Raw genomic sequence first — 60,948 nt, forward strand, 5'->3', positions numbered from 1 at the left:
AGAATGTGCCACTTACAAACCTGTTCTCCCAAGAATTTTAGAGGAAGCTCTTCAGGCTGATGTTGCAGCAGTCCTGGACGACAGGGCGTGCACTCTCCAGGTTCTGCGGCCAGTTCCCACCTGGTGGGATTTATTCACTTATGGTCCCTGCTTGGCCTCTGTGAGCATTTAGGTTGAGAACCCAGTCTGGTCCTTGTGATTTCTCATTTGGTTTGCTACAACTGTCTCCTATCTGGTCTCCCCACTCAGACAAAAGTCTGGTGCCTTAATTATCTTTCTACAATGAAAATCTACATAGGTCACTCCCCTGACACTCCCTCGCTCCTCTCAGCCTGTGGGGTAAAGACCAGACTCCTGGGGATGGAAAGGAAGACTCTTTATGAGCTGGACCCCACACACCCCTCCTTCTTCTCTGGCTCGGTCTCCCTCCTAATGTAAGCATCTTGCCCTTCTCTGAACACACTCTGATCTTTGTGTGCCCCTCTCTCTGTAGTGCTCCTCCCCCACTCTTTGCCTTGCTGACTCCTGTCCATCCATCACTTCTTAACCCAAGAGTCACTTCTTCCAGGAAGCCTTCCTTTATTGCCCCCAGAGCGAAGATGGGTGCCCTTCACCCCTCCCCCTTGCACCCTTTATTCGCCTGATTCACAATAGTTATAGCCACATCTGCATTTTAAGTGAATTTTTACTTTTCTGGTTCCTTTATTAACTGTACCAAAGATAACAGCTCACAGTTACCGCACACTAACTTTGCACCAGCTGATAGTCTGAGGATTTTACAGGCTGTATCTCATCGAATCCTTACAACAATCCAAAGGAAGGGCTCAAATTATCACCACCACTTTGCCCTTTGTATGGGTAAAATGGTTTGCCCAAATAACACAGCAAGGAAGCACAGGGTGAGATGCAGGGCTGAACTTAGGCCTCATTCGTCTTGTATCCCCAGAACCTAACACAGTGTCCACACAGTGTGAACTCACTTAACAAGGGCAGTGGGGTGGGGAAGTGGATTACTTACACTCCAGGAGCTGGGGAATAGGAATCTGCCACTGAGTCTTGCCCATTACCCCGATTACCTTTTGGAATCCATTAAGTGATATCTAGACTTGGATGCATGCAAATAAAAAAGGTGGGCCTCTTCGTGCCTCCTGTTGATGGTTTCCTCATCTGCACACGGAGGGCTGGAATGAGGGTTTTAAATGCTCTCTGAGATCTCACACGCCTCCTGAAAGCTGGTAGGGTGCTCTCTCATTTTTATGGTGTCGTCAGGGGAAAAAGTATTTTTTTTTAATAAAGATTGGCACCTGAGCTAACATCTGTTACCAATCTTTCTTTTTTTGTTTTTTGCTTCTTATCCTCCCCAAAGCCACCAGAGATAGTTGTACATTCTAGTTGTAGGTCTTTCTAGTTGTGGCATGTGGGATGCTGCTTCAGCATGGCCTGATGAACCGTGCCATGTCCGCTTCCAGGATCCAAACCGGCAAAACCCTGGGCCATCGAAGCGGAACACATGAATCTAACCACTCGGCCACAGAGCCGGCCCCGAAAAAGCGTTTCTATTTCCGACATTTATATGCCTGGTGTCCCTAAACGTAGAAGGAAGGCTGAACCACGTACAAATTCAGTTTCCAGCCCAGCTTTCCAGGTTCCTGGAGTTTGGCTGTGCTGATCAATAGAGTAGGTAAGTGATAGAACCTTTTCTAATGCCCCTGACTAAATTTACCTACAGAGTAAAGAACGTAGCCAAAGCTAGGAAAAGAAAGAAACAAATGAACCGACATTGATGAGAATCTTGATACAGAGTCTGGGAGAGGACGGAATTAGAGATGTCTTATGAGTTATATTTGGGGATATAATTGGACGGACATAAATTTTAGCATTTTTTCAACGTGTTGTGCAATGTAATTCCTCCTCGGGCTTCTTTGAAAGAATTTAGTCAAGATTTATGTTACTTTAAGATGTCTCTTTTGTATCTTTTGTGTCTGAGTGGGAGCTGGCCAATCTTAAAACTTCAAACTATTTAAGCCATTTAGGTTACCACTTGTCAAGGGAAAATGATATGTCATAGTAGGAGTTGGCAAACTCCGGCCCGTGGGCTCATTGCCTGCTTTTTAAATAAAACTTTCTTTAAAACACAGCCATGCCCATTCATTTCCATATTGTCTAGGGCTACCGTCAAGCTACAATGGCAAAGTTGATTAGTTGTCACAGAGACTATATGGCCCATAAAATCTAAAATATTTACTATCTGGCCCTTTAAGAAAAAAATCTTCCTATGCCTGTAGTATAGTCTTAAAACTCCCTAAAAATAAAGGTAGAGGAAAATATTTGTATGGTAGTTTATGTTATTTATAAATGAAATGCTATAGAAGTAGGCCTCAATGCTTTTTGTCCCCGTTCTGTAATCTGGTCATGAAAATGATGTATTTAGTATACCGATTGTCAGGAGACAATTCTGCAGGAGTCTCTCACATTTCTGCATGTCCTGTAACTGCCCTGATGGTATGGGACCCAAAGTTAAGGTTCAGCGTTACATGCTGCCTTGACATCTGGTGCAACTGAGAGGACCTCGAAGGGCCCAGCCACAAGTTCCCCTACCCACTCTGCTCCCACAGATAAAGCCCCCACTGAACAACCCTCCTTATCGAGGGGCCAGGCACAGGTCCGCTTATCTCTGAGCAGCTAATTTCGGTTCCCTGCCCACCCACAGAATTAGTCAAACAAGCCAATCACGTCCTCCTGCAGGAACCAGGGGCACCCTACCCTCTTGATACTACAAAGCCTCCCCCCACAGCCCTTTGCTGGCTCACTGTGTCCCCGAGCTCAGCCCCCAGGTGACCCTGCAGGGCCTATGGTGTCTCCTCTCTCAGGCTTTGATGACTGTTGATCCCAGCTGTCCAGTGTTGGGTGGGTGGCACGTGTTTGGCCATCCTCACAACCCTGGGTGGAAATCCCTCCCTCACCAATGAGATGACCAGGAGGCCATCAAAACAGTCCTTTCTTCCCAACTAGCTGCTCAGAGATGTTTGTGCAGCAAACAACCTTGGAAGGTAGATACGGTGTCTCCCTCTGGAGCAGAGGGCGGGCAAGCTTACTGCCTCTTAAAACATTGCAGTCTCCTAAGAGCTCAGGGTTCCTCTCCTGTAACGCAACCCACTGTGTGTGCTAGCATCCGTCTGAGCCCCTCTGTGTCACGCCAGGAGGACTTGCGGGCAAAGGGAACTGACACAAACGTGCTAATGCTCAAGCTGCTTCTGTACTATGAGCAATAAGGTCCTGTATCTCTGATCCAAGAGTCTCCTGTCTCCTGCCAGCATCCATGAAACTATGAGCTTGCAAGTAGGGTCAACTCTCAGCCTTTCTGAATTCTCAACACTGATGAACTGGATCAGATTATATACAGAAATGTCCCTTCAGTGTTTGCCTTTAGAACAGAAGATCTCTACTTACTAGGTTCACTCATCATCATTATCCCACCTATGTACGTAGGTATGTGTGATTTTGCCTAATTTAATCTGTTTGCTAGTCCCAAAATTTACAGCTCAGGGCAATATTAAGATTGAAAGGAACAATTAAGAAATAGCTTTAAAATAATACTGTTTATCTTTCTGTTAATGGCTATAATCTTCTGTCTGCTTGGACCTTTAAATGGGTGACTGTTTCCTAATAGCCACTGACATTTGGATCAAAGACCCCACTGTTTCCTAATAGCCATTGATGTTCCCTATCAGCCTCACAAGCATCGAATATTTCCACGAACCGCCCCTCGCCACACTTCTGTAGAAAGGCGAGGGAGTTTTCTTAGGCTAACAATGTCCTTCCCAGTGACCCTACAAATATGATCTTAAGCCGCAACTTGGCTTTAAGAATCGGTTCCTGGTCTGGTCCTTAGATCAACATGCTCTGAACAGAACCCTGTTGTTTGGTGGGAAATCGTCTTGAAGCAATGGTAACCCCCAAGTACACTATCAGCCACAGAGCAGGAAGGGCTCGCAGATCAAATTAAGGTGCTCGAGCCACAGAGTTTATGAAGTCCATCTACAACACGAGGTGAAGCTGGAGGGGCAGGAGAAGCAGTAGGTTAACACTTCGCGTGGGGTGCAGGTGGGGGGAAGGACCACACGCCTGGATCCTGGGTCATGAGGTGTTCACATGTCCTGTCCTGCTCTGGGCCCTTTCACCAATGCGTGGTAATGAGGACTGGAACTGGCATGTGAGCAAGTGGCCAGGACATGGATGGTGCCTGGGGCCGCCACACCCTCTGGCTTCACTGGGGAGACTCAGGGCACACGCTGCCCACCCCGCTGAGGCCCACGGTGACCCACAGAGCAGCCGTGCTTTTAGCCCATGTTTCCAGGCTGACACATGGGGCTCGATTTAGGCCACGACAAGGGTCACCAATGGGTGCCTGATTTAGAGAAGACAGAGCTGTCAGCTTGGACATGCTCTCTATGATAACATTTCTCTATTCCACCTTCTTTATCAAATCACATATCCTACAGGTTCCCAACTCACTGTCTACTTCTAACACATTTTATGAATGTCACCCAAATCTCACAAGCTACAAGTTTGTTGCCACTATCTGTAATCGACACATTTTCAGTTTCACGTGTCCCGTTTGTTTTCTTACTAATTATAGCAGAATTGACTGGTCTCCCATAACAGCAAAGAATCCTGACAGCCGCCCTTTGATAATTTGTTTCTATTAGGGCTCCTTGGCTGAAAGTAACAGACGCCGGCTCTTTCGGGCTGCACTGTGTCTCCTTCAAATTCGTACGTTGACGTCCTAACCCCCAGTACCTCAGAAGGTGACCTTGTTTGGAGATAAGTTCTTTAGAAAGGTAATTAAATTAAAATGAATCAAAAGAGTGGGCCTTAATCCAGTCTGTCTGGGGTCCTTATGAGAAGAGGAGACGAGGTCACAGACACACACAGAGGGATGACCATGCGAGGACACAGGGAGAGGATGCCATCTACAGGGAGAGAGGCCTCAGGAGGAACAAGCCCCGAGACACCTTAATCTCGGCCTTCCAGCCTCCAGAACTTGAGAGAACGAATGTCTGTTGGTTGAATCACTCTCAGTCTGCAGGGTTTTGCTCTAGTAGCCCGAGCTGACTAAGACACCAACTCCAGCTGGAGGAGAAAGCCAGGAGGGGTTATTCTATAACCTTAGGTCCCCAGAACCCCGGGGCAGCAGCACAGCCAGCCTCAGGGGGTCAGGACTTGCTCCCACCTTCCCTGGCCCCCTTTCTGCACATCTGCCCATTTGCTTGCCTGCTCGTCATGCCGTGTAGACAGCTGTGCTCACTCATGGCCCCTCCATTACACACATTCCAAGTCCATACCAGGGTGAATGCAGACGCAGCACTCTCCCACACCAGTTGTCTACCTAGAAAACCCCCGACTTCCCCCCTCAAGTGTGTATCTCTCCCCATGAGAGACTTCCCGCACTTTCGTCTGAAGCTCTTCAAAGACATGGAAAGTTCTAGAAAGTTCCCTGAGTTGGCAGTTTCCGGGCAGGTGGGAGAAGGGTAGCGTGTAGGCTGTCACAGACAGCTTTGCCCGTGTCTGGTACTGAACAGGCCAGATTAGCATTTTAGTTTCACGTCTGGTAAAACCGAGAAAACTTTAAACTGCCACATCACTCCGATGCGTCGTTCTGAGGTAGAACGCCTGTTTCTAAAAACAAAAATAGAAAACATAAAAATTTCCACTACCAAACAATAGATACTAAAGTTATAAATGTGGCTTTCCTGCCCTGGCAGAAATCCAGCGGTTTTGGGGTGCAGGAGGGTGCTTGCCCCCAAATGACCTCTCGCACAGGTCCCCCAAGGTTAGGGGGAGGCGAGGGGCTCAGACCCTTTAAGAGCTGTGTGCGTGGGTGTGTTGTGTGTGCTCTTGTGTGGGGCACACTCCCCAAACTGTCAAATGCTCCTGCGCCTTATCAAGAGAGCTATTCTCATTAAGTCAACTTATCATCTCAGCTGGCCTTTTTCCCACCACCCTCCTGGACACTTCAAGGACTCTGCCGTGCCCCGCAGCCTGGTTCCCCCAAGGTTGGGGGGAGGGGAGGCGCTCAGACCCTTTAAGAGCTGTGTGCATGTGTTCTCATTCAGGCACTTTATCATCTCAGCTGGCCTTTTTCCCACCACCCTCCTTGACGCTTCTAGGACTCTGCGGTGGCCCCGAGAACTGGTCCATTGCTCCCTTAAGAGCTGCCATCAGTTCTGCTCCCCCGTCCACCACCCAGCCCTCGCCCGTGGAGTCGTGGCTGAAGAGAGGCTCAGGGTGGGCACTCGGTGGGAGACAGGACGCCCGCCCAGCTTCCTGGGAAGCCCCACATCCCCTCTGCAGGGGCAGCTGCAATCACCCCCTGGGGTACGGGGGGCCGGTGCCCATGAGGAGGGGTGGGTTGCTGGACCTGGAGGTGTGCCCGGGCAGGTGGTGAGCATTTCGTCACATCCTGGCAGTGAGGAGGAAACATTTCTCTCTCCTGGGGCCTGCCTCTGCTCTGTCCCCACCCTCCTCCTCTCTCCTCTCACCCCCACCCTGGCTCTGAACAGGAGAAGGAGGTGGCACATCACCCAGTGCCGTCTGTCCTCTCAGCCCCAGCTTGTGCATCCACATGTGCCTCAGCTCTCACCACACACAGAACTCAGTGGCTCCCATCTACCCCGCAAGCTTTAGTGAGCCCTGTAGGCCCCCCGGAGGTGTTCTGGGCCAGCGCCAGGAGCGACAGCGCAGGGCATGCTCTTAACGTCCTTCTGAGACATTTTGGTTTTGCAGATCCCCCGGCCGTGTTTCCACCAGCATTTATTCTCTGTCAGGTTTCCCCCACATCACGCTCCACCTCAGGTGTTTCCCTTCCCATCTGTTGCATTCATTCCATTGTTAGAATTCCTTTTTTTTTTTTTTTTTTGGTGAGGAAGATTTGCCCTGAGCTAACTTGTGTGCCAGTCTTCCTCTATTTTGTATGCTGGTCGCAACCATAGCATGCCCACCAATGAGCCGTGTAGGTCTGCGTCCAGGAACTGAACCCGGGCTGCTGAAGCAGAGCATGCCGAACTTAACCACTAGGCCACAGAGCTGGCCCCCACTGTTGGAATTCTTATGGAGTTGTGTAATTTTCTGAAAAGACAGTGTGGCAGAGATCAAGCCAAACCTTCCTTCGCATCCTAAATCTTCTTTCGCACCCCGCCTCTGGGTCCCGTGCAGGGGGCTGGGCCATGATGGGGCAGAAGGACGTGAGTCTCTTCCAGGCTGAGGCAGGAGCACTCCTGCACGAGTCCCCAGCCTCTCTTCCCCGTGCTGGTGAGCCCCAAAGGCCTGGCGTCCAGATGGTGGAGCCACAAGATCACACATGCACGCACTCTGGAGGCGGACACCAGAGGAGGCAGGCGATCGATCGTGGGTCGTGGACCTCGGATTTCTTTCTGTGTAACGTGATGGGAGGGAGGAGCTAAAGCCGCTAGCCCCCAATCCATTCACTGTCTTCACTGGGCAGGAAGCCAGAGAAAGGAAAGGAAGGCAGGGGACCCAGCTAATCAGCCTCCTTGTCACCTGGCCTCGGGGCCCACAGCCTGCTGCCTTTGCCAGGAGCAAGTGCATTTGCCACTTCACTGCCAGAAGCCCCCTGGCCATAGGAGTACTTAGAGTCAAGGAGCCCCCAATCTATGCATCATGGCTCCCTGGAAAGTGTCACTTAACCCACACAGCTCCCTGGGTGAGAAGACAGAGATGTCTCACAATTAAGCCCCATGCTGTGTGAGCCCCACTAGTGACCTCATCTATTTTTTAGAGCCATATGGCAGGTGTGACACAGGAAGGAATAATATGGGGAGCTGCCCTTGTGTCCCAGACCCCCCCTCTCGGCTTTCTCTAGATTACGTCCTTGAAGATGTTCGTAAACCTCGATTCCGGAGGATCTCTGACTCACGAGCCTGCTGTGCCGGCCCCATCTGCATATCTGCTCTCTCGGGTGTGTGATTACGGTTGGCTCGCCTGTCTGCAGGTGTCGCATCCGTGGGTTCGACAAACCTGGGCACTGGGAGGAGGAGTCTGGGGAGGGATGGACTTGCCTGGCTGAGCTCCCTGGAGCAGGATGACTGCCCTGCCCGGGTGGCCTGGATGGGGGCACCCCTTCCTCACCCTCACCGCAGCCCTCTCGGGGCCAGAGGGACCTGAGGCTGCACAGTCCAGCACCATCGGCCAGGGTGCGACTCTCTTCCATGCCGGGGTGTGTTTGGCGGGTCCAATCGGCTCCCTGTCCTTCTATCTTGCCTCAGTCAGTAATAATGTCACCCTGTGGCCTCCGTCTCCCTTCCCTTTTGTTCTATTTTCCAGTTCAGGGCTCAGGTGGGGGCGGAGCGAGTTTCCTCAAGACGTGGACTTGTGCCCTGCTCTGCAATGTTTTTCTTATGAACACCTTCAGACATTTGCCCGGGTTTATCTCCTAAGCCCGTTTCCATTTGGGGGAAGTAAAGAAATTGAAAGGTGGTTTTTATTGCATGGCAGTTGGGGCATCCACAAGGATAGTTAAAGATAGTTAGTAGAGTTTGGTGCATATTTGCGGGGTTTGACCAGAGTGTGGCTTCCAGTTGCTTCTGGAAGACTTTGCAATCTAAAGGCCTCGTGCATCCACACGACTGCTAACACCCACCGAGTCAACTTAACACTGTCGCCCCTTCATTCTCCCCTCTACCCTCGTATCTCCCCTGAGATGGTGTGAGTTAATGTGTAATCCACGACAAGAAACCAGAGGCGAGAATATTATATTTCTCTTTCCAAGAAAGGAAAATTGTTTATATTTTTAAAAAGAACAGAAAGCACAGAATAACATCCACCTCCTTTAATTCTTAGGCCAATTTAGACTACAGGGGATCAGAGCAGGCCATCCACGCAGCGAGCCGAGGCACAGACATAGAAGGATCCAGAGCTGTCGGGCCAGTGATGCGGCTGAACCCCTGGCCCCCAGGCAGAGGGCCGGTCCACCTCAAGATGCCATTCCCGCCGGAAGAGCGTCTAAAATGGGCACTCGTCTGCAAGGGTGAGATGTGGGGAGAAGAGACGGGTTAATGAGAGTATTTTCTTTCACTTTTAAAGAATTACAGAGAATTTGACTCTAAAATATTAATGGGGAAATTCTTTAGAAAACATGGGCTGTCTTCATATTTTAATTGTCCTGCCTCCACTCCCACCCGAAGCGAGCCACTGAGCATTACCAAGGCTGACTCCTCAAAGACTTTGGTCACAGATGTGCAGAAAAGCCAGGAAAACATAGATTTCCACGCCAAACGGTCTTTCAGCCCTGCCTTTCCATCCCCAGACCTGAATGCAGCCCGATAGTGGGCAATCTACTCTTCACAGTCAGCCTGTGGCTGTTATTCTGGGTACAAACACAGCTGCCGAAGCAGAGCAGGGTCCTGTGGTCACATGTGTTTTTTTCTCACTGATTCTATGTCTTCAGACCCCACGGCCGTACCTTCCGAAGAGTCGTCCACAGCCACAGGATGGAAGCACCACGGGACTCCACGGACAGTGTCGTCAAAACAACAGCCTTTATCTTTACACTCTGAAGCCGTGACACCGGGAAAACCACAATTTGTTCTTGCTTGGGCGGCCACTGTACACGTCTCTGAAAGGGGATGGGGGCAAGAGGGGAAAGTGAGTCATGGTAACTCGCTGCTACCATCTACACTCCAGCCCAGCTTCCCGTCCAATTACGTCAGCAACCACCTGACACTGCAGATGTAGCTCATAGTACAAGAGGGAGACTCTGTCCTCATTTCCTGATTCGAAAACACTTAATCTCGGGAAAATGCAAGGTGCCTAGGATTTGTGAACTTGGCACTTACCTAGATTATTTATTCACTTAACAATTTCAACAATTATTAAACTTTATTCACTCAATTAATAAATATTGAGCACCTTTTGTGTGTGCTGGAAACGGGAACCAGCACAGCAAAAATAGACGGCCAAGTTCCCTCAGGGGTCGAGCTCAAGCCAGGGCTTGTGCTGGCTGATGGGAACCCAGAAATGAAAACTAGAGAGGTTGTTGGTAAGAAGCCAACAGTCTACTGGAGGAGAAAACCAAATAAATGTACAAAACAGCACATTGCGACCATCTCAGTTTGCCGAGGCAAGCACAGGAGGGACAAGTGACAACAAGGCTGAACAAAGCAAGGAGGGCTTCCTGTAAGAGGGGGTTGACTGGGTGAGAATAGGGCCATGGGTCATCCAAGCAGAGGGAACAGTGCATTCAAAGGCAATGAAGAGAGAGAGCAAGGTGTGTTCGAGGAGGTGTAGGTCCATTTGCAGGTAAGATGGAGAGATTGGTGTGGAAGAGCCAGGCTGAGGGCTAGGGCGGACCGTTTCAGTGTGAGAGCAAAGGAAGCCGCTCAGCTTTAACCAGGGGAGTGATGAAATCAACCCAAAGTGGAGAACATGCTGGGGAGACAGGGCCAGCTAGCAGGCTCCCACACCATCTAGAAGTGAGAGCTGTAGAGGCCAAACTCGGACTCAGAGTCTAGGGCTCTGAGAAGGCAAACTGGTGGTGGACGGGTTGAGGCAGGTCATAGAAGAGTCTGGAACCCCTTCCTGTCTCTGTCTTGGGAGAGAGGGTATAAGAAGGTGAACATGGACTCAGAGGTGCTCGCGGACATATGCCGTCAGCCAGGCTCAGGAGAGACACCTGGGTGTGCAGGGGCTCCGTCCTCCTCTGAACCAGAGTCTGTCCCTGTGTGCAGAGCAAGGAGAGAAGACGGATGAGGGGCAAGGCCTTGGAGCATTGACAGTAAATCGACGGAGAGGGAAGGAGCCTGAACAGAAGAGCGAGCAGAGTCAGAGAGGCAGCAGGACCGAGACTCAGGGCGGAGGTGGTCATGGGCTGGCCTTGACCTGGGGCATCAGGCTCTCTGAAATGGACAGTCTGTCCGAAGACGGACAGATGTGGGACCCTCTTTTCCTAGACCGAGAGGGCAGGATGCCCACATTTGTGAAACCCAGCAAGCATTCTAATGCTGAGCCCATTGCATGAGCTGCTCTCTGTGGGGATCTGTTTTCACATCTGCGATCGCCTCTAGCTTTCTTTGAAGAAAGGATTCCATGGCTTTGTGGGAAAGATCTGGATGCATCTCCCACTGGCTCAGTGGCCTCTGCCTACAGGGCCTGGCTGCCCATCACAGAGCAAAGGTGACCATTGCCCACCCCGCAGGGTGGGCGTGAATGTCAAGAGGAGCTGTGTGTGTAGTGCTTGGACCACGGTGCTCGTGTCCTTCTCTCCCTGCAGGAGGGAGATGCAGCAGCCACGGGGTGTAGGCGGAGGGGGCCGGGTAACCCCCCAGGTTACTTGCTGGGTAACCCAACCCTCTCCCAACTGGTATTCCTAAACAGGAATTAAAGATTTCCAAGGATTCTGTCCAAGACAGGATTCCATCTTGCCCATCCATAATGGAACTAAATGGAAATGATTCCCATTTGGGGGCTATACTTGTAAAGAGAGTTTTCTAGATTTCTGTTGTCACAGGATCACTGATCCTGCGAGGCCCATAGAGAAGGGTCCAGCCTCGGGCCAGAGGGCAGGGGTCCGTGGCTGGCCGCGTGAGTGGGCTGTCCTGAACTGCGGTGAGGGGGCCCGGTGCCAGGCTCCGAGGGGCCGGGTTGCACAGCCTCCTGGAGCCGGGCAGTGCAGCAGGCAGAGCTGAGGGCCGGAGCGAGGGTGGAAGGAAAGGTGCAGACAGGCCTGGGGGTGGCCGTGCGCAGGCCGCACTCCCTCCATCCCCCACAGCAGAGCTGTGTCTCCTTTCAAGTTCCGAAGCCACGCCCTCCTCCTTAGGCTGTGGGGGCCTTCCTCCTCCCACCCCCTCCCTGTACACCCCATTTTGTGTTCATTCGTCATGAGGTCCTTGGAAGGTGCCCAAACATACATAGAAACCATCTTTTTATCTCCTTTCTCCTCAAACTTCTACAAAAATTCTTGTTTTGAAAACTTTGAAAAATCCTTTTGCCACCCCCCTCCCTTTAAAACTGTATCCAACAAAAATAAATAACATTATGTAGCCCTTCTTTGCTTGCAAAGCAGTTTTCACAAACATGGGCACACTTGATTTTCTCGACGGCTCTCTAAGGCAGATGACTGATCCCATTCTGCAGATGAAGGAGACGCAAACAAGTTCGAAGGAAGCAATGGTGCCTCCCTCCTTAATTCTCCATTTGGTGACGCCTCTGGACTAGGTGTTGATGGACACGCACAATGGGACAGGTGGTTTGGGCTCCGCAGAGCATGGAGCCAACAGAACCCACGGAACCTACTGGAGATGTTCTCAGAGGACGCTGTCCACGGAACAGGCACCTGGACCTCCGTGTGGATGTTGAGGGGGTCCACCCCTGGGTGGAGTTTGGCTTGGACTTTTGGAAGAGCTAATCTTGTACCCCACACCAAACTGCTCTTTGAAATATGGTACCTAAGAGCGGTCCATACTGGAGGAATCTGCATCTCACAGCGGTTCTCAAGGTCTCGTTGACCTTTTACCCCAGTGCTGTTCTCCCCCTGGTTTTGCCTTCCCAAAACTTTCAAGAGCCAAGAAGAGTGCCTGGCACAAAACAGCCCTTGGCTCAAAAATACTTATTGTGAAACGGTGCCTCCCTCGGAGGCCCACCTCTGCCCGGTGCGCCCGCTGTGAAGCGGGAAGAGGGCTGACTTACCGGCCTCGGTCTGGGCCAGGGTGCTGAGGGCCAGCGAGAAGACCACGACCAGGACGCAGAGGGCCTTGGGTTCCATGGCGGCCGTGACCTCCTCCTCTCCGCTCCGAAGGAGGCTACCAGTCAGGGATGAGAATCTGCCCAAGCCGGCGATTTTATATCACAGCTCTGTTTGCATAAAGAGCGGTAGCTACCGTTTGCCTAAGGAGGGTTCCGCCGTTCTCTGTTCCAAGCAATCTGCACTGATTAAAAAGTGTTTCCTCGACGTGGGCAAGCCCCGTCCACGAGCTTACTGATAGAGAAAAATGCCATGTGGCGCGGTCATCCTGGTTGAAGGATTTCAGATTCAGAATGTCCCTCCCTTACCCTCTTATCCATGACCATGACCTGGCTGCTAACCGTATCGGTGAGGCCCCCCTGCTAACGTCAACGTTGCACTCACCGGAATAAAGTGACTCATAGCGGGACATGGCCCACAAATGGCACGGGTGCGTCAACAAGGACTCACGGTGATTCAGGGGAAGGAGAAGGAGCAGCTGAGGCCACCCACGTGGCAGCTTTTCGAGGTGGGCATGTGGCGATTTTCAAGTGTTTTGAGAATCTGAGTCCCGGGGGACTGCTGTGCCTGGACAAGATGGGAAGCAACATGCCCGGCCTGCTCCCCCACCTTCCTCTCCCCCAGGGGACGTGGATGTCAATCTTCACCTTTTCTCCATTCGTTTTGTATTGTTAGACATCTCCATGACAAATTTGTACATGACCAAAACACCCTGACGTCCTTCACTGAGGAGACACGGCCGTGTCCAGAGGGGGCTGGCCTTCCAGGTGCTATTGACACTGAAAACTCGCAAACGTTCGACGTTCTCATTGAAGGAGGTGCATGAGCATTTTGCTTATTTATCTACATTAATTTCTTTTGCTTTTCTTTTTCCTTTTACAGTGGAGTCCTTTTAAAAGCAAAATCATGTATGCGAGAGCTGACACGGAAACCGGCAACTAGAGGCTCACCTCCCTCTGGCGGGGTCCCCCTCCCGTGCCTGCGGGGCTCACTCTCTCCCATCCTCCCAGGGAGGCCTCCTTGACACTGAAGGTGAAGGGTGACTTCCAAGACTGGCTCCCTGGGCCACCCTGCTCTCATCCTTCCCATGTCATAGTTCTCACCATCTTCTCATCACAGTGATGGCAGGTGCATTGTGCTGATCATTTACTGCCCCTCCCCCAGGAGAATGGCAGGTCCACGATGCTCTGTCTGCTCTGTGCACTCAGGTGGTCCCAGTACCTGCAGTGGTGCCTTACTCAATAAGCATCTGTTGAAGAATGAATGAATGAATGACTGAATGAACGAACAATAGGAGGGATGTTTTTTCTTCAGTGAAACATCAGGCTCTGAGGAAAATGAATCCAGCCTCAGGGAGCTACTTGCTTAAGTGACCTGACAAATAAGCCCTGGCAGCCACTCTGGGAGGGAAATGGGTCAGCATGGGGCTGCCATATTCTTCGTCATTCCTCACCTAAACCCCAGCCCCCACTCTCCAGGGTGGCCAATCCTGAGCCAGTGCCTCCAGGAGAGACCCGATGTGCAAGACCCAGGGAGGGACCAGGCACAGGAAGTCCTCTGCAGGGATGGGTGAGGGTCACCAGAGCCTGGGTGGGGCCACCCAACCTGGGTGAGGCTCATGATGATGAAAAACACGCCTCTAATTTCTCAGATTGAAATGGGAGCTCTCAGCAATGGAAATGCCAGTGGTGGAAAAACTGGGAGAAAAAAATGGGTGATGCTTAGTGAAGGCGAAACTACACAGACTTTCCAGCTCAGCCATGCCACGCGTGCTAGACCTGACGTCTACCCCAGATAAATCCTCACACGTGGGTAGAAGGAAACACAAAGATCAGCTTCGCAGCATTGCTTATAATAACTTTAAAAAAAAAAGGAAAGAAAGTAGAGGAAGAAGCAATATAAATATTCACAAATGTTCATTAACGGAGGAAAGGGATAAATAACCTAAAGTATATTATTTATGTGTACCGGATACCTTGCAGAAGATGAAAATCAATGAATAAATACTAATAAAAATGGATAAATATTGAAAACAAAGTTAAATGAAAAAGGTAAGTTAAGAATGGCTCTTAAAGTGTGATATCATTTATGATGTAGATTTCTGAAATATTGCGAACGATGCACTGCACTGCTACCACGGCGCCCAGATGAAACAAGATCACAAGCACATGGACAGGAAGGAGGCCTGCTGACCTCCGCAGAGCGCACCCATCTGGGAAGGAGGGAAGAAGGGAAGTGGGGGGGGGGGAGTTCAAAGGGGCCATCAACGTATCTGTAATGTTGTACTTCGGTGATGAAAATCTAAAGGAACCCTGGTAAGCAGGTCAGCATCTATTTATTTAACGAGGGAGACACAGATTGGTGGATGTTTATTATATCCTTCGCTGTCTGTTTGCAATTCTCTCTTTGTAAAGCCCGGTTCCTGTCTCCTTGGGGAGAAGCGGAGGGAGAACGGTGAGTGGCTCACGGCCCTCCTGGGTCTGGGCGGTGTGACCACAGGAGCCAGCAGTGGCGGTCTGTGGCAATTCCAAGACTCCTGGCGGACCACTGTCCCACAGGGTCACACCAGGACCTTCACGCAACAACCCTATACACTCTATTTTTTTTTTTAATTGCAGTTTGGTGAAGGAGAAAACGCACCGAGCTGAGTGCTGGTCCACTGATGAGTTAGTCACTTTGCACAAGCATTTTAACTCCTTGGGGTGTGGATTTTCTTATCTGGAAAATAAGGCAATTGGACCCCAGACAGCTAAAGTGCTGATGGAATCTACCACCCTCCCCTGCTGGGGCTCCATCATGGGCGCCACTCGTGCTGCGTGCCCCGCAGATCTTCCTGCTTTGGGGTAAGAACTCCCCATTTCTAGTTGGGGCCCACTGCTCTGCTCTCGCGCGTGTGGTTTGGCCTGGCCTGACCCATTTCCCTGCCCCAGGGCCGCACTGGTTCGGTTCAAGGATGAGCATCTGAAATGGGGAGCTGGGTTTCCTCCGTCTGCCTCTTTCCATCAGCCCTCTGAGCCCCTGGAAGTGGAGCCGTGGGGGCCATGTCCACAGCCCTCATGCTGTCTGGCTTCTGGCTGCTGTGGGTGACACAGCAGGACATGGGGACCGGGGAGGAAGTGAGCTCACATTTGATCTCCTGAGTCCCTCCCTACAGGGTCACCTTGGACTGGCCACGTCCCTGTGTCCAGCCACAGCTCAGTGGGCAGCCCTCTTCACATGGCACTGTACTCTGGGTCCCAGTAACGGACCCTGCTCCTCCAGGCTGAGGGGTCCACCGGCCCCAAAGAGAAGTCAACACTCTCTTCATTTAATTTTCCTTGAATTATGCAGATTGGGAGTGACAGGCCTGTTTCCTGCCCAGCCTCTGACCGATAAAGAAACTGCTGCTGCAGGGACCCTGTTACAGGCCCAGGAAATGATCCCTTGAGCCCAGGCTCCTCGTTGTGTCTCCTGGTTGGGGACTCGCGGCACTGGTGACCCTCAGCGTGGGCGGTATCACAGCTTCTCAACTTAACGGAGGCGGGGAGGAGGAATGAAGTGTGGTGTGAGGTGAGGCACTGGGGGCGGGTGCTGAGGCATTTCCTGTCTGTGGTGACCATCACGTGATGGAGATTTGGGTCAGCTGACTTCTATACAACAGTCAAAGAGGAAAGAAGACATTGAGGACTGAGGAGGCCCATCTGAGAGCAGGACAAGTGGAGGGGCTCCCCAGCGGCACTGAAGGAGCCTCCCCACAAGCTCCCAGAGTCTCAGGGCAGTGCGGGCAGCGGTCAGGCCGGGGCCCAATTCCAAGACTTGCCAAGATCTTGGCAGTGGGGAGGCAGGAGAGGAACTCTGAGACATGGGACTGTGGTGTTCAGGCAGAAACGTGCGGCTGAGAGTTTTGAACCCCACGCACCCCTGAACCCTCTCCACCAGCAGAGGGGACCCCTTGACCCCTGTACGATGCACAGGAGCTTTCCTGGCATAAATGCTTCCCTTGACCATGGACTGCTCCGCGGCTCACACAGGATGCAGACACGGGATGCAGACAAGGGAAGCAGACAAGGGATGGGGCTCTCCTCAGGGCCATTCCCACATCCCAGCATCGCTTCCAGGTGCATGAAGGTTTAGACTCCTCACGGCCCAGACAGAGGCAGAGGCTGCAAGGGAGGATTGTGCACCCCAAAAGAGTTTTGGAGCTGCATCCACAGGAGTCTGGGGGGACGTTCGAGAGTGGAGTTGAGGGCTGGAGGACCCTGGAGAATGAAGTGCCACTCTCAGAGGACTGACATCAGTGCACATTCAGGACAGATGTACTAACACAGGCACATGGCAGTTGGCGGGGGGGGGCGGCTGACCATCTTGCAGGTGGGTGACAGAGCCCTGGGCGGGGGGTTGGCCAACAGTTCATGTAGTCCAAATGCAAGAAACCCCCTGGCACGTGGCAGCCTTGCTACTCAAGATGGTCTGAGGGCTAGTGGCGTCCCATCCCTGGGATCCTGATAGACATGCTCCCTCCCAGACTTCATGAAGTAAAATCTGCATTCTAGAAAGTTCCCAGAGTATTCACATACACGTCAGGTGTGGGTGGCCCGGTGCCGCTGAGGAGGAGAGGGTCTCAGGGTCAGGGAGGCTTCAGTGATGGAGTGGATCGGTGTGCACCCCTCTCAGCCACCCTGGGAATGCCCAGAGGGCGTCCCCATCACTCAGGTGAGGGGCCACCAGAATCTTCCACAAGTCCTGTGGCTCCTCCAACCTTTTTAGGCCAGAGGTAACATGGGACTCAGAGTCCCTAAACAAAAATGGAGGCCAGGTCCCTCTGAGGAAGGGTCTTACAGCAAGGCCACAAATGCATACAATAAGCCTCGTCCAGAATGATCTGAGCCACTTACCAGTGCTGTGGGTTGCATGATGTCCCCCCAAAAGATGGTGAGGTCCTAACCCCCAGTGTCTGTGAACGTGACTTTATTTGGAAATAGAATATTTACAGATGATCAAGTTAAGATGAGGTCACTAGGGTGAGCCCTAATCCAGTGTGACTGGTGTCCTTATAGAAGGCGGCCATTTGGACACAGACATACGCAGAAGGAAGATGACGTAAAGACACAGGGAGAATGCCACCTGCAGCCAAATGAACCCCTGAGCCCACCAGAAACTAGGAGGCATGGGACAGATTGACCCTCAGAAGGAACCAAGCCTGGGGACACCTTGATCTCGGACTTCTAGCCCCCAGAGCTGTGAGACAATAAGTTTCTGTTGTAAATTCAGCTTGTGGTACTTGATTTACAGCAATCCTAGGAAATAACACAATCCGGGTGCCAGTGAGCTGGAGAAAGTGAAATATCTAGACTTTCTGAAGGTCCTTAAATATTCTATCTGAAGATCAATAAATATTAACTCTGAACTCATGCTAATCTCAGAGACCCAAACCCCACATGGCTCACCAGAGAGCGAGCCTGTGGATTTCAGGTGCAAGAGAGAGTGTGGCCCAAGTCCGTCTCGTTATGGGCCCAGTGAGGTCACGGATGCACCACTTGGGGGTCTCCCCAGGCCCAGAATAGATACACTTAGTAGCTACACTGCTTCTCTGATCTTCAGAGAGGGAAGATATGGTGGAAAGCCCTCTCACCAAGACAGTCCAAGCCATTATCACAGTCCAAGAAGGAACTGGAGAAATCACTGCCACCATCAAGGTCTTGAAAGATGTGGGAGTGGTCATTCCACATGGCGCTCGACCCCACCCGTTTAGCCAGTGCTCAAGCCAGATGCATTATGGAGAATGGCTACAGAGCAGGGTGGCTACGCTTTCTCTGTAAGGGGCCAGATGGTAAGTATCTCAGGCTCTGTGGGCCATGTTTGGTCTCTGTCACACATGCTTCTTTGTTTTATTTTGCAACCCTCAAGAAATGTAGACATCATTGTTAGTTTTCAGGGTGTGCGGAAACAGGCCTCAGGCAAGATCTGGTGCACAGACTGTCATTTGTCAAGCTCTGTGTATAGAGTGTCATAAATTTAATCAAGTGGTGATGACAAGTGCCGACGTTCAGGATGTGATACTGTTTCTGGAGAAAATTCCTTGGCACCTGATAGGCAGCTCTTGACCTAGAAAACGTTTGGTTCCCCCCCACCCCGTTCCTTTCAGCAAAGACGATCAGCCGTAGTTCGCCTTTGCATGGCAGGGGCAGCAATATACCTCTACCGTGTGGCCTTGGGGTTGCGCCAACTCTCCTGCTCTCTGTCCTAACACACTCAGGAGAGGCCTTGAACATTCTGCTAAACACCCTCCTGGCCCATTACAGTGATGACATGATCTTATTTAGTCGGATTTGGAACACAGGAAGTCAGATGACTTAGTAACTAACACATGTGTCAGAGATTGGAACTGCAAACATTCAGGAACCTGGCCTGTTAGTGAGACATTTGGAAGACCTGGGGCAGAGAAAACATCCTCTCGAAAGGGAACAATTAATTTTGCACCACGTACCACTCACCCCAATAAATGCTCATGGGCCACTTTGGATTTTGGAGGTAATATATTCTACTTTTGAACATATTTATTCTGGCTCTTTTAGCAGGCTACCAATAAAGTTTGCAATTTTGAGTGGAGTTCAGAATGATACAAGATGCCTTGCCGCTGGGGCCCAGAAGTTTCAACGGCTTGTGAAGTATTTACGGCAGATGTAGATATTGCATGGTGTCTTTGGAAATCCTAATGAGAGACAGAGCACAGATTTGTGTTAATTCTCTGTTCCCATGTGACAAGTAGCCCCAAAACTGAGCAGTTTGAAACCACAGACATTTATTCTCTCACCATTTCTGTGGGTCAGATATTCCGTCACAGCTTAGCTGAGTCCTCTGGCTCAGGGCCTCTCACAGTCAAGCTGCCAGCTAGGACGGAGTTAAAGTCTCAGGAATGTGCGTACATCAACTTTCTTTGCCCTCACCATAAGCAACCGGCCTCTGTACAAAGTGGCGATGACAGCATAGGATCAACACCATGAATTTCCCCTCCTTGTGGCTGATCTGAGCCCCTCATTGTGACCAATCTGAGATATACCACTTCTGAGTTCCCATCCTGCCAATGGCAGAGGCTGGCACAGGAGCGTGGGTATGGCATCACTCCCCAGGAGCAGCGGCCGGCAACCTAGCAGCAAAATGACTGCATGGGACTCCTCCATTGTGGAGGGGCAGGGACTCATAGTCCGGATCTGGGCATGGCCCTCCTCTCAGGCTGCAGCTACTGGCAGCCCCACCACTTGTGAATTTAGAAAATGCATAATCCCATGCATGGAATGCATCACAACACATTTTAGGGCAAGGAGATAAAACAATGCCCAAGCAATTCACAGGTCTTTTCACATGCCCCATCAGATATATGGTCCCATCTCAACCACAGTGCACATGTCCAGCAATACAAGTAGGAATGGCTTTTCCTATGATTACAAGATGTAACTGCTGGAAGGAATTTTGCTACCCACCCCCATGACCGTGGCCTGAGTGGGTTGGAGTGCTGTTGCCCACAAGAGGCCGGCTTCCATTTGGAAACACACTCTTGGTCCCATTGAATGGCAGAGGAGACCGTCCTTTAGGCCTCTTCATGCCACTGAACCAGCAGGCAGAGAAGGAGGATCAGCTAGAGGGATTGGTCCTAATGACCAAGGGAAACGGTGTTCCGGCTGCACAATGGGGACAGGAGGATGACGCTTACAGCACAGGGGAGTCCCTGGGGCTTCTGCCAGGGCTTTCTCACCCCATAGTCCTGGTCGATGGAAAACTAAAGCCAACCCATGAATACAGGACCGCTTAAGGTGGATGTCCAGATTTGGGTCACCCCACTGGGTAAATAACAACACGCAGCTGAAGTGACAGCAGATGACACAATGGGACATGAAATGGGAAGGAAGCTATGAGAACCACCTTTGACTTCTTGACCAACAACCAAAGCAGTTACTGTAGCAGCTACGTCTTATATAAACTAAAAGCAGAAAGTCCTTAACTAACTTCTGGAAGGTTTAGGTTTCTAAGACGTAAAACAAGAAGAGAAATTATCTAACTGTATGTAACATATGTAGGTAGAGAGCAAATTTGACTGTGTAAAGTAGTTTAAACTTTGGATACAAAAAAATTTAAAAACTGTAAAAAGTTTATAGTATATATGATGGACAAAGGTTTAAAAACTTTAAGACATAGGAGCAGCCTGGTGGCACAGTGGTTAAATTCACGCATTCCACTTTGTCGGCTCAGGGTTCGTGGGTTCAGATCCCGGGCGTGGACCTACACACCACTTGTCAAGCCATGCTGTGGTGGCATCCGGCATAGAAAATAGAGGAAGATTAACATAAATGTTAGCTCATGGACAATCTTCCTCAAGCTAAAAGTGGAAGATTAGCTAATCTTCCTCACCAAAAAAAAAGACAAAAAACCAAAAGTTTAAGACATAAAGATCTCATACAAGTTGATTTTTAAAACCCTAGAACCCCAATTGATAAAGAGGCAAAGAGAATGAACACAAAATGCTTAAGAGGCAGTACACAAATGCCTAAAATGTATAGGAAAGGTGAAAAATTATGAGTAATCAAAGAAATAATTTAAAATAATAACAATATTCAAGCCAATCCGATTGTCAGATTTTGCTTTTCTAATCAGAAGAGTCAAAGCTGCTGAATGAAGTTCAGGTGAAATGCACACCTACGTTCACAGTCAGTGGAAATGCCCATCACCTTTGTGGAAACCAACATGGTACCTTGTATCAGGAGTTTTAGAAAGGGCATGCTCTCTGATCCAATAAATCTGCCTTTGGGGACGCCCTAAAGAAAGAATCCTAAACACAGAAAAATCATTTTGCATGAAGATGGGCATCAGAGGAAATCTTAGTAGTAGTGAAAAACTGCAGACAACTCAAATTACCAACAACAGAGAAATCATTACGAAATCCGGGCCACAGCTACGCGATGAAATATTATGGAATTTGTGATAACATGGAGAATTCTCATGCGACAGTGTGAAACAAAGAAAGACCAAGATCCCAAAAGTTTACCAACAACTCAGTGGAAAAAAGCAGAAAAAAGAAAACGCCAGTGGGTATCTCTGAGTAATGAAAAGTATGAGTTATGACTTTTTCCTTGAATTCTGCTTTCTTAGTCAATGAAATGTTCCTATAGTGAGCGTAATTAACTTTTGTAATTGAAAAGTTCTGTATTTTTAAAAATAAAGTGTCATGATTTTGCTCTCCCCAAAAAGAGAGAAAGAGGAGCGGTCCCCTGCCTCCCCCAGTGAGCGAGTCAGTGAATCAGTGATTCAGCCCCAGAGTGGGTATTTGACCTTAAAGTGGTTCCCCACGGGCCACGCCTCCCTGGCATGCCTGCCCCATGGCCTGCTTCCTCACCCCTGCCCTGAAGTTAAACACAGGCCCAGGGTGAGCGTGAGCTGTCTGTTATCTCTTAGATTTCAGCAGCCCAGCTGAGGGACGCCACCCATTCCTGCCCATTGGGTCCTTGTCCCACCTAACGAACCCCAGAGGCTCATTCAGTGCATGCCAGCGGGGCACGAACTTGCCCAGGCCTCTGCTCATTCTCCTCCCCCCTCCCCCCAGCCGTAGCCCTCCCCACCCTTCTCCTTCGGCAAGGCAGGGCAGTCCTTCCCATTGATCAAGCCTCCAAAACCAAAATTAAGTCCTAACCATGGCCTCCAAGGAATTGAAAACTAGGAGTGAGAGACGGGGGAATGATACCTAATTCCTCACTCGCAAGCCATCCCTTCCAGTGTCCCCCAACTCTGCCAGGCTGCGGTTACTTAAACCTCCAATGCTGGGCTCGGCACCAACCAGGTCTGAACAAAGCCGTGTTCCTCCCAGCAGGGGAGTCTGGAATACATCTGCTGACTCCTCGCCTAGGTTCCAGGAGTCTGGGGTAAGTGTGGGCACTGTACACTCCCCATTAACCTGCATCTCAGTCCCCACGGTGAGTAGACTGGCTGATTGTGTCCCAGGACGCTGTGTCCCCGTCCGTCCTACAGGCCCCGGCTGGAGTCTTGCCTCCTTGGGCCTCAGTGCTTCACCTCTCCTGACCGTGAGCGCTGGTCGGTCCAGCCCAATACTCCTGCTCCCATGATCCGCCATGTTCCCTCCTGCACCCACCCGCCACTCCCTGATGGAGCCCTTTGATGTGGCCCTTTGGTCAATTTCAATCCACAGTCTACCCCAGACATCGGTGTGTGTGTAAATTTTTTATTCCTGCCATGAGGATTTCCTATCTGGCCTGGACTAATGGTGAACAGTCCCCGCTCCCACTGAGAAAAGGACAGGAAGAATTACAAGTAAATTACTCATAAGGAGATCTTCCCAAGGATGGCAGTTGCTGGTCTCTGCACTGCTCTAAGGCCTGCTTCCACTGGACTATTTTATGGGTCTCAGAGACAAAGGCGTGGTGAAGAGAGGCCAGGCTACCCAACGGTTCGGTGATTGGTCATGACTGAGCAGTAGGGAGACTTTCATTTACAAGACAGAGGCCCTGGGTTTGGTCATTTTTAAAGAGCCTCACTAACTTTATTTCTATTTTATATCTTTTATTCGTATCTTCCCTTTTTTATTTACTTCTTTGATGAGAGATTTTCACATATTGAGGTACATGGGGTAACTAGGCAAGTTCAAAACTGATTCGGCTTGAACTGGAAAGCCTGACCTATGGCCTATCAAACATATTGCGCACTTGCTTATCCATTAAAGTAAGGAGCAGGCTCTCTTCAGATAAGAATGCAGACTTCCTCTCCCACGTCCTATTGGTAACGTCCTATTGGTAACGCCCGGATTAGTCTCTTTCCTGGCATCCTGGTCATGTTGACCTGCTAATTTGCAACTGAATACTTCTTTGAAACATTGATGAATATGTATCCTGGGCGTGTTTAATGTATCTTCTTTGTTCTAGAAAGATATAAGACTGTACCGAAACCCATGCTTCTCTGGAAGGCTTTCTAAGGCCTTCCTGGGTTTGTATTCTTCACTCTGGCTCACAATAAACTCACCCCAATTTTGATTTATAGGTTGGTTATGGATTATTTGCCTCAACATCTTCTAAATGTAGTTGCTGAGAGCTGGGCCCTGGAACTCGGGCAAACGTGATCACTCGTCCACCAACTGGATCACGATGGATAAAGGATTGTGATTCTTGGGCCAAGTCCTAGCTCGCTGGATGTGTCCTTACCGGGTCTTTGTGTCCCTGCTATGCACAGGGAGGGCAGCGGCCCTGACAACAGGTAGGGCCCTGTCAGAGGGGTGTGGAGTGGGTCACCTCTGAGTCAATTGTTGTCAGCGTTCCAGCTTCTGTGCAAACTTCACACCTGCTGGAGACAAAACCAGCAATGTCGGTGCCACTTTTATCATGAGAGTTGCTACTGGAAGTTGATGCAAAAACAAACGGCAGAAGTAGTCCCCCAAACAAGGATCTTTTCTCTTCATAACGACCCTAAAATTTAGCTGAGGCAGGTTATAAGAGAGGACTCAAGAGGTTGGGGGGAGGTCAAGAAAAATTCCTGGGGGCCTGCCCAGTGGCATAGCGGTTAAGATCATGTGCTCCACTTCAGCGGCCGCCTGGAGTTCACAGGTTCAGATCCCAGGAGCAGACCTACGCACCGCTTATCAAGCCACACTGTGGCAGGCGTCATAGAGGAAGATGGGCACAGATGTTAGCTCAGGGACAATCTTCCTCAGCAAAAAGTGATGTGGGGTCGGTGAGCCGAGGAGTCGAAAGAAAGATTTCTTAGACTCTTAAGATCTGGCAGTAGTGCTCTTTTATTTAGAGAATAGAATAGCATGGGGACAGGACCCATGGGCAGTCAGAGCTTCTGCTGCCACCGCTTCTGCTGCCCCCGCTGGCATGGGGACAGGACCCATGGGCAGGCAGAGCTGGTGTGTGGGGACAGGACCCACGGGCAGTCAGAGCTCCTGCTGCTGCCCGAGTTGAGGGTTAGGGCTAAATTTAAGGCATAGGTATATGATTCATCTCTTTACAAGACAAAGGAAAGAACATGAAAAAAAAGTTAAAATGGTATCAGTGCAGGTGGGGTCGGGTCATTGGGTGATCCCATGACTTTTAGACAAGAATCAAATCAGATTAAGTAAAGGTTAGAAAGGTTAGACGCCACCACCCTAAATCAGTTACATGAGATTGCCAGACAGCAACCAATTTAAGTTCTTGCCTTCCCCATTAAGAGTTTCTAGGGACAAGGTCATCTCTCCTCTTCTTCCTGGTACAGAGAGGGAGGCACCTTTTACAGATAGAGATTTACCTTACAAATGTAAATGTGTCCCAACAAGGGCAAGTTCCATTCCCCAGAGCCTCCTTCCCTCTCCCAGTTTATCAAAAGCAATCAGCCCCAAACAATCCCGATGCCAAAGAGACATATCCTGGGGTGGCCAATTTCAGGTCCCTACAAGGTCCTCCCCGCTTCCTTCACAAACGCAAATGTCTCTCAAAAGGGCAAGCAAAATTCCAGTCCTTGGAGCCTGCTTCTCATCTGTAGTTTTAAAAATAACCAGCCTAAAATCCTCATCAAAAGGAGGAGGATTGGTGGCAGATGTTAGCTCAGGGCTAATCTTCCTAAAAAAAAACAAAAAAAAGAAAAATTCCTGAGCCCTGTGGTCACTCAGTAGTGGGTAAGTCCTGGACCCCTGGACGCCTCCACTCATTTGCTGTCTATTCCAGGATGGTGCTGCCTCACTCCTCGGGGAAAACCATTTAGGCACCTGGCAAAAGCGTTCATCCTAATGTCTTAGGTGCCAGTCCCACACCCTAGAGGTGACCCTGCAAAATAAGAGCCAGCCTGTGCCGTTCAGCAGCCTTCTCCACAGTGTTGACAGGTGTCGATGAAAATAATCCATAACCAATCTATAAATGAAAATTTGGGTGAGTTTATTCTGAGCTGAAATCTGAGGACCATGGCCTGGGGCCTTTCTTCCCTAAGGAAGAAAGGGCACCAGGGAAGTGAGGTGTACAGAGTGGTTCTATACCCCCATACAGGACATTTCACACAGGATTGAAATGTCCCTCCCACAATAGTCACAAGATTGCCCTGTCGGCACAGCGCTTGATGGACACAGCAGGTAGTGGGTCTGCTATCTCAGTGGGCGCAGCAGGAGGCAAGTCTATTGTCTGGAGCTGGGTGGTCACAGGTGAGCACAGCAGTCAGTTCCTAGCCTAAGGAAAGATGTTTAATGCTTAAGGGAATGCCAACGTTGGGAGGGGGAGGGAAGTTGCACCTTTATCTCAAGGGCCTTTGTTCTTGCCATGGGGAATATCTAAAGCAGATATACAATGCATGCTCAACGGCTGCGGTCAGGCCCTTTTGGAAAGACAAGGTCAGGCCGAATTAGGTTTACACAAAATGGCTTCCTCATATACTCCAATATATCCTATTACTTGCCATTTTTATTTGTCACAGCAATGTTAAAACAAGTGACTTTGATGCGGGGTCAGTGAGCTGAAGAGTCGAAAGAAAGATTTCTTGGACTCTCAAGGTCTGGCAGTAGTGCTCTTTTATTTAGAGAATAGCATAGAATAGCATGGGAACAGGACCCATGGGCAGTCAGAGCTGCTGCGTGGGGACAGAGCCCACGGGCAGGAGGAGCCGCTGCTGCTGCCGCTTCTGCTGCAAACATGGTGGAGAGTAAGGCTAAATTTAAGGCATAGGTATGTGAGTTATCTCTTTACAAGACAAAGGAAAGAATATGTAAACAAGTTAAAATGGTATCAGTGCCAGTAGGGTCCAGCCATTGGGCGGTCCCACAACTTTTAGATAAGAATCAAACGGGATTGAGTAAACGGCAGAAGCCACCTCTTAAATATTATCCTCAGCTAAAGACAAAGGAGGATTTTGGGGTGGGTGGTCAGTTACATGAGGTTGCCAGACAGTAAACAACTTAAGTCCTTGCCTTCCCCATTAAGAGTTTCCAGAGATAAGGCCATCCCGCCTTCCTCCTGGCGCAGAGAGGGAGGCATCTTTACAGATGTAAATGTTTCTCAGCAAAGGGCAAGCAAACTCTGCTCCTTGGAGCCTGCTTCTCATCTGCAGTTTTAAAATTAAACAGCCTAAAATCCTCATCAACTTCATTGTTAACATATAAATTAGGAGAGATGCGGGGCTCTCCAATTATTCTGCCTCCCTTGCATTCTCATATGGTTTCTTCAGAGCGGGAGAAGGAGGTGGCTTGGGAGTTATCAAGCTCCAGTCTTACCCAGTCCAGGCTCCTCGTGTGAATTCGTCCTCAGCGCACGTGGCAGGGTGACAAATAAAAGTGGCAAGTAATAGGACATATTGGAGTATATGAGGAAGCCATTTGGTATAAACCTAATTCGGCCCGACCTTGTCTTTCCAAAAGGGCCTGACTGAGGCCGTTGAGCATGCATTGTATATCTGCTTTAGATATTCCCCATGGCAAGAACAAAGGCCCTTGAGATAAAGGTGCAACTTCCCTCCCCCTCCCAACGTTGGCATTCCCTTAAGGATTAAACATCTTTCCTTAGGCTAGGAACTGACTGCTGTGCTCACCCGTGACCACCCAGCTCGAGACAATAGACTTGCCTCCTGCTGCGCCCACTGAGACAGCAGACCACTACCTGCTGTGTCCATCAAGCGCTGTGCCGACAGGGCAATCTTGTGACTATTGTGGGAGGAACATTTCAATCATATGTGAAACGTCCTGTATGGGGGTATAGAACCACTCTGTACACCTCACTTCCCTGGTGCCCTTTCTTCCTTCGGGAAGAAAGGCCCCGGGCCATGGTCCTCAGATTTCAGCTCAGAATAAACTCACCCAAATTTTCATTTATAGATTGGTTATGGATTATTTTCACTGACAAGGGAATGGCTTCAGGCCCACTTGTTAGTCTGAAACATTCTATTTTTAAATCCCTGCTTTAAAAAGTGGACATCATGGCTCTTAAGTGTTTTAATGGAACGTTTAGAATGTTGCTTTGCAGGTCTACCCTTGATCCTATTCATTTTTCCACATGAGGAAAAAGATTTCCAAAAAGAATTAAAGGGGAAGGTTAATTTCTGAGACCCAGACTTCCGTAAGCCTGGTTTTTCATACCAGTCTGCACTGAGGGTAGTGTGATGAGGAAGCCGAACGTGGCTCAGAGTAAAAAAAGGTGGCATGTGGGGCCAGCCTGGTGGTGTAGCGGTTAAGTTCGCATGCTCCGCTTCAGAGGCCTGGGGTTTGCTGGTTAAGATCGAAGGTGCGGACCCACGCTGTGGCAGGCATCCCACATATAAAGTAGAGGAAGACGGGCACAGATGTAGTTAACTCAGGGCCAGTCTTCTTCAGCAAAAAGAGGATTGGTGGTGGGTGTCAGCTCAGGACTAATCTTCCTCAAAAAATAAAAGTAAAAAAATAAAAAGGTGGTGTGCATATTCTTAATTTTTTAATGACAATTACAAGGCTTTCAAAAAAGTTAGTTTGCATTTTAAAATTTCAAAAATATTAGTCCTCACCAACCAACAAAGTTTCAAAACACATGAAACAAAAACTGGTAGAGCTGAAAAAAGAAATAGATAAGCCCACAAGTATAGCTGGAGACATCAAAACCCCCTCCCAGCAACTGATGCAGCTCCTAGACAGAAAATCAGCAAAGGTATGGAAGATCTGAGCTACACTTCAACCACCAGGATCTAACTGGTATTACAGGACGTCCCACCCAACAATGGTAGAATATGCCTTTTTTCCTAAGTGCCCATGTCACCAACATAGACCATACCCTGGGGCATAAAATAAATCTCAACAAATCCAAAAGAACCAAAATGATACAGAGTGAGTTCTCTGACTGTAATGGAATCGAACAAGAAATCAATACCGGACAACAGGAAAATCTCTAAACATTGCAAAATTAAGTAACACACTCCTAAATAATCCACAGGGCAGAAGGAAATGAATACTCAGCATATCAAAATTTGTGAGTCTCAGCTAAATCAGTGGGAAATTTATTGTGTTAACTTACACTAGAAATAAGGAAGGGTCTCATATCAAAAACTTAAGTTCTTACTTCAAAATATTAGAAAAATCAGAGCCAAGTAAAGCCAAAGCAATGAGAAGGAAGGAAATAATGAAGATGAGAGCAGAAATCAGTGAAATTGAACATAGGAAAACAATAGAAACAAGTCATTGACATGAAAAGGCTAGTTCTTAGGAAAAATCAATAAAATTGACAAATCTATAGCAAAACTGACAAAAATAAAAAGCGAGAAGGCACAAATAATATCAGAAATGAAACAGAGGATGTCACTACAGACTCTGTAGACATCCAAAGGATAATAAGGGAGTACTATGAAGAAGGTTACACTCATAAATTTGGTAGCTTAGAAGAAATGGACTAATTCCTCAGAAACCACAAACTGCCAAACTCAACTAAGATGGAATAGACAGTCTGAATAGCGCCGTAAACATCAAAGCATTTGAATTTGTAACTTTAAATCTCCAAAGAGATGTCCACCTAGTTCTTAAAGAACAATTGGTATTAACCAATTTTAAACAGTCTCTTCCAAAAAATAGAAGAGTGAGCATTTCCCAACTCATTTTATGGTCCAGTATAACCCTGATGCCAAACCAGATAAAGACAACACACAAAAAAGAAAACTACAGATCAATATCTCTCATGAACTTAGATGCAAAATTCCTCAACAAAACATTAGCAAACCTAATTCAACAATGCATAAATAGGAATTATACACCATGACCAAGTAGGGTTTATTCCAGCTGTGCAAGGCTGGTTCAACATTAGAAGACAACCAGCGTAATCCATCATGTCAACAAGCTAAAGAAGAAAAATCATATGATCATATCAACTCACATGGAAAAAATATTGACAAAATCCAACGCCCATTCATGATAAATACTCTTGGCAAGTTGGTAATAGGAGACTATCTCAACTTGAAAAAGCATCTACAAAACACGATAGCTAATGTTATGCTGAATGAAGACTGAATGCTTTCCCCTAAGACTGGGAACAAGGCAAGGATGCCCTCCCTCACCACTCTTTTTGTTTTTTTTTTTAAGATTTTTATTTTTTTTTCTTTTTCTCCCCAAAGCCCCCCAGTACAGCGTTGTATATTCTTCGTTGTGGGTCCTTCTAGTTGTGGCATGTGGGACACTGCCTCAGCGTGGTTTGATGAGCAGTGCCATGTCCGTGCCCAGGATTCGAACCAACGAAACACTGGGCCGCCTGCAGTGGAGCGCGCGAATTCAACCACTCGGCCACGGGGCCAGCCCCTCCCTCACCACTCATATTCAACATAGTCGTAGAAGTTCTAGTCACTGAAATAAGGGAAGAAAGAAAAATAAAAAGCATACAGATGAGAAGGGAAGAAATAAAACTACCTGTTTGCAGATGGCACGACCACTTATGTACAAAATCCCAAGGAATCTACAAAAAAAAAAACAACTCAGAGAGGATAAAAGAATTCAGCAAAGTCACAGGATACAAGAGCAGCAGACAAAAATCAATCGTATTTCTGTATACTGTCAGCAAACATGCAGAAACTGAAATTGAAAACACAATAGCAGTTACAACCACTCAAAAAATGGGATGCTTAGGCACACACTTAACAAACTATGTAGAGGATCTATGTACTGGAAATTACACAATTCTGATGAAACAAATCAACGAGGGCTTAATGAATAGACATACCATGTTCATGGATGGGAAGACTCAACATAGCGCAGATGCCAATTTTGTGTAATTTCTATCAAACTTCCAGCAAGGATTTTTGTAAACATAGATAAGCTCATTTTAAAATTTAAAGGCACAATCCCTAGAATAGCCAAAACAATCTTGAAAAAGAAGAACAAAGACAGAGGAATCACTCTACCTGATGTTAAGACTCTCTACACAGCTGCAGTAATCAAGACAGTGTGGCACAGCCATGCATGTCTTAGTAACAAGGGTGTGTTCTGAGAAAGCCATTGTTAGGCGATTCTGTCATTGTGTGAACATCACAGAGTGCACTTACACAAACCTAGATAGTATAGCCTCCTACACACCTAGGATACACGGTACTAATCTTGTGGAACCCCCATCATATACGCGGTCTGTCCTTGACAGAAACATCATTGACTGAAGTGTCGTTATGTGGCACACGACCGTGTTGGCAGAGGGATAGACGTGCAGATTGACAGAACAGAACGGAGGACCCAGAAATAGACCCACACAAATATGTCCAACTGATTTCTGGTAAAAGTGTAAAAGCAATTCAGTGGTGGAAAGATATCCTTTTCAACAAATGGTGCTGGAGCAATTGGACATCCGTAGGGAAAAAATTAAACCTCAAACGAACCCTCACACCTTATACAAAAACTAACTCTAAATCATAGAATTAATTGTAAAAGAAAAAGCTACAAATTTTTTAGGAAAAAAGAAAAACAGGCAAAAATCTTTGGCACCTAGAACTAGGCAAGGGGTTCTTCAACTCGATACCGTGGAAAGGACACGTGAAAGGGAAAACTCATATATTGGACCTCACCAAAATTAGAACCTTTGGCTCTGTGAATGCTCGTGTGAGGAGGAGGAAAAGCTACAGACTGGGAGAAAATATTTACAACTACAAATCCAACTTGTATGTAGAATACAGAAAGAACTCTTAAAACTCCACGGTAGAAAACAATCCAATTAGAAAATGGGCAAAAGAGATGAAGAGACATTCCACCAAGAGGAGGCACAGATGGCAAATGAGCACGTGAGAAGACGGTCAACATCATCGGCCATTAGGGAAATGCAAATTAAAACCATAATGAGATAGCACCGTACACCTATCAGGATGGCTAAAATAACGAACAGTGACAACACCAGATGCTGACGAGGACTCGGCAGACTGGAGCTCTCACCCATTTCTGGTGGGAATGGAAAATGGTGGAGCCACTCTGGAAAAGAATGCAGTAGTTTCCTAGAAATCTAAAGATGCAATTGTTGTACAACTCAGCAATTTCACGCCTGGGCGTTTATCTGAGAGAAATAAAAACTACGGTTCCTTTATATGACATTTTTGCAGTGACCCTATTTTAACAGTGGAGAGCAGACTAGTAGTTGCCAGGGAGTGGAGACAGGGGAGGGGAGTGGATTCAAGAGGGAGTTAGGGCTGGTTTTAGAAAGGGCAATAGGAGGGATGCTTATGGGGAGGGAACTGTTCAGTATCTTCACTGTGGTGGTGGATACACAAAGCAACGAAGGTTCTACAATGTGTACAGGGCTAAACACACACACATCCCCCACATATACAAGTACACCTACAGACACACAGACACACATAGACATACACACAGACACACACAGACACACAGACGGACATACCAGACACACACCACACACAATAACACACACAGACACAAACACCACATGTATACACAGACACACACAGACACACTTAGACACATACACACAAACATAGATACGCTCATACACACACCACATAAACACACAGACACACACGCTCAGACACATACACACAGACCCACAAAGACACACGTACATACATAGACACACAGACACACGTAATCACACGGACGCACACAGGATGGTCACAGGGTAAGAGAATATTTAACTTACGAAGAAACTGCCAAACTGACCTAAAACGGTTGTTCACCTTTGCCTACCCACCCAGAGTGCATGAGAGTTCCAATTCTTCCGCGTTCTTGCCAACAGTGCGGCCAGCCTTTGGAATTCACCCTTTTAAGGAGAAAGCAGTAGTTTTAACTGCATTTCCCTAAGGAACCAGGATGTTGAGCAGTTTTTTCATGTGTTTATTTGCCATCTGTAGATCTTCCTGGTGAAACGTCTGTTCATATCTTTTGCCTATCTTCTTTTTTATAAACTGTAGTCATTTTTCTTTTCATTAACAAATTAACAGCTCATTTTTGTTCCTCAAAAAACAAAAAAATACTAAAAGACACACATACAAACATACATACACACGAGTACAAGCAGAACTGGAGACATCTCGATGACATCAGTGGACCTTATCACAGCTGATATCCTGCTTGGGACACTATCTACAGTTTTGCAAAATGTCATCATTAGAGAAAACCGGACAGAGGTCACAAGAGACCTCTCTCTGTGTTATTCCTTATGACTGCATGTGACTCTACCATTATCTCAATAAGAATTTTAATTAAAAAAGTATTAGTCCAATAAGAACGTTTCCAGAATGGCAGTTCCTGTGACCACATAAACCCAACATAACCTTAAAGAACCATTCTCATGGTTATTTTTCTCCACAACCCTCTGTGTGATTGGCCACGGCTCCTCGTGGGGGCCTGGGGATGCACCCCAGAAGTGGTTAATCCTCAGCCCGGCCGCCCCTCCCCCAGGGCCTGCGTGTACCAGCAAGATAAAAGCCCCCGACCCTCCACTTACAAAGGGCCCACTAAGGAGCTCCTGCCTGAGCATGGGGAAGCCCCGGGGCCGCAGAAGTGTTCTCACAATTCACGGCTGAAGGCCTGATGCTGAAGAGGCCTGGGGTGAAGTGGGCTGCAGACTCTAGAACCGCCCCCAGGCCCTGGGCCTGAGCGGCAGTCTGCCCGCAGTCTCGCCTGCTTCCTGTGGCTGCTCTGATTCCCAGTGGGCACGTCCGGGGACGGTTGCAGGAAGCAGCACCTGCTCTGGTCTGGCAGCCAACAGCCCTCCAAAGTCCCCGCTCCTTCTTTCCCACGGGGAGCCTAACAAGCCAGGAGGACGGTGAGATGTGGCACCAAGGTCACAGGCCTGGGAGGCAGCTGCCCCCAATCTGGAATTTTCTGGTGACCAGGAGGAGCTGATGAAAGTGGCTGCCCTCCCCAGAGCCCCACCTGGCGGTCAGGCCCCTAAAGTTTCTAGGTTTCCTTTGAAGAAGACTGAGGTTGGCTGTGATAATCCAGTAGCCCTCTGGACTCAGGGATGGTCCCCGGCTCCTGTCCCTTCCCCTTCCTTGTCTTTTCCTCTGAGACGAAGTTTTAATACTGTGTTGGGAGTCATTCATATTATACAAATTATAATGTACCAACTTGGGCGCCCAGTATCCCTGCTGGAGGCGACCCACCTCTGCTGGGCACCCCCAGGGGTGATGAGAGAGAAGAGGGGATTGTGCAGGTGCAGGCGCTGTGTCTCAGCCGCTCCCAGTGAACAGGGGGCGGCACGTGGCCCAGGCAGGCTTGAGAGAGACAGCACACCTCTGCTCTTCCCGCATCCCTACCATCGCTGCTCCAACCTCACAGGGACACGAGGGAGAGCGGAGGCTTCTAGTTTGCACCTAACGTGAAAAGGAAAGAAAGGGGAAAAATTCAAAAAAAGACCCTGATATACAAAATGCGTCTTAAGAGTCCTTCTCCCCAACTCTGCAAGGATGCTATCAGTTCTTAGTGGGTGGGTTTTCAAGACCATGACCACTGCTTTCTTTTCATTCTTAAAGGAAAAAAAATCCGTCTTTCTGTAAAGCAGACTTTGAGTCATATTTTTTTACGTGGTTTTGATCCCACTCAGGCAGACCAGAATCCAGTATAGACATGGTGATGGAGCAGGATGCAATTTACACACACTGAGTAATTTTTGTACTTTCAAGGGAGGAAATGTGGAGACTTTTTTAATACATCATGGCTTTAAATTATAAATGTTATCTTCAGGTTGATTTCCAACCTATCGGAATTTCACCTATTTCCAAATGAAATTCACCTATTTCCAAACCAAATATTGCTGGTTTATGAAACAATGGGATTCAGATGAAGTCTCTTAGGTGGCATGTTTATTTTATGGTCATCATCCACTCATTCCACCTGTGTTCCTGAGCAGCGTCTGGGTCCCGGATCCTGGGGTGGGTGCTGGGGACGCACAGATGAATGGAGCGTGGCCCCATTCTCGGGGAGCCCTCAGCTTAGAAAGGGAGACAGGCTCAGAAACAAACGATTTCATTGCCATCTAAGTGTCACTATATATGTGAATCACACATCCAAACTGACACACACAGGCACACACAGACACAAATATTATGGGAGGCCGAGGAATGACTTCTCTCTATGGGTCCATGAATTTGGGGGAAAATTCAGACCATTTAGGCAACCCAGAAGAGCACATGAACTGGAACACCACAGATCTCCAGGAGTCGCCCACGAGCGGACGCACAGGCCACAGTTCACCGTGCTGAGCCTGCCCACTGGGCCATGGGGACACGGAGAACACTGTGTCCTCAGTCACAAAATGGCAGGAGGCTTGGTGAGGTTCTCTTTTACACGCTGTGGGGGAAAACGTGGCCCAACAAGTAAATTTGTCTAAATTAATGGATTTGAAGCCCATGCTGTTTGAGATTATGCAGCAGAGACTTCATTTTTCTTGCTCATTACTCTATTTCTATGTCACTGGTGAGGCCCCTTTGCCTCCTAGTTGCTGGAGGCCGGGTCACTGGGAATTTGCACCTGTCCGTTTGAGTACAGCATAGTTCTCACACACACCTCCTATCCCCAGTGTGGCTATATCGTGAATTCGAGAAGTAGGAGCCTTTGGACCTCGAGACCAGTACAACTGCACCCATTCCTGGGGCTTCTTCAACCACCAGCGGCTCCTGGGCTGGTCGCTGTGACAGGGTGACAGGTCTGCACAGCCAGACCTTCTGTGCGTCCTCCTGCACCACTCCTGGAGGTTTCTCCGTGTGAGAAGCGGAGGAAAGGGATGCCAGCAGGAGTCCTCCGATCTGGGCCGGAAACCCTCCTCTTACAAGATGCAGGCAAGTGTTCACAGTTTCCGGGGCCAGCTGTAGCACTTAAGTTCTTGACCAATTTGTAACACTCCTTTTTCCAAACTTTCTATAATATTGTTAGCTCTTCTATAACTCTTTTTAACATGTTTAAATACAGCCATAGCAGACACTAAAGTACTAGAGAGACAGAGAGAGAGGAGCCGTTCCCCACGGTACAGTCCTGGACATCTGGGTGCAGGCGGGGGCTCCCCTCACTCACTAACTAGGGACGTGGATGCCCTACAGTTGCTTCTTCAGGTCCAAGTCGCCAGAGGAGGCAGCCCACCTCATCTACGGCACGTTCTTCTGGCTGCTCCTCTGGCTGCAGGTCAGGAGTGCTCCAGCCACAGCTTTCTCTCCTGGCTCCCGCTCTGGCCTGGCTGTCAGGCGTGAGGTAGGCGCTCAGCTGTATCCATGGAAACAAGAAACAAGACGGAAACAGCTCCACCCAAGAGCCTGCAGCTGCAGCCAGCAAACACCTCCGTGGGACCAAAGGTTTCTACAGGAGGGAGAAGTTGATGACGACTTTGAATGACTCTTCTGCTTCAAATGGGTTCGAACTGGTGGCACAAAGTCCGTTTGGACTCAAACGCAAAGAGTGCAGCTTTGCGATTGGCTGATTGCTTTAATGCCTGCAGTCTCATGTGCCTGTCGCAAATCCCGGATGCCCCGCTGGCCCAATGCATGGCCTTGGGAGAGCCTACTCGCTTTCACACCTCAGTTTCCTCGTCTACAAAACGGGACTGTGACAACCCCTGTGTCATAGGGTGGTTCTGATAATCGAACAAGGAAACACGTGAAATGTGCACAGAACGGGGCCGGGCACATGGTACAGGCCTGTTAATTGCCCGCCAATAATGTTCCCCAAGACCTTTTGAAAGGTTATTTCCCAACAAAATATTTCCCAACAAAATGCAGTAGTCATTAAAGAAGAACGAAACCACAACAGGCTAGAAATACACGTCTGCTGACCCCACAGTCGAGTTTTCTCACTTCAGGTGATCACGTGATATCCTTTATCTTTTCACAACTTGGCTCTTCAATGAGGTACCACTACTTTCAAAGAGAGCTGGGCAAAAATACTTGAAATAAAAACACTCTTGCCCACCTTCCGGCCTAGAGATGTGTGTAGGACACTGATATGTGAGGTGCACCCAATACCATCGCTAAATGGCCTTTAGCTCTCCCTCCCTCTCTTCCTCCACCCCTGGCTCACAGGCATTCAGGAGGCTCCCAGGAGCTGCTCCCTTCCTGGGGCACCTGGACCCATCTCTGATCTGTTTGAAACTCACCCATCTTTCCCGCTATTGCCTCAAGGCAAAGCAATGGGCTCATATTCTGAGGAACGCACTCGTGATAAAGCGCCACTGGACACTGCTTACTTACCAAGCAGCCTTCCTTTGTCACGTGTGTGCTATGTGGCCTGCAGAAAGTGTGTGGGTAATGAGTGGGTCTCTAATCCTGCAGGTGTGGGGAAGATCAATGGGCCCACATGGAGAGGGAGGGAAGGCTTTGGTCTTGATGACACGTGACCATCTACTCTACTGGCCTTCAGTACCCGCTGAGTGGGGTTTAGGTGGTCCTGTCCAACCCCAGGGCTTTCTTCTCTCACTCTGCTCTGAGTCTTGTGATATAATTCAAGATAATTCCGATCTTCTGAGAAGGCTGTTCTAACAGAAAAATGCCAAACCCACAACACACAGACGAGATCAAAGTAATCATGCCTGTCGAATCAAGCTCAGGATTTCAATTTACACGAGAAGTCAGGCTCCTTCAGACGAGCTCTGACGGACGAACGCGTTAAGAGAGCTTATGGCCTTTGGAAGCGAGGGTCAACAATATATGAAACACCAAATTCTACAAAGACATAATAGAAATGAACCTTAAAGCGAATCATTTGTATATTGGGTTCCCACATGTGAAAGGAGATCTTAGAATAGAAAATTTGGGTTCGGTTCTGGTGCCCAGGTAAGGAAAGCGCAGACGGCTCCATCAGCCATGACCGCATCCCTGCCGTTTGTTCCAGGCAGCGGCTGTCGACTGTTTTGCCCACGATGTGCCATCTGGTTGGGGATGTTGAACCTCGTAGGGAGCAGCAGGTGAACAAGTGGGATAAGGTAGCACTTTGGAGGGGTTTCCTGCTTCTGTTCTTCGTGAAGGTCAGAAAGGAGCTTCAAGGTCATTCTAGTCCGTGCCCCTGTGACTTGTTAGAGGCGTTAGAAGAAAGTTGTTCCAGATGAAGAGGAATGGAGAGATGCTCCTTCTTTTGGCTCTGCTGTTGGAAGTTTCCACACAGGAATCTATGGAAGGACAGGAAGGTCTCCACTGTGGCAGGAGCTCTAAGTTGTGGCTTGTCCCGTTTCTCTTCAAGTTTTCAGATCCCTCTAGAAATGAAGACATTGGTGTTATCTTTTTCAGCACTTCAAGCCATCTCTCCAACATTAAACTTGAGTGGGCACCTGCATTGCACCCTGAGTGAAGCACCAGCTGTTCACGATTGATGGGGACAAGGGTGACCTCTGCTGGAGGAGGCTGCCAGCTCTACGCAGATCTCAGATAAACGTGAGATAGCTTTCCTACCCATACGCACCTCCCAACCAGCCACACCTCTGCGTGTTTTATCACTGACCTGAGGTTTTTTTCCATAGTCTCCACAGGAACTTTCCAGTTGTTAGTGTCAGTGTTCCTAAGCACCAGTTTAAGTCAGAACGATTTTGTTGTAAGCCCCAGGGTGACAGAGAAGACCACGGGCTGAGAATGACGATGATACAGCAGGCAGCCCCATCAGCTAAATGGGCAGTTCCCCTCCAGTTGTGTGAGCTCTTGGAAGGCCCTCTCATTGATGCTCAAAAAACAACTAAAAATGCAGACCCAGCAGAAAGCTTCTCATGAGAAGGGAAGCATCTTCTGGGTCATCCCCCGAGACATTTGAAGAGAGATTTGCAAAAGGGTGGGTCTCACACAGGCCTTCAGTGGGCCAGAGGCAGCTGATGACTGAGATGCTCTCCCAGGTGTCAAGGGAGCCAACCATCCCTCACAGACAACACTGCTCCTCCAGCATCAGGGGACAGACAGAAGCCCTTTCTGAAACCATCCCGGCGAGCCACATGGCCCATACCAGTGTTTCTCAAGGTGTGCCCTGAAGACCCTATGTACCAAAATCGCCAGAGCCTCACCCCACCCCATCAGCCCTCTGGGGAAGGGTCCCAGGGATCTTCAAGGTTAACACGCAGCCAGGGAGAGTGTTGTGCACCCCAGGGTGAAGACCTGCCAATTCTTTGTGCAGCGTGTGCTGGAGCTGGAGTCACGGATCTGCCCTTGTTCGCTTGGGGTGGCCCCTCACCTGTAATATGGGGACAGTCCTAGCATCTGCCACCCAGGATGATACTGAAGGGAAATGGTGCTACATCACATAGCACCATCATCAGAAGGCTCCGGGAGTGACTTCGGAACCTGGCCCTTGCCCGGCACCCAGTACCTCTTGGCAGCTTGAATTCTGGGAGTTGCCTTCCTCCACTGCTTCACTTTCAAGATTACCAGTTCCGTCACATAGACCCTCTGCCCCTACGTGCAGCCGCTTGGAAGGCGCACCTCCCTGGCTCCAGGGGCGAATGCGGAGGGCCTGGTCCCCCTATCCCGCCCTCCAAAGCCCCATGGGCTTGCCCACATGGCCATCGGCACCCCAGGCTCTCTCTCACAGGCCGTCCTCGGCCACTGCTTGGGGAGGAGGCTGCCCCTCGAAAGTCTGTTCTTTGAGGGGTTGACGATTTGGGTTGAGTTTTGTGCTGCAGGAGAACGTTACACGCCCCTCAGTCTGAGCACGGGGCCAACCTGCCAGCTAACAACAAAATGAGCCGCACGGACGCTTCCCGACAGCCTGTCCTCCAGCTGTGGCTGCCTCGCAGTGAGCCGGACACTGAGGGAGGAACGATTCGCCCCTGCAGAGGACACACAGCTACACACCAGTGGAGCTCTGTCCCAGCCCTGGGCATCAGCCTTGACCAACGGGAACCACTAGGTAGCTTCTCACGTAAAGCAAAAATTCAACGAGGAAGAAGCGGAAATGAGCACCAAGGCACATTAGGAGTCTGACGTCCTTCTTAGCCAATTGTTTCAGATTAAAAGGAGCATTTCTACTGGTCTTTGATGCGCAGGGACAGAAAGCAGAGTCCTGGCTGCTGGAGGCTGGGGACAGGGACGGGGGGAGTGCCTGCCTAGCTGTGTGAGGTTTTATTTCAGGGCCACGAAAATGCTTTGGAACTAGACGGCGATGGTGGCTGCCCAATGTCGTGAGTGTGCTAAATGCCACTGGATCGTTCTCTTTAAGCTAGCTAATTTAAGGTCATATTAATTTCACCTCAATTGAAAAAAAAAAAAAGTCCTTTGAAACTGGTCCAAAGAGTGATGCAGGGCTCAGAGTCGGAGATCAAGTCAGCAAATATTTGCCAAGTGCCCACAAGGTGGAAGGAGCCATGCTATCGAGGCTCCTGCAGGGCCGGGCTCCCCTCCCTGCAGCCTTTCCCCTGCTCCCCCGAGGAGGGGTGGCTGTCACCAGCTGTCCTTTGGGCCATTGCACTATTGCGCTGGGCCTGGAGTCAGCTGTGGCACTCCCTTTCCTTGGGTATCCCGTTCTTCCTCCCCGCTGTCTCCAGGGCTCCCCCTGCCGTCCTGATCCTGCCAAGCCAGCCTCATCGACCCGTCTCCCTCCTCCAGGTCCCTCCCTCCAGGAAGGCCCCCCAACAAAGAACAGAGCTGCCCAGGCCCCCTCCTGATCAGAGACCCTCCATCCTATCCCTGGCTCCCAGCAAGGTCCACACCCCTCAGTAGGCCTGTGGGATCCTCCAGATTCGGACCCTCCCCCACCTCTTTCCCCCTCGTCCACCCTCTCCTCCATACGCACCGGCCCACTCGACTGGCCTCCCTCCCCAAGGCCTCCCCCTCAGCCGCCTTTCCTCTTTTCCCCACTTGGCGAGTTGTCCCAGCCACAGTCTCCCCGCTGGGTGCCCACCCCACCAGGGCCGCACCCACACAGAGCCCTGCCCCTGGGATTAGCCGTGACACCCAGGAGCCACAAAGTCACTGTTTGCCGAATCAACAACTAAGTGGTCACTCCCTGGCTCTGCACAGCAGGACTGAGGCCCCACGTCACGGACGCTGGCGGTGGAATGACGAGGACCAGTGTGAGCTGCACCCACCTCCATCTGCTCGTGAATCCAGTCCAGGAAGGAGGTGATGCGAGTGTAGACCCCAGGCTTGTTCACGTCAGCACAGCCGATGCCAAAGCTCGTCGCTCCCACCAACTTCCACACCCTCCTCTCTTGACACACCAGGGGTCCCCCGCTGTCCCCCTAGATGGCCAGGAAAGAGGCAAAAGAGTGACAGAACAGGCACGGCCCCGGGGTGTCCCTTGTCATAGTGACAGGATTCTCCTTTCTGCCTTATCCCAAAATATGGCTGAGGGATGGCTCTGCTTTCACAGCAGCCCTTCTAGAACTGACTCAAATTCCTGATAGTAGGGTCCTTTATCCCTCAAGGATGGCCTCCCCTAGCTGTTTCCCCGCCAGACTCTAGATACAATGAACTCAAGTTGGTCAAGGCAGCTACGGGCAACCGAGGGAGTGCTCTCTGAGGGAGGGTCTGCCTGGCCAGGGGGCTTCGGCTGGACCCAGGCAGTACTGGGGTCTCGCCTACTGTGGCTTTGGAGGCCCAAGTTCACCAGTTCCCGCCTGCCTTCCCCTGCTTTCGTCCCCCTGCAAACTGCGAACCAGCTGGGGAGGGAAGCATCTTTGCGAGCCCCCCACGGGCCGCCCAGCCCCCAGGCAGAGTGGGAGCCTTGGGTAACACAGGCCCAGCCGGCCAGGAAAGGAAGTGATATCTTGAGCAAACTTCTTCCCCACGCCCTGTAAATTTGCTTTTCAGTCCGTCACTGGGAAATGCTGGCTGTGGCCTGTCCCACGGGCTGGGTCATGGTGCCAGAGCCTCGCCTTGCCCTCTGCCGCGGCCCCCAGAGGTCACCGAGGGCCCCTACCTGGCAGCTGTCCACACCGCCTCGCAGGTAGCCGGCACAGAGCATGGAGGGGGAGATGATGCCCCCGTACACGTCCCTGTGGTTGCAGACCTTGTTGGAGATTAAAGGCACAGCTGCGTGGTTGAGGACCGGGGAGGCATCGCCTGCGGCAGAGATGGGGGTACATGCAGTGAAGGGGGCCCCGCTCGGAATTCAGAGGGTACACATCCACAGAGGGGTGGGGGGCACGCCCCCAACATCACTATGGAGCAAAGGCCACGCCTGCAGGTGGACCGTGCATGGTCTGTTGCGAGCACCGGCAAGCCCTCGGGCTCTGCTTCTAATGATGGGCCCTGCACCCCTCTGCCTCAGGTCGGGGCATCTCCCCTCCGTAAAGGGACCAGCACGGGAGGAGGTGGGGCAACAGTGGCCAACACGGGCCTCCCCAGGGCCCGTCCTGGGCCAAGCACTTAACCCATACCCGCCCAATCAGTTCTCAGAACAACTTAAGTTACAGAAGGGAAACCGAGGCTCGCAGAGCTCACGCACACAGCTTCTTGGTGGAACCCCAGGACGGTCGGCAGAAAAATGTCCTGCCAAAGACGTCCACGTCCCAGTCCCCGTAAGAGTTCTGTGAGTGTGAGTTACACCTGTTTTCTGCATGGGCTCCCCGAGTCCGCCCACACATCCCCCGTCCTGGCAGTGGGGACCACCTGGCCGTGAGGTCGGGCTGAGAGTGGTACCTGTCTCTGCTCGTTCCACAAGGGTCCCAGGAAGACAATGAATAATCACCTTCAGGCACTTTAAGTTTGTGAATAATGTGAATATGGACATGGGTGGAGGAGCTCCAGCGTGGAATCCCAGACCTTCCACCACCCGCCCATGGGAACCTGAGCAAGATGCTCAGCGCCCCTCAGCCTCAGCCCCCTCGCCCTCAACATGAGCAGGAAAGTAACACCCCCTCAGGGTTGCTATGAGCAGGAGAAGGCATCTCGTGGAGCCACTCGGTCTAGCACATGGCACGTGGGGAATCTGCATGGGGAACCAGTGCCTCTTCTTCAGAGTCCAACATAATAGGAATCACTCCGGTGAGCTGCGTGGTCCCAACTGAGAACTCACCGTGAGAGGAAAGGGAGGGCGGGGTGGTGTCCCTGCTCCCCACCACAAAGCAGAGGTTGTGGGGGCACTGGTTCTAACAGAGCTGGAAGCCCCCTGACCAGCCATGTGGGCACAGAGCAGGATTTGGGCAAGTGGGTGAGCTTGGAATTATATATGGCTGTAAGGACCCTGAGCCACTGTGGTCCCCACGGCAGGCGCTGGCGGGAGTGCTGCAAGGGGCTCATAGACCCTCTGGGCCTGGGTGAGCCCCGTGTACCTCGGATATTCAGGAGGGAGTGAGCTCAGCTGATAAGTCTCAAGAGGAACATACTATACTTCCCGAACTGGGTTGAATTGTGCCCCCACCCCCACCCCCGCTCCCAATATATCCACCTGCAACTTTAGAATGTGACCTTACTTGGAATAGGGTCTTTGCAGATGTAATTAAGGTAAGAATCTCAAGATGAGATTATTCTGGATTTAGGGTGGGCCTTAAACCCAAAGAGCGGTGTCCTTGTAAGAGAAAGGAGAGGGAAGACTTGAGGCAGAGATACAGAGAGAAGACCATGTGAAGATGGAGGCAGAGATGCGGGTGATGCGTCTACAAGCCAAGGACAGCCGGAGCCACGAGAAGCTGGGAGAAGCCTGGAACGGATTCTCCCTCAGAGCTCCAGAAGGAACCAGCCCTGCCCCCATCTTGACTTCAGATTTCTGGTCTCCTGAACCATAAGAAAATAAATCTCCATTGTTTTAAGCCAAAGCCGTGCTATTTATGGTGATTTGTTTTGACAGCCCCAGGAAACTAAAGCAATTGATGGAAAACCCAAGAATTGTGACCACATTTGTGCCCCATATTGATCAAAGGATGGCCCAGGTTTCATTCCCATGGGTTATTCTTATTAACATTTCTGCTTCTATCATGATTACAGCAATAAGGTCTTGTTTGCTTTCTCTACTTGACCTTTGTAGGGTGAAATCACACGTCTTCCGAAGTCTCGCAAGACAAATTTCCTCACCGATAACAAATCTCTGTCTTCTGAATAAAGCTTGGGAGGAGTTCTCCACCCGGGCTCCTATGTACTCAGTTAACACGGTGGGAGGAGGCGGAGGGAGAACCACCTGGTATGTTGGCAAAGGTAAGTGTCCACAGTTCTCCTTTGTGCTTCATTTCTCTCCTGAGAAAGTATGCAATTTCATGTTGTCCCAAGATAAATGGGACCATGACTCATGACCCACAACTGCTCAGCTGACTGTGTTTCCAGCAGTTGACTCACACTCCCTGACCAGGATCTGTGGGCATCCCAAGGGAACAGGACACTGGGACACTGGACAGGAGCATGTCATTGTGGGCGTGTACCCCAGCCATCTCAGTTCTGGGCTCCCTGGACACAGACTCTTGATTTCAGACCACTGACCTCCATCCTCTGTGGCCCCCCATCCTGACGTCCAGCACATTTTTCCATCAGGAAAGCTCTCTTCGGAGTTGGGCAGACAAACTGGTTGGATCATCTCTGTTCAAAGGAGAAACAACCACTCTCAGCTGGATGGGAGCAGTAGTCCCAGGAAACGTCGATCTCATCAGGGCTTACCTCCCTGAGGGACGCAAAGGATCTCCCAGAGAAAGGTCAAGCCATCGGTTGTTTGCAAGCTCAGAGCAGGGAGCGCCTTCCCAACCAGCGCCCTCAGACCTCAAAACTACCCTGGACTGTGGCAATGTGATTCTAGACCAGGGGCCAGCAAACTCTTTCTATAAAAGGCCGAATAGTAAATGTCATAGGCCAGTGGTCTCTGTCACAACCCCTCAACTCTGCCCCAGTTGTGTGAAAGCAGCCCCCAGGCAATAGGAAAGAAATGGTCTTGGCAGTGTTCCAGTAAAATTTCATTTACAAAAACAGGCAAAGGTCAGATTTGGCATGTGGGCCGCACTTTACCTGCTCTTGGTCTGGACCACGGGGAGGGTGCCCTTCAGAACATCACTCCATGAGTATTCCCATGCCTCCTGACACATCTAGAGGCGACAAGCTTGCCTGTCCATGCGGGTTGTGTCACCAAGTATCATTAATGACAATTAACAGAAGAACACCACCATTACAATTTCTCTCTGCTTCTCTATCAATATTTGTTTCAGAGTGTTACGTGTAGCATGTTATGTGTGCCATGTGATAAACACGCCAAGGATTCTGCCAGGTCACACCTGCAGCTGGTCTCGCACCAGGATTCTGCTCCTGTAAGGGGCCTCGTTTCCTACACTCTGCCCACACTCCAAGCCGCCGTATTCCTTGGGGAGGAGAACGGGGCCTTCATTCATTTAGGAGGAGCCTCACAATTCCTTCTTGTATCTGCAGAATATTTGGAAGTTCTATCCTGTGTGGCTTTTCTGGTGTTTTTGTGACCTTCAGAGGCCAGGACTTGACTTTTCCCATGGAGAAACGGAGCCTGCAGAACTCAGCAGCGGGTGGGAAGAGAATGTTCCCGAGCTCTTCAGGCAGCTGGAGATGCCCAGTATCTTCCAGCTTGTAAAGAAATGGCTGCTAGGAGGATCCCGTCACAGCCAGCTGGCCAGCCTGGGAAGCGCTGTCTTTCTTAGACAACGTTGAGACTCTCATTCTCCACCTAGGGACCCTGAGCAGGCAGGTGGCACTGGCTGGGGTGACCTCACCACAACAAGCTCCAGGCAGGACAAAGCTCTTTGTCCCCACAGGCCAGAGACCCCCTTCAACCACCGAGAGGCGCCAGGTGGCCAGGCCTGGGGAAGCCCCTTTCATCTCCAGGTGACACCGGCAGAGATAAAGTGGCACCAGTGGGAACCCCAGTGGCACCAGACAAACCCAGTTGACCAAAGTAGAACCTCGAAGTCTCTGAAATCAAATTACCATCTGAACGAAAGCCCACAAAGTAGGTCAAGACCTGCCCAGTGAACCTGAACAGGGTGACCTCCTGCTGAAATGGAAGACATTTTAGGACCCGGCATCTCCCAATGTAATAGCTCGAATTTCCAGAGCATGATTGACAGTTACTCATCATACCAAGAACCAGGAAAATCACAACTTTAATGAGAAGAGAACGTCGACTGAGGCCAACACCGATATGAATCAGATATTGGCATTATCTGACACGGATGGTAAAGCAGGCATCATAAAAATGTGTCACCAAGCAATTACGAATTCTCTTGAAATAAATGAAAGCTACAGAACAACCGAGAATCCCAGACATACCATTGAAGGCAAGTGGCCCGGCCAGCTTCATGAGGGCGATGTCATTGCCTAACCTCTTTGGCTTGTACTTGCTGTGGTAGATGATTTTTTCCACCAGATGGGAGGGGGCTGGACTGTCCAGCAGGGAAACCAGGCCCACCTGGATGGTCCAGGACTTGGGGAGATACAGGCTGCAATGAGAAGACCAAGAGTTGAGGCGGGGAAAACCCAAGCACCTTAATCCACAGACCTCAGGTGTCCCTGGAGCCAGGGTCAGAGAGACGACGGGAGACGTCCCACTGCCCCGCTTGCTTGTTCTTGGATCTGACCTCGACTCCCACGCCCTGCAGAAGTGCAGGCCCACCCCATGCATTTCCTAGACAGCTCTTGCTCTCTGCACCTCTGAGGCCACCTTCGCATCCTTTGAGAATGGAGCTCAACTTGGCTGACTGGGAGGGGGTCCATCAAGGCCCCTCCTCCATCAGACAGCAACCAAAATAGTGGGAGGTAAAAATAACAGGGAGAATTAACCTCTGTATTTGGAAGCATCTTCTGTGGTTTTCTCCTATGCTAACCTCCTGTCTAGACTGCCTTGGGGAGACTCGATGACCTGCCCCTGACCCTGCGCCATCTCTCGCCCTCTCTGCCACAACACCGTCCATCGTAATTAGCTCCAGGGAGGTCTAAGGCCTTTGTGCTGGCGTGTTTCCTCCTGCACGAGAGCTTCCTTCCTCCTCTTCCTATCTTTCCTATAAGACTTGTAGGTCTGAAATCCTTAAAATGAGCTCAGGGTCCCCAATCACACCCAGCCGACAGTGATGGATCCATGGTGAGGAGGACGGGGGCGTCCCTCCATGTGGATGTTTGTGATGATCTGGTCTATTTTTGCCTGCTTCCTGGACCTGCTGCTGATCGCCCAAACCAGACTGGACAGGGGTCTGCAGAAGAGGAGAAGCCACATCCAGGAGGTCAGGAGCACTCACTCATAAACACAGTGGGCAGCGGTGACAATCCACACGGGGGTGATGACAGAGCCCCCGCACAAGTGGTAGCCCTGGAACTGAAGGCTGGCCTGCCAGGGCCACTGTGCGAGCGAGGACATGTTTCCACCCACGATGCGTGAGCTGTAGCCCATTCTCAGACCGCAGGCTGCAGAGGGAAAACAAGGGTTGGGGGGCGGTCCCACAGACCTCTCCTCCCCCTCACACCCTGCCGCCCTCTCAGAGCTCACAGCCCAGGAGAGAGCACTGAAGAGGGAGCACGGGGAGAGGGGTGGGGGCAGGTCCCCCAAGATGTGGGAAGAGTGGGGTGTCGTGGGGGTGCAGTGGGAAGAGCCAGTCAGAGCAAAGAACCCAGTGCAGGCAGCACCGTCCTCATGATGCTCCTGTCCCCAGGATGAGGACAACACACCAGGAGCATGGGGACCTTCCACAGCCCCCTCCACACTAAGTCAGGGACTGGCGGTCATGTTCCGGACTTCTTCAGGCACAACCCTGCAACAGGAACCTCCCCCCGCCAGCAACAAGGAGCGCCTGGCCGGGGAGGAGGGGGCCTGGGGCACTGAGCCCTCTGTGTACACTTTTCCAGTGGAGAGGAGGAGAAAGTGACTGGTGAGGCAGGCTACTGGAGCCACCACAAAGTGACAGGACATCATGGACCATGGTCCTGTCTGATGCCGAGGAGTCGCTCCTGGGTTCCTCCCCCCACCCTACAGGTGAGACCTGGCTGACACTGCTCCCCTCCCCCATCAGGTGGGGTCCACAGAGTCCCCACCTGGCACCTATGTGGAAGGGAGTCCCAGCAGTCCAAGGGGGGAGGGGGAGGCAGGAGTCTGTGAGTGAGTGCTGGCTTCCACTTATCTCCGCGTTTCTAACTTACCTGTGCACTTCAGGGTAACCACGTGACCCGAGGCACACCCCTCCCTGGATTGGGAAAAAACAGGGCTTAATGACAACTACTCGAGGCTTGAGAAATGAACACTTTGTTTTTACTTCATGTCAGAGTAAAAGAAAAATAAACTCTATTCTCCTGCTCTTGAATACAGATTACAGTTTTAGTCTATGCAAAGAAAACCGTGAGAGTGAGGTCTCACAGTTCATTAGAAAACCCTTGACCTCAGAGAAGTATCATGCATGTGACAGGCTGTGGAGTGTTTCGAAGCTTTGTGCAGCTAACGTAAGAGATGCACAGTGAGCTATGTTATACGAACACACACTGGTGTCATTTGCATGTCAGTTTCACCCTGATGTTCTGCACTGGCCCCTGGGGGACACGGAGGGCCCACCAAACAGCATGGCAGCTCTCCTGGCACGAAGTCCTTGCAGCCTGGGACACACACACCTCGGAGAGGACTCCTCCCCAGGGCACAGATGTGATTGCCCTGGAACAGACAGCACTCTCCCTGCAGGGGTGGGAGCCAGGGCACGTGCTTTTCTTACAATTCACCCCCGGACTCCTTTGTAACTCTTCCTGCGTTTAGAGCCCCAGTCCTGTCATGCAATCAGGCAAGAAAAAGCTACTGTCACCAGACTGAGGTTTTAGGATCCAAGGGATGAGTTGTCCCTACAGACTGCACGTGGGTCCAGCGGGGGGGAATGTCAATGACACGACGGACAGGCTGACAAGCTGTTGTTTCCCAGAGCAGCAAACAGCCTCCTCTTGGGGTTGGGTCCAAGGTGTCAGACGGGCACATGGAACTCGGGCTCAGAATCTCCGACCCTGTCTCCACTCGCCCGACAGGTGACTACTCTGAGCTTCAGGCGCCTGACTGTCATTTAAGGACACCTCATTCTACCCGCCTCATGAGCCATTGAGTGAAGCATGCAATATAAATGGTGAGAATGACAGTGCTTTGTACACAAGAACAATACGTTTCTTCTTTTTCCCTTCCTCCCTCCCTTCCTTCCTTTCCCCAAACACATCTGGAGCGCCCACTATGTGAGAGGCACAGTCCAGCATTTATGACACGCACATCACTTTTACCCTCCTTGCTCCCTTTCTCTCTTGGGCCAGATTTTCCTGGCTTGGGGTTAAGTCCTAGCACCCCAGCCTGGTGCATGCACCCCGTCTAACCAAGGTGGCCACGCCGCACCTTGCACTTGGAGGCAACACTCCCAGGCCTCCTGAGTCCTTGTGGGGCTGCGCCAACTCTGCAAACCCAGAGGGCGACCTGACCCAAGCATGGACAGCAGCACCACACAGCCGCTTACCTCACGTACACCGAGTGGTGCAAAGCCGTCACTTTGTCATCCGGCAAGAGGTGATTGATGGAAGCAAAGTCCTCTCGGAACTGCTCCTCGAGCGAGTCCACTCGGAGGGCGTCTGAACTCACGTAGCTGCCAGTGCGTTAGAAACACAAACCCCGACATGGGAAATTGACTCCCTGCTTCAGATCAACCTGTGCTCAAGTCACAGTATTACAGGGATCACACGAGGGGGATGTCATTTTGTCCCCTCCCCATCCCCGCCCAAACCATGAATGGCTTCCTTTTGCCAATTTAGCAAGGGATTCCAGACCTGGCATTGTCCCGGATGGTGGACCTCTTGGCCCCCATCCTGAACCCCCGCCCACCCTCCATGGCCTTTGGGCACACGGGAGGGAAGACCACTTTCTGATATAGTTGGTGGGGCTCCTTGACACTTTAGCTGGACTGAGCTTTGCTTGGCCTGAAACAAGCCCCCGAGGGGACCAAACACAGAACTTGGGGGGGTGTCTTCAGTTGGGTACCAAAGTGATGATGCTGACCTCCCCAAGGACAACAGGCCAGGGAGGATGAAGGACTTTCTCAGTCTGCCTAGAGCTGGCATGGGTTGCCATTGGAGACAATGACCTTCGCAGCCCTCCGGGGTGTTGCTCAACCCACTCACAGGGCAGGCGCCCAGGGAAAGGGCCGATTGTTGCCGGGATGGAGATCCTGAGGCAGGTGGGCTGGGTTACAAGGGGGGCGGCGTGAAATGCAAAGGGACCCCAAATGCTGCAGCTGGGGCCCCACAAATTGTCAAAGTCTCTAAGAGGTAGTAACAACCACACCCACAAACTCGCAGGGCGTCCCTCTGTGCCAGGCTCACGTCCACATGCTCCAGAGCCGTTTCAACCTCTCAACGACCCCTCAGAGCCGCTCTCTTATGATCCCCATTTTTGAGCCATACTTTATGTAACCAGTCTGTGTACTCACTGGCTCGTGAACCCAGGCAATCTGACTTAATGGTCTACCCTTTTTTTTAATCACAGAGATCTGACGTAGGATACAGAGAAGAGAAGATCAAAGAAGGGCTTTAAAGAGAGAAGCAGAACAAATACGCAAAAAAGAATACAGAAATAAATTTTAGAATTGAAGCAAAGACAGGGAAGAAAAGAACAAGTTCAGAGTAAAGAAAATGGGCAACGTGGAGGAGACAGCCTAGAAACACTGCGTTCGCCAGAGTTCCGCTTGGAGGGAGCACGTGAGGGAGGAAGGACGGCCTCACCAAGTGGCCGGGGTGGACAGAGGTCTGCGGGCTGCCCAGGAAGAGCGGGTGCAGAGGGAAGGGGTCAGCTGGGTCCTTCCACAGAGGAGACGGGAGGCCTTGGGATTCCGGGAAGGTGGTGCTCCAGGAGGAAGAAAGAGGGGGGTCGGGAAGAGAAAGGGACGCCCCCTAGTGGGCCCAAGGCAGGGACTCCATATGGAAGAGGCAGGCCGAGTGGGGATGTTTCCAGCTGTTTGACTAGTTGGGGAAGTGGAGGGGAGTGTGTGTGCGTGTGTGTCATGTGTCTGTGTGATGTGATGTTTGTAGTGTGTCTGTGTGCATGATGTGGTGTACATAGTGTGTGGTATCTGTTTGTGGGATGTGCATAAGTGGTGTGTGTATGATATGTGTTTGTGAGTGATGTGGGGTGTGTGTGGTGTGTGTGTGTCTATGTGGTATGTGTGTGTGGTGTACGTGGTATGTTTGTGGTGTGTGTAATGTGGTGCATGTGTGTGTGAGTGGCGTGGTGCAGCGTGTGGAAATCTAGCTGATCTCTGGATCCGGGCTGTCACAAGCGGGGAAGGAGGGAGGTCCCGGGGCTGCGGCTGGAGGCCACTCTGGGCTTCCCTGGCTGTGGAGAGAGGGGCTGAGAACGTGCCGCCCCAAACTGCAAATGGAGACCCCGTGGGTTCCAAGCACGGCCTGCACACCCGTTTCCTCAGGCACAGACAGCTCCTTCCCGACAGGGGCTCGGGGACTCAGAGAGCCTGCCTGCTCTCAACTCTGAGAATCGAGAGCAAAGGGGCACAGGGGTGACATTCTGGGCCCACGGAAGACGGCAGCGGTGGGCAGTTGCAAGAAGGGCCGGGGGAGCGGAGGGGCCCACATCAGGGCGAACTGTGTCACCTGAAGCAAAAAGTCTCGTAGACGACACCAAATGCTGAAAGCAAAGACTCCACTACCACAGTCCTTTCTCCTACACGTTGCTCAACAGCTGTTTTGAATGATTGGGTTTTCACTGAATTGCTGACTTTCCAGACTCGGTTTGAACATCAGTGTGACCACCAGCAGCACGCAGGGACTGCCGGGAAGCTGCTTGGAGCCGCAGCCTGAGGAACCAGGGGCTGAGTTTTCAGCTCCGAAGCTCTTTCTTGCATGTTTGCATCGAGGGTCCTGTCCTGGCCCTGAGACACCCCGAAACGTGCCATTTCCCAAGTGACCTTGAGCAAGTCACTTAGCACCCAGGCCTTGGTTTGCACACCCCTAGAGTGCGGATGACGTCAGCATCACAGGGTCACCATGAGGATGCCACGTGATGACTGACGAGTTGAAGCATCTGTAAGGGCCCCACTCCACGGTGGGTGTCTCTCTTCATTATCACATTATCACTATTAATGCTTTACCCACCAGCTGGAAAGGCTCTTTAAATTACCTTGGAAAGCCCAGCTGGGCACAGGCGACATTAGCGTGGTGAGCTTTCCAGTCGTCAGAGCACACGGTCCTCCAGGCAGCAGCTGTGAACACCTGGAGCACGGCGTTCTGACCGCTCACGCGGACTGGCCGACGCCCAGGAAGAACAGGCCGTTACTGGCCAGCAGGGCGGGAGACCGCTGGCAGAGTTCTCTGCAGTCTGCCCACAGCCCCCGTCTGCTGAACCTGACCTGCTCCTCGCCCACGGTGCCCCCACCCGCGACGGGCCGCAGCTGTTCTCACTGTCCGGACGCCCTGAGCTCTCTTAGGGGGTCTCTTATTGCTTATGTAGTCTCCTGGATCGACTTTAAGCTCCATGTAGTGGCCTTCCCTTAACACCCAGCCCAGTACCTCCTGGGGTGAGTGGACCCCAGATGAAGACTCGACTTGACAAAGGCACTGACTTGGACCCGTTTCACAGATGGGAAAGTCAGGGCTGGGTTGTGCTGACTTCCTCCTGCCTCCTGTGAAAAGGGATGTCCTTACCACATCGGTACTCATCCTCCGCATCTTTGCAGTCTGAGACCCCGTCGCAGCGAGCTGTCAGTTCAATACACTTAAAAGATGACCGGCACCTGTACTTCCCAGAGCAGTCGAAGTGGACTGCGGGCAGGAGAAGACGGGAGTGTTAAGGAAGGGCTTCTTCAGTGGACAACATGAACAGCCGTCCACCTGCCACATGGCCCTGAGCTTGCCCGTTAATAACGAAACTTGCATTGAAATTGCTCCTTTGTCAGTAGCTTGTTTCCCTCAGCCGACTTTCCCTTCCAGATTCCAGGGGGTGGGGCTGCTGCACCCCTCTTTGTCTCACTAAGTGGCCTTGAGCCACAACTGAAGGTGAATTCAGACTCTGGAGGGCTCAAGGTCAAGAGAGAAAATGCATGGCTGTGGACTGACTGGTTGAGCCGGCTGAGCGAGGAGCTCTGAGTGAGGACTCGCCCCCCCCCCCCCATCTACCTCCTGTTTTCTCTGACTCTGGGAACTGTGGACCACACAGCCGAGCAGGTGGAGCTTTACACTGATCTGTGATCCACTTATTTGAAAGAGAAGATGAGAAATTGCTCCCTATTAGATGCCATTCAAATAACTCACTTTCTCAAAAGCCACATGCACCTTTCTTTAAAAATAGCAGGCGTGCTTGGCCGTGCATGAATGGCCTCCTTGTTTTCTCCAGCCAGCTCCACACCCCCCTCCTGCCCTCGGGATTCTATTTCATCAGCTGCCTTTGGACACTTCCAACGGCAGCTTCCTTGGTGACAAAGCCCCAAGCACAGCCAACGGCCCCTGCTGGGCTCCACGCTGGCTTTACCTTCATGCAGGCAAATAAAACTCAAAGTCGGCAAACCCAAGGATGCGCGCCTCCAGTAATTAAGGCTGGGTGGATGCACCATGCTGGTGTGAGGGGGGGAGCTCATGAAAGCTTAAATGCCTGAAGAGGCATTTGAGAGCCTACTAAATAATGAATTGTACTCACTGCCCAGACCGATGGCCAGTGCTAATATCAAGGCAATTATCCCAATGACGATGATTGGAAAGAACTTCAATGGCAGCAGTGACAGGATCTGCGCAGCAACCGCGTCTGCGTCTGCAAACCAAGGGGGGGACGGAAGAGCAAAAAGCCACTTGGGGCGAATTTGAATAAAATACAACTTAAAACCTAACTATGCATTCCCCCTGCCCTCAAGGCAGAGAATGTTCCAGCCCAAAGAGAGGGGCCTTAATTAGAGAAAGGGCCACTCACCACAGGGAACATTCTCTGGAAGTTCAGCCCCACGGTCTCCAGCTCTGACCCAGGTCTGTCCATCCTGGGCTGGAGACTGGTGATATGGGTTGAATTGTGTCCCCCCGAAAAGATATGTTGGAGTTCAAACCCCTAGTCCTTCTGAATATCATCTTATTTGGAAATAGAGTCTTTACAGAGGTAATCGAGTTAAAATGAGGTCTTTAGGGTGGGCCCTAATCCAACATGACTGGTGTCCTTATGAAAAGAGGAAATTCGGACACAGAGACAGACCCCCAGAAAGGGAAGGCAACATGAAGAGACGCAGGCAGACACTATGTGAAGATAAAGGCAGAGATTGTGTGATTCATCTACAAGCCAAGGCTTATCAGCAAGCCACCAGAAGCCAGGAAGAAGCAAGGGTCCCCGCAGCTTTCAGAGGGAGCAGGGCCCCGTCCACACCTTGACTTCAGACTTCCAACATCCAGAGTGGTGAGACAGTAGATTTCTGTTGTTTGAAGGAACCTAGTTTGCGGTGCTTTGTTTCAGTGGCCCTAGGAAACCAATACGAAGGGGATAGAACCCCTACTGCCAAGGACGTTCCCTTACAGAGGAGGGTGACTGCAAAACCCAAACAGGGGGCCTGCAGGAGAGGGTGAGTGGGGCCTCTGCGAAGCTCACCAGATGGTGTGTGTAGCAGACCATGCTCCATGAGTGCTATGCCCAGAGATGCTCACGGCCTTTGCTCCAGACCATCTCTTCCCGGACACTGAGAGAGCAAATAGCCTCAGAAGATAGAAACAGTGTCTTTCTCCAGAGCAAGGGGCAGGTTAACTTACTGTCTGGCTTAATAAATATAATGTCCTCCTTTGGGGCAAAGTTCGTACAGGTCTGCTTACAGCCCATTATAAAAGATTTGGGTTCCCTTAGCTCTGAGCTCCTTAGCTATGATGCAAGCCCACTGTGCGTGCAACATACACCTGGCTGCTCCACATCGCCTCCGTGGGACTTGGGGGCGAGGTAACCAACTCAAGCAGGATGTGCATGCCGCTTGTGCTGTGACTAATAAAGTCCTTTTTCTCTGACCCGGGAGTCTCACGTTTTCTGTCAGCATCCATGGACCTGTAGCAGGGTGCCTTGTTAGCTTGCAAGTAAGGTAAAACCCAAGACCCTCCTCAGTTCTTTCCTAAAGAACCAGACCAATCGAGTGGAAAAGACGATGCAAAGAGAATTAAGATACCCACAAGTACAAGCCTCTCAGGGCAACCAGGAGAATTTCCATTGGCGCCCTTTCCTCTCAGGGACAACAGGCCATTTCATGCAAATTCTCTCATCAGTCCTGAAAATACGTCTATGCCAAAGTTGTCTCCACTTCAAGTGAGGAAGTTAGGAACACAGGAAGGGGAGGAAGCCACCACGCGTCACACGATTACGCGGGACAGAGACTGCCCTGCCTCTCCTCTCCTGGTCTTGGAGACACTGATCCCAGGGCCCCCCCCAGGTAAAAGCCAAAAGAACCTCTCCCTGCCTGTCTCTGGAACTTCCCCTTCTGGCAAGAGCGTGATTATGAAATGGTCACTATCATTCGAAGCCACCTAACAAAGAAGAGAATTTGAAGACAAAAATGGAAACATAGAGGTGACACTGACACGGGAGGGAAAGGAGGAAAGAGGAACAGAAGGAAAATGATAGAGAGAAAAGGGAAAGAGCACAGGGAAATAAGGAGCTGCATTGCACACCCGGTGACCTCAAGGATGCCGAGCCAGAAAGGAGGCGAGACAAAGGGCAAGTCCTGGCTCTGGCTGGAGGAGCAAGTGTTCCCTGGCGGCTATGTTCTAGCACCTAGACCAGCACTGACACATGGAGGTCCTCAACAAATGTTAGTCGGTTGAATGGATGAATGAAGGACAGCATGATAATGAATGCTGTTTCATCTCAGGCTTGGGGACTAATCTTTTCAGGGCCACCAACTCATGGTCTTGAGTTAACAGAGCAGACTCCTCTTCTCCACGCTCCTCCCCCCCCCGAAGCCTGCGCCAAACTAATACCTCTCCCCACAGAGACGCAGCTCTCCGTTCACACTCCAAAATCAGCAGGAGCCCCAAGAATGACCTCTTGTCATTCCAGTTGTTCTGTATCTAAGAGTTAGATTGAGCAAATGGGGCCAAATTGTAGATTCAAAGATTCTTGTCCAATTAGAAACTTTGTATCAGTTCACATTTGCCCCTTGACAGCTCCTCGGCCACCTGGCCCTGTGGGCGCTGCCAGGATCCCCCCTCCTTGTTCTGGAATAAAAAGCAAAATGCATAGCATCTCTCCAAAGAAGGAAGGCAAATGATAAACAAACACAGGAAATCTTCAGGCTCTCTGGAAATGAAAAAAATGCTAATTAGACCTAACTACATATCAACTTAACAATGATGCTATTATTATTATTACTATACCCACTGCAGTCCAAAGTGAAAGGAAAGGGGCCCCCACTTTCAGTCAAGAGGAGTATACATTGTATAAACTCTTTGAGAGTCAAATTGGAAATACGTACCGAAAAGCTTAAAAGTGGATGGAATTATTCACCTACTAACTCCACTACTAAGAATTTACTCTAAGATGCCATCACAGATGTACACAAATTTCTACCTACAAGGACACTTAGAGGAGTGGCGTTTATAATACTGATGCATGTTGTAATACCCCATACATGCAGCCTGATGACCGGCAGAATGAACTGATAAAATACCAAATGACACAGAAATACTGAAATTATAGAGAAAGGGAGTTGGCAAACTCTTTCTGTCAAGGACCAGATAATAATTTTTTTAAACTTTATGGGCCATGTGGTTTCCATCACAAGTGCTCAACCCTACTATGGGATGAAAGCAGCCTCAGACAATATGTAAATAGACGGATATGTTTGTGTTCCAATAAAACTTTATTTATAAAAACAAGCAGTGGGCCAGATTTGGCCCTTGGGCCATAGCTGGCCAACCCTTGAAGAATATTTAGTTATTTAAGGCCACAGAAAGATGAACGTGATATTGTTTAGTTTAAAAAAATAAAAAAGGCTTCAAAATAGTACAAATAGTATATGTCACTCCCAAAGGGAAATAATAATGTAAATGTTGATTAAAAAAATGCAAGAAATTCAATAATAAAGTGCTAACAAGGTTATCTCTGAGTGATGGTAAAATTGTGGATAACTTTAAAAAAATCTTTTTGATTAACTGTATCTTCTAAATTTTTATAATGAACAATACGTTGCTCTGTTTAAACAGAAAACATTTTAAAAGCTTTTGTTCCTTCTGACTACTAGAAATTAATCATGAAGAAATAATCAAAAATTAGCAGAGAATGTGCGTAGTGTTGTTCATGTTCATACTATTTATATAATAATAATGGTAGAAACAACTATATGTCAAATGACGACGAGATGGCTGTGTAAATTACACATCTACCTGATGAGATGGAATGACGCTATAAAAACAAGGCATTGATAAAAAACCAAACAGCACGTGGAAAAATGCCTGTCTGTATGTGCCCTGTGCAAGAGCGCATACCTGTGGGCAAGGATGGGAAGAGAGTAAACTCAGATATAAAAACCAGGTAAGTTTTGCCGATCAGGTGATTGCAGAACACTTTTTAAATTTACATTTATGCTAATTTGGGGGGCCATATTTTTAAATTGTGTATCTTTTCCCACCCTTGAAACCTCTCCTCCCACTTCCTATTCTTTGCACATCAGTCGTCGAGGTGGTTTAAAAGGAATCATTAGGGTAGCCCAGATCCCGTGCTTTCTGGAACCTCAGCTGGAGCCCCCAGATGTCCCCCTACCCAGCCCTGGGGGTCTGACTTCCTGGGAGACCAATGAGCCACAGCTCACCTGACAGATCCTGATAGCCTCTTGCCAGAAAGATCCCAGCTGGTAGGTATTATGGAGTCCACTGCTTCTCCAGGCGTTCGTAACCTACTTACAAAACCCACCTGCCTCCCTTCACGGCTGGGAGCAACGCTGACACCCGCTGTTGGATTTCAGTCTAGGCATCCAGTGTCTTCAGTGATGTCCAGCTTATTTTAACTTTTCTGGAAGGACTGATGAGCACCAGTTCTCAGGACCTCCTGGAGGGCTCCGAGATTTCCTGGCCAGAATCGGACTCCTAATTCCCAAAGCAGTTGGGGCCTCCATTTTGAAAACCTCCATCCAGAGAATGCAAACCCCTGTCTCTAGGGAGCTGGCAAGAGTTGCCCCCTCTAACGTGCTCCTTCTCTCCCCGATTCTGTAAACCTAAGGAAGCGTGTGTGTCCAGCGGCATGTGTGAGGACTCCAGAGGAGATATTTCCTCAGAGGGACGCTCAGCCACGTTTGTTGTCTAGATCGGGGAGTGGGGAGAAATCACATGTGGTTCCACTTACCTGGCACAACAGGACTGATTTTCAAATCATCGAGGCCGAAAAGCGATCTGAAGGAGAAGGGGTCTTCCGCTGCCGGCGGGTCGTTCTCCCCCATGGTGACTATTTCAGGACCTCTGAGATTCGGCTCCACCTCCACCTCCACCTCCTGCGCCAGGGAGAACAGAAAGCCTTTGCTTCTCTACTTAAAGTTTCAGCATCAAACGCATCTTTCTCATGTTAAATCTTCTAAATTCGACAATCCACATAAAGCGCATTCGGTACTGAGTAATCAAATCTATTTGTCCGGTGAGAATGCACTTTTTTTCTGAGCCACTGCAGATAACAGAGGAATTTCTAGAGTTAGTGAAAAAACGTGCACTTAATTCTGCTAAAATAATGACTTTCCCATGGTTTGATCAACTTAAAATCAATTGAGTAACACATCTTTAGAGAGATGCCTTTTGACCATGGAGAAGTTACTGCATCCTTAATTTTCAGAAGATAGGTTATTTTCAAAGCGCTTTCCTTCTCTTTTTTGTCATTGCTCTTCGCCCATCTCACATAAACGAGACCCTTTGCCTGCACATGTGGTGCCCTACTGTGTACATAAGAAGTTTTGATACTCACATATTGTCTATGCCCCAAAAATGCAGATGGCGCCAGGGCGGGGACTCTCGCCCACAGTATTTGTAGCTTCCCGTAAACACAGCCCTTTCCTGGCTCACACAGGCATGACCTAATTACGGATGACAGTATCGGCGCCCTCTGGGTGCCCAGTCCCCCCCTACATCGCAAAGGGAGAAGTGGCTGGAGGCCGCTGGGCTGCACCAAAGCTACACTGGGGCTCTGTTTCCTCCAAGAGAATTCCACCCATCGCAACGCCCAAGAGGCCGGGAGCCTTTGGAAGTCACTCCCTGTGACTCTAAGAAGGGCCGAGGGAGCGAGCAATGGCCGAATGTTCCCAGCTAAATTCCACTTCACCCTCCCAGGTATCAGGCGTGAGTTCTCTAGGAATCTGCTTCTGCAAAGAGCTAAAATCTAGAGGTTCCAACAGGCACAGAAAACGTAGATACTTAGGTCACTCATTTTTATTTTCTTTCTGTTGTTTACTTGTTGTAACGTTTGAAATTCAAAAGAGAACTATTAAGTCATTTAAAACTTTGTCCTCACGCTGTTTCCCGTGGTCACAGGAAAATCTAAGCAAGAATTATGCACTAAAAACGCTTATTTCATTTCCATCGCAAGAATTCCAGCTTTAAAGAATATCTTAGAAAATTAATAAATTCGCATTCAGCATTTTTGACTTCGATTCTTGCTGACGCTTGTTGCTTACTATCAGCATGTGGCAAACTACACAGCTTAACTTTATAACAAGAATAAGAACACACGGTAACACGCTTTCCGAAACAGGGAACCTCGATAAAGAAGCCCCTTCCCCAACAGGCCGTGGTTGGTGGGTTCCACAACACAGAGAAATGTTGAGAAGTCGACTTTTAGAAGCGTCTTCTCTCCCTCAGCCCACTTTACTCACCATTTCTGGAACCGCCATCCTTAAAAGCAGAAATAATTTCCTTTTTCATTATAAAAGCCAGCGTGATGGGGAGCAGGCTGCCAACAGGTTAGTCCGATTGGGAAATATTTCCACCAAGTCACTCAGCCTTGTCGACTCACTCATCGCAGCAAATGGCATTATCGCGGCCGTCCGCGTAACCCGATCGGGCAGCGGCTATCAAGTAGCCTTGGTGGTATGACTACAGAGACCAGGAGGGAAAAAATGTGGCTTGCCTTTAATTAGTAAGTGAGGTGAGCAAACCTTTGCAGAAACTTCTCATAAGAGAGTCTTTGGAACACAGGCGTTCCTTTGATTTAAAAGAACAGAGAAGTCCTGGCCACTGCCGAGCCAGCGCACCAAGAGGGGCAGGTGAGATGCTTTGCCGGGGGTTTCTACCCCTCCATGTGACTGAGACCACGTTTAGACCGGCAGCTGCTCTGCAGACAAAAGACGGGGAACCTGACGTGCTGTCCCGCGAGCATTCTAGACAGATACCTCACACTCCATTCTGCAGGGGCCTCTGCGTCCCAAGAGGTTTCCGCACACAATGCAGCTGAAAGATGTTTCATCGGGAGAGAAGATCTCTGCCGCTGTGGGCACAGGGACTGGGAGCCCCCTTGGAAGGCTGGGGGAGCAGAGCTCAATGTGAATCCTGCATTCATTTCTTCAGCAAATATTTATGGGCCATCTGCCATGATGCTCAGGCACCCAGACTCAGAGCAGATGGCAGAGGGGACAAAGCACTCAGCTGTTGTCTCAGGTGATGACAAACGCCAGGAAGAGATGAGGCCGGGGGAGGCCTGGAGAATGAAGGGACAGGGCGGTGGAGGAGGGAAGACCTCCAGGAAGAAGTGACGTTTTAGTCAAGACCGTGATGATGGGATAAAGTGGGTCTTGTGAGCTAAGAGTGGAGGTTGTTCCAAAGGCCTGGAAAAGAAGATGAGCTGAAGGTGTTTGAGGACCCCAAGAAAGCCTATGTCCCTGGGGAGGCCGATGGGCAGATCACAGAGGGCCCAGGCCATTGGAAGGACTCTGGGTGGGTTTCCGCGTGATAGAAAGCCACGGGGCAGCTGTGCAGGGCAAAGTTGGGATCTATGTGTGTGTACAGAGCATAGGGGCAGGATGGATGCACAGAGAGCTGAGAGGAGGCTACTGAAAACCTGCGCCACCACGGCCGCGACTTGTACCAGGGCGCTAGCGGCGCAGATGGAGATCGAGGCTGGATTTGGAGTTGATTTTGGAGACGAAGTTGGCAGGATTTGCCAATGGCAACAACAACTAAAGAGAGATATTGGGCCAATCGTGGTTTAATTCAGCCTTGTTTTCCTGCCTCCCACACCTGCCCTTGCACCTGTCAATGTCTGTTGGATGTGACACCAGCTATTCTTCAGACTCACACATGCCTCCTCCATGTCTCCCTAACCACTCCCTCCTGCCCCGGAACCAAGATTTGCCCTCAAAGACGGTGACAGCTAACTCAGAATCTGATTCTTTCTTTGCTCTTTTGAATTCCTCCAAGGAAAAAGATATTATTTAAAAATAAAATTAACTTACATTAAAAGGTGAAATATTGAAACCTTTTCCTCTGAGATGCAG

At 50.1% G+C, this 60,948-nt stretch overlaps 2 protein-coding genes across 2 annotated transcripts; both read right to left on the reverse strand.

The window, feature by feature from the left end:
* Positions 1-8,769: 8,769 nt before the first annotated feature.
* On the reverse strand, positions 8,770-13,083 carry TFF1 (trefoil factor 1). Its single transcript, XM_014839302.3, has 3 exons — positions 12,703-13,083; positions 9,482-9,634; positions 8,770-9,038 (listed from the first exon to the last, which is right to left on the reverse strand). Exons 1-3 carry the CDS (start codon positions 12,776-12,778, stop codon positions 9,022-9,024), a joined length of 246 nt encoding a protein of 81 aa, XP_014694788.1. The 5' UTR covers positions 12,779-13,083; the 3' UTR covers positions 8,770-9,021.
* A 19,429-nt stretch (positions 13,084-32,512) lies between these two features.
* On the reverse strand, positions 32,513-59,506 carry TMPRSS3 (transmembrane serine protease 3). Its single transcript, XM_070488931.1, has 13 exons — positions 59,332-59,506; positions 57,822-57,966; positions 53,169-53,279; positions 52,181-52,297; positions 51,657-51,780; positions 48,988-49,113; positions 47,657-47,700; positions 46,762-46,927; positions 45,800-45,969; positions 44,000-44,095; positions 41,508-41,650; positions 40,675-40,827; positions 32,513-37,863 (listed from the first exon to the last, which is right to left on the reverse strand). Exons 1-13 carry the CDS (start codon positions 59,347-59,349, stop codon positions 37,846-37,848), a joined length of 1,431 nt encoding a protein of 476 aa, XP_070345032.1. The 5' UTR covers positions 59,350-59,506; the 3' UTR covers positions 32,513-37,845.
* Positions 59,507-60,948: the final 1,442 nt, after the last annotated feature.

The sequence above is a fragment of the Equus asinus genome, chromosome 18 (genome assembly GCF_041296235.1).
Source record: "Equus asinus isolate D_3611 breed Donkey chromosome 18, EquAss-T2T_v2, whole genome shotgun sequence".
In the NCBI taxonomy this organism is placed as follows: domain Eukaryota; kingdom Metazoa; phylum Chordata; class Mammalia; order Perissodactyla; family Equidae; genus Equus; species Equus asinus.

What these genes read in the sequence shown, in the direction of transcription:
- TFF1 (XM_014839302.3), bottom strand. Translation starts at nt 12,778, where the DNA reads ATGGAACCCAAGGCCCTCTGCGTCCTGGTCGTGGTCTTCTCGCTGGCC. An exon ending in CCTGGCCCAGACCGAGGCCG is followed by an intron (nt 9,635 to 12,702) that starts GTAAGTCAGCCC and finishes ATCCCCTTTCAG; the next exon opens with AGACGTGTACAGTGGCCGCC.
- TMPRSS3 (XM_070488931.1), bottom strand. An exon ending in GGGGGCCACAGAGGATGGAG is followed by an intron (nt 41,651 to 43,999) that starts GTCAGTGGTCTG and finishes TCTCTGCCGCAG; the next exon opens with GCGATGCCTCCCCGGTCCTC. An exon ending in GCGGTGTGGACAGCTGCCAG is followed by an intron (nt 40,828 to 41,507) that starts GTAGGGGCCCTC and finishes CTGGCCATCTAG; the next exon opens with GGGGACAGCGGGGGACCCCT.